At 43.6% G+C, this 72,089-nt stretch overlaps 2 protein-coding genes across 2 annotated transcripts; both read left to right on the plus strand.

The window, feature by feature from the left end:
• The first annotated feature begins 40,248 nt into the window (after window positions 1-40,248).
• On the plus strand, window positions 40,249-52,335 carry LOC118560300 (neoverrucotoxin subunit beta-like). Its single transcript, XM_036131211.1, is given in 4 exon segments — window positions 40,249-40,318; window positions 50,865-51,013; window positions 51,016-51,141; window positions 51,143-52,335. Coding segments are annotated over 4 exon segments (1,320 nt in total). The 3' UTR covers window positions 52,118-52,335.
• On the plus strand, window positions 52,242-54,169 carry LOC118560301. Its single transcript, XM_036131212.1, has 2 exons — window positions 52,242-52,286; window positions 52,778-54,169. Exons 1-2 carry the CDS (start codon window positions 52,242-52,244, stop codon window positions 54,146-54,148), a joined length of 1,416 nt encoding a protein of 471 aa, XP_035987105.1. The 3' UTR covers window positions 54,149-54,169.
• The last annotated feature ends 17,920 nt before the right edge of the window (window positions 54,170-72,089 follow it).

Here is a 72,089-nt window from a genome sequence, read left to right on the forward strand (position 1 = left end):
ACTCTTCAAAGTCCTCCTTTTATAAATGTGTCAATTTAATAGAAGAAAAAAACCCTGCCACTACAAGTCTAAGCCAGACTGGAATCAGCTGTGGTTGGCCCAATTTACCCAACATAAATCAGCTGTGTGTCAATTATTTAAATGTTTGTTTATTATAAGCCAAGATACATTGTTTTCGAACTGATATCATTGCAGAAACAGAGGTTTTTATACTGTGTCTAAGATTTTTAATATTGTTTTTGGTATTGTGGGATGGTTTGTGTTAACATTTGTAAATACTACAAAAACAATCCATAATTTTGTTGGGAGGTAGCTTGTATGTTAAGAAAATGTAAGCATTGTAAAAATGTGTTCATTGACTGCATATTGTGTGAAAACGACATGAAATGTGTGAATGGTATGGCCACGAAAGACTGATGCTGTGCTAACTAAGTTTAGACTTTTGAAAATGTGACAACTGATTGGAAAAACAGTTGTTAGTGACTGAAAAAAAAACTGTATTTGATCAGCTCCTTTGCTCCGGTTTGAGCGCCACCACGCATTCTTACTCCTCCCCCTCCCTCTACCTTGCCCCACTCCCCTCCCTTGTCCTGGTACTCGTCTTCCTCGCCCTCGTGCAGGCATTTCTTTCTTTCTTTCTTTCTTTCTTTCTTTCTTTCTTTCTTTCTTTCTTTCTTTCTCACTGTTAGGATATCAATGAGGTCAAGTTGAACGAGCTGTTTATCCCAGAACTGCATGGCACACTTAGATAGCACTGACCATAAAGATTGGCACATATCTATCAGATACCACCCCGGAGGTGACACAGTTTATCTGCTGTTTTTGGTGATGCAGAGGGGCCTCCGCCAGAAGCCCAGATGTGTAGTCACTATTTACAAATGTTAAAAAATAGACTAGCCCAAGCACAAGTAAAAGTGGCTGGTGCTGGCAAGTTTGCTCGGGAAAAGTGCCAAAAAGAGGAAATCAAAATAGCAGGCTTGATAAAACTAACCAAGCTTTATTTCAGCATATGCTTCTCAGGTCTCGACAAACAACAACAAGAGAATGAAAGTCTGCAGGGGGTAAGTGAATCATCTTTTTTCAAACAACAAGGTAAGTACACAACTCCTCCAGTTATTCCGGACATGTCTGCTTCTGGTGCAGCCGCTGTTATGCAAAACAATCTGTGTGGTTATACTAGAGAACTGTTATCCAAGGCCAGGAGTGTGGTGACTTCATCAGACCCTTCGGTGGAGGTGCCTGGTATGGAGTTATGTGGGGGACAGATAAGCTGTGACGTAAGACCAATACATGGAAAAAGTAGGTTAGATGAACACAAACGAGACCAGCTACGGTATGCGATAGAACAAGTGGTAAGACACGCTCTTAAAACTGCAGAATCAGATGATACAGATGTTATGAAAACCAATGACGCGCGCGAATACAGGGTGGAAAAGGGCTCCAGATATAATCTGCATTCTAACAAAACTGATCTTTCTTTACCTGCAACAAAACAAAGTGTGCAACTGCCATTGTTTCAGACTCACAGTGCTACAGGACAGGTACATGCAGTGGCTTACAACCCTCTATCAGGTGCTGACGGTGTTCAGCTGAGGAACATGCTCCCTCATCCAAAAGAAGGGGCTGGAACTGATGAACTAGGAGCAGCTGCTCCTTTGGCCCCGGTGGCACGGCAACTTTGGAGCACACTTAGGACGTTTTATCCGGTAAGTACGAATTCTGGCCTTTTAAATGACACTACACGTTGTGCAGGGGAGACGGCTTCAGCATATGTGGACGGAATGTTGAAAGTATGGGAAGACCAGACGGGCTCTTGCCTGTTATCAGGCACGCTGCAGGAACTCTTTAAATAGGCAATGTTAAAGGGTCAAACCGAGGATGTTAAGGAGGACATGGACAGAATGGTTGCGAGTTATGATATGCCTTTAGATCAATGGATGGCTGCTTTGGTACATAAGCTGGATAGGGGTGAAAAGAATATGAAACAGATTAGCAGTGATTCACAGAAGTTAGAACAACAACTCTTAGCTGAACAGCTAAAAAAGCTGAGAGACAAACAAAGTAAAAGGAGGAAGAAGAAGAATGTTGCAAGAGCTCAGATGGTTACTGCCCCGACACCTGTGTTTGGTTCAGACCACGTTGTGGGGCCCGTCCCTCCAGATGTCCCATTTCAGATATATCAGAGACCTCTACTGGTCAAATGCCCAGTAGAGATACACCGCGGTACAGAAATCATATCAAGGGACCAACCAAAGCTTACGATGTGCCCTTGTGCTGGACGTGTGGTTGGCCAGGGTATTTTGAAAGATGCTGCCATAACCGTCGTTAGGATCTGACCAGCCCTCCCTCCCTGTCAGAAGTAAAGGCCTGCGTCTGTTTGTTTGTCTGAATGTCGTTGTTTCTATGTAACTGTATGTATGTATGTAACTAAACGTTCGTCTGTGTGAATTAATTCAGTTCAAATTATAAATATCATTGTTACGTCCACCAGGCTCGTTTGGTAAGGCAACATTAAGGGAGACCACACAATGATTTTCTGGTAACAATTAAAATTGAAATGATTAAATTATACTAAAGAAATAAAAGCCCAAAGAGAGAATACCTGAAATAAGAAACCATAACTAACCAGAAATAAGCAAATGCAAAACAAACCTAACAAAACCCAACCATAAGACAAGCTACAAACCAAACCAAACCAAACCAAACCGGGATCTGAGGAGGGAGAGCAGAAAGAGAGCCTCTCCTCTGCTGCAAGCATAGCAGCTTTAAAGCAGCAGCGCACTAATCAGGGAAATGCATCCCACCTGCAGAAGGCCTGTTTCTCTAACCCGACAAGGAAAATATGGCCAGGACTGACTGCAGCCGTAACACCTCCCCCCTTAAAACAGAGGATCCTACCTAGGACCTCTGTAACCATTTTCCTTGTTATGTTTGGTCCATCACTATCTGAAATCAAAGGAGCAGAAGGAGTCACCAGAAAGAGCTAAACAATTGAAACAAAACTCAATCCAAGTTGTTGAAAAACCAATTAACCTGATGTAAAAACAACAAAAACAAATACCCATTAAGACAAAACACAAATGACTTAGATGGTGGCAACATGTGACCCAAAAAGGGAGCACAACAGTCAAATGGATTATTACACAAACAGAGTTTAGCCAACTATTAACCGAGAGGTCTTTTTAGACCAGGATAATCTAACGATTGTCCTCTTGCGTACATACAGACAAGAAATGAGGTCAATTAGATTAGTTGGACGTTTGGAATCTGGTCAGGACAGCAGAAGCGACTCCTGGACACAAGATGATGATAGGAGGATAACAGCTTGAACATGATATCAATGCATGAAGGTTGGCTCAGAGGAACATCAGAGCTGCAATGGCACCCGACAGTGAAACTCCTGCTGTGCTAAAAACATCTTGAACAGGACTATGCATGACTGCTTTGCTTCACAGGTGATTGAATTCAACTACAAGGTTTCACGAACATGACATGGAGAGGTTGGCGTTCAGGAAACGCACCTAGAACACACTCTTGGACTCTTAACGACAGAACATTTGAAAATGGGGATTCAACAGTATGCAACTTGGGGTAAATGGGCTCTAAAGGGGGACACTAAAGAGGAGATAAACTGAAAGCCTGGGCTTACGACAAGAGACATTTCACAGACAGGGGGTGTGGGACACCCAGGAATAGCTGCTGTGGTTTAAAAAAGTCAGAGATTTGTCACAGGTAGTGGAGTGTTTCGATGACCCAGGCGCTTGGAACCAGGTTGGACCAAGGAGACGACGTTGTGTTTCCACAGGGATTACCTGTAACCTAACACTGACTGTGAACATTTTTTGCTTTTGGGTTTGCTGGGGTTGCCAAGAGGAGCATCGGAGATGACTTTCTCGATCCTGACCAGGTTCACGCTTAAAACACAAAGAACAAAATTATAGAGGCCTAAACAAATACGGTCACAGAGACGTGTTCAAACAAAGAATTCCACTATTCCTCAATTAAGGTGCAGATAATAAGGCTAAACAAAGAATTAGAAGAAGGGCAAATCTTATTACTGATCATTTACCAATGGGCGGTCAATACTTTAGAGGGTGTGAAGGAACTACACAATTTCTTAATAATCACAACAGACAGTGGTTGATGAAACAAAAAGGCAAATTCTAGAATGAGATTTTTAATCTGCTGGGACAAGACAAGGTGCAAACATAAAATAAGGATTTATAGATCACTGGGTGATATACGTTGACATAAATGTAACATAACACAGATGCTGAATTTGAAAAAACTGTAGAAAATGCAACAATAATAGTAATGGATAAATGGAAATATAAGAAAATCACTGAGTAATGTCTGCTTAAAGTTTTTCAAGGGTAGACTAAACACATGAGAACCGAGAACAAGATACCTATTAAAGGGGTTGAATTACATGGGGTTAAAAATGAGCTTGGGTGTATTATCTAACTTATGTTAGATGACTGAAACAGGTTTAAAGTCTCATAAAAAATATCTATCTAGAGCAGTGTGGAGCAGTTAAATGATCAGGGGGAGATGTTTTTAAAGAGAAACAATGAGTTACTGCGCACAGCATACTACAGTTTAAAGGTTTGTTTCAAACAAGATCCAAACAGGGGGACATAAATTACAACCAGGGTTGCTTACAAAAGCTATCTGTTAAAACAAGCAGAAATGATTAAAAAAATAAGAAAATAATGGGGTTAGAATTGCTCTTCCGCTTTGGGCGAAAGGGGACTCGACTAGAAGTCCTTTGGTTTGATGCATGTCAAGCTGAAACTTATTCACAGAACTACTTCCTGACTCCACCCTGGGCTACACCCACTTCCTGAATGGCAGCCAATTATGACTTTGTGTGCGCTAGGGGCATGCACACACTTCCTTTTTCTCAGCTGAGCTTTTCAAAATAAGACAATAGATACATAGGGCTGCTTCTGAGTACCATCACAACAACATTCTGGGAATATATATATAGTAGAGCTTCCTTTTACAAACTTAAGGGTTTTTCTGTTGAGTTTTTAGAAAAATGTGAAGTATTTTTAAAGCTGGTTCAGCAAGAAGTTTCTGAAAGGTTTAATACAATTCCTTGTTGAGACTTAGTGTGCTAAATAAGGTGAGATGAACCTTAACACAGTAGCCATGAAATATATGATCGACAAACTTCTGTTGCAGAGACTTTTCAACTGTTGGACATTGTAAGGTGAGACACACATGGGGACATTTTGTTAAAGAATTATAAAGAAATGCTGCTGGAGATAAAGTTGAACTTTCAGATTTCTCCTTTAATAATGCAAGATCCAATGATTACAGTAAAGGAGGTCTCTTTGGGTGGAGGTAGAGTAGACGAATTTGGCCTTGATTAATGAACAGTCTTATCTTACCTAGTCTAAAGTAAACTTAAAATAATGTGCACATAGGAACCTAAAACAGGCCTATCTCAATTAGTGGAATCCTAAATTGAAGATAACATGCTTGGACTGTGGTCTTGAGTGATAAATGCTGAATTATGAAGTATTCATGCTAATTGATGCTAAGATGTTTCCTTTGAGGTTTGTCCGGCCCATTTCTTGGAACTGTTTTCTTTGTGATGTGCCTTTGGGGCACACCAACAGGGGGGGCTAATGGACAACTGGACTGTTTTTTATGATGTGCTTTTCGGGCACACCAGCAGAGATTGTGTGACCCCAGAGACTGAATCGCACTATGGACTGCCATTGAGATCACGGATGGATGGACTCTGGAAGCCGGAAGCTTGGATTGGTTGGACTGGACGGAATGACCGACTGTTCTGGGAGAGGGACAGCCTGAGAGCTGTCGTTCCACTGGTTGATCATCTTTGGTGATGTGCCATTTAGGCACATCATCAGGGGGTCTGTTAGGATATCAACGAGGTCAAGTGGAACGAGCTGTTTATCCCAGAACTGCATGGCACACTTAGATAGCACTGACCCAAAAGATTGGCACATATCTATCAGATACCACCCCGAAGGTGACACAGTTTCTCTACTGATGTCACAGTTTGGATGTGTACAGCCCTCGCATGGGTGTGTACCTAGATCCCTATATAATGTATGTGTGATGAGCAATCGGGGCTTCTTGCCGATCAAGAGCCCATCAGCGCTGGTGTGACTGTAACTGTTTCTCTGTCTTTACGTAGATAAAATATAACTAAAAGTATACTTGTCTGTTTTATGCATCCTACATTCAAGGTAATACAGTTTTTTTTCAATCGCTAAGAAGCACTTACCCATACTTCAGATACTTTTTCTAAACTCTTAACACAGACTCACACCTACAAAACACAATTGGCCAAATGGATAATTTTCTTCTCAAAAACACATTTTGTTAAATATATACTAACTCTTCATTTCAAAATAGAAAACATTTTTGTCTGCACACACACACACACACACACTATCTTTACCAAAACACTGGAAATCTGACTCAAAATGAAATTATTCTGTCAAAGAATGACACTTGTTTTCACTTCACAAAATACATGCAGTCAATCAAAATACACCAGGTTTCAAAATACTGGCTATTGTTGACTTTACAAAAACTACATAGACTTTTATGTTTCAGTTTTACAGGTATATGCATGGAAAACATGCGTTCCACCGTTTTTACACTAAATTTCTTGGTTGGTAACTGTATGTCCACATATACAGTAATGGTCACATTCAAAAGCATTCCAGTAAAAAGCAAATCCATTTGTGACAAGACGAGGTTGAGATTTTAATATTTGGCCCCTCGAAACCGGAAATATCAATAACGCCACCTTGGGAATTGCCCCCAAGGAAATAGATCGCCAATAAGGCACTACAAGTTCGTTACCCAAAGAGAACAAGACGATTCCACAACAAGATGTATTTTATTATTCCACGCTAAAACACAATTAGGATACAAGGGACAACACGGGGAAGGAAAGGGGACAGTACTGAGGCTAACCAGCAGGGGGTGGGCAGTCCAATTATAGTGAGCTGGATCTTAAAGAAAAAGAAAATGAATCAATCCAAACGAATCACCCCACTCACTTGTGAACAGACATGCATACGTGGAAAAAAAAAACAAATTATCCCAACACACAGCTCCAGTCCTCAGAAAGGGCTTTCCCCCACCCCACCGCCTTCAGCTCTCAGCCTGGAAATGAGAGGGTAGGACTAATAAAGCAAAAAAAACAAAAATAAAAGGCAATAGTAACAGTTTAAACATACACCAAGGCTAAAATGAGGTTGTTCTTAACCTCAAACATAATTAAAAATAATTCAAGCTTTAATTGGATAACCTAAACAAAGAAACCCAAGGCCAGATGCACACAGAAAACAGGATGGTTAGAATAAACAAATATTAACCCAAAATACAGAACTAAGAAACCCAAATTGAGAATTTAGCAGAAACAAATCCCAAAATAACCAAAAACAACAAAAATAAAGCAAGACAGTAACAATAAAACAAAGCAGCAGAGTCTCCAGCAGGCTGCAGCAGCTTTATCTCTGCAATCAAAGTACAGGTTACGAAGTGATTTCAGAAACTGCAGAAAGTAAAGGGGAGTCAGGCCACCTACCCGAGCTGGATTATTCTGCCACAACCAAGGAGCCCCTTCTGGACCCGCAGCATGAGGATCAGCATGCAAATACCTTCTATATATATATATATATACACACACATTTATATCAATAATTATCAATTGTGGTGCTATGAGGATGCGTAAGTGTGATAGAGTACCTACCAGTTTGGTGTCATTACACTGCACTGGGAGGGGGGGGGGGTCGTTTCATCCACACCCCAGTCCCAAACAAGAGATTTCAGGCACTTTCTAAGGTCAAACAATCTGAGTCAGCCACTAAAATTATAAAGCTAACGCAGCAGGAGAAAACATTACTTACTAGTAGAATTCTTTTCCCTTGAGTGAGCCAAACAATGTCCTCACTACAACATGACCAAGTGTAGGCATAAAGCACCCAGGTGAGGGAGACTCCCTTTATGCTCTCCACCCATAAGCTAATTGAACACCAGGTGTCCTCAATCTCAGGAGAGGCTTCATCCTGCTACATTCCACCCCCCCAATAAAAATCGGCGTCCCGACGACTAATTTGAAATCCAGCTAACACCATGGTCTAAAAACAGCAGTTACAGCATTCACCACTGTATCAGATGGATTCCCAACCTGCGGTTCAGGGCCCGCTACTGGTCTAGGGAGGTGATGCACATTTGAGTGTTGACCTGCAGTTGACCTCTGGGTTCGCCGCACCTTTCCCTTGCCGGTATCCAGTTGGGGGTGTTGCGGCACGTCTAGCTCCAACGGGCTCTGCATCCTAGAGGGACCAGGCAGCTCTTGATCTTGTAAAACTGTAGCCAGTGGGCGATGAGCTTGTTGAACCACCACAGCATCCTGCACCAGGGGAGAAGATACAGACCCCGTACGCACGACCAAGAAGTCATCTTCCACTGAAAGATCTTCCTCGGATGGCAACTGATCTGGTAAGGGCGAGCTAAGGACAGACCCAACTGGAGACCCCGTCCAAACCACTGGCTTCAACATGGTACGGTGAACATTTTTAACCTTTAACTCATCATCCACTGGTGCAATAGTATACACAGAGCCTCTTTCCTTAGGTGCTCTGAGTACCTTATGCACTACAGAACTCCATACATCATGGATCTTGTGGCACCCCCTTACCCCAAGCTGTCGCAGCAACACAAATTGCCCTTCTTTCAAAGGAACATCTTTCACACAGTCGTCATTCTTCTTCTTCCTACGCTCAGCAGCCTCCTTCAAACGTTCTCTAGCACCCTCAAAAGCAACCCGCAACCGGCTCTGGTGTTCTTGGATCCATTCATGGACACTGCCACCCACAGGATCCTGAACCCTTCCTAACAAGAAGTCAACTGGTAATCTCGGCTCCTGGCCAAACATCAGAAAGAATGGGGACTCTCCTGTGGCTTGATGAGGTGTGGTATTATAAGAATATAAAAGTTGTGGCAAACAGGAACACCAGTCCCGTTTACGGGACACTGGCAGAGTGCGCAACAAATTGTGTAATGTTCGGTTAAATCTTTCGCACTGCCCATTACCAGCTGGATGGTATGGTGTGGTACGGGACTTCTCAATACCATAGAGACTACACAGCTGTTGGATCAAAGTGCTCTCAAAGTTTCGTCCCTGATCTGAATGAATACGGGCTGGGACGCCAAACTTTGAGAACCACTCCGTTACCAAAACCCGTGCCACCGTGGATGCATGTTGGTCACGTGTGGGGACTGCTAATGTATACTTACTGAAAACATCTGTCAAAACAAGAACATTCTCCAAACCAGTGCGAGAAGGCTCCAACACTGTATAGTCCATGGCAAGGATCTCATTTGGCCGTGAGGCCAACAAGTGCCCCATGAAACTATATACAGCTGGCTGAGTGTCCTTAGCCACTTGACATCGCTCACAGTTACGGCACCACCGTGCCACCTTACCAGACATACCTGGCCAGTAACAACGGAGCCGGAGCAACTCTAACGTCCTCTCAACACCTTGATGTCCATTTCTCTGATGGACCTCTGTTAAGACCTCCTCCTGTAAAGCAACTGGCAACAATACCTGCAGGGTTACTTCTGTGGTTCTTGGGAGGGAAACCTGGCGATACAGGACTCCATCCCGTTCCACCAGCCGATCCCATTGCCTCAGTAGAACTAACGCAGGTTGAGATAAATTCTTACGCTCCTGATGTGTTGGACGCCTTTTCTGCCTCCAGAAGATCAAGATTTCTTGTAAAACCGAATCATTCTGTTGGAGAGCACGCAGATCAGAAAGGGTATACTGAGGAAAGGCTGTAATAGCAGCCTGAATTACTTCAGATCTTTTTTCCCCCAAGGCTTGCTGCAAAGGCTCAGGAAGCGAAGTACCTGGAAGCATAGCTTCTAGCTCCTGTACCCCAGGAGAATGCAGGCGAGACAATACATCTGCGTTCTTATTACTTTTACCTGAACGGTACTTTATATCAAAGTCAAAAGATGCTAGCTGCGCTGCCCAGCGCTGCTCTGTAGCACCCAGCTTAGCAGAGGACAGGTGGCTTAGTGGGTTATTGTCAGTGTAGACAATACACTTATGACCTAACAAATACTCACGAAACTTTTCTGTCATGGCCCACTTAAGTGCCAAAAATTCTAGTTTCATAGAGCTATAATTGGCCATATTTCTCTCAGGGGGTCTCAATCCTCTGCTAGCATAGGCTATTGGCCTCACTTTGCCTCCTTGCTCCTGTGAAAGCACAGCCCCAAGCCCACCATGGCTTGCATCAACTTCCAGTATAAATGGAAGAGAGAAGTCCGCATAAGCTAGGACAGGTGTAGTGGTTAATTTTTTTTTCAGGGCCTCAAAACTGTTTTGACAAACCTCAGTCCAATGATCCAGCATCCCTTGGTCCCGTTTCTTCTTGAGCTTGTTTCCTCCACTTTCAGCCACCAGTTTATGCAGTGGTGCAGCCAACTTGGCAAACCCTTCCACAAACCGCCGGTAGTAACTGGCAAAGCCCAGGAATGCCCGCAGCTCTGAGATGGTACTTGGAGGTTGCCAATTGGCCACCACTTCTACCTTACTTGGATCGGTAGAGACACCCTTGTCAGAAATGACATGACCCAGGTAACGGACCTCCTGTTGGAAAAAGGCACACTTTGACAACTTTACCTTGAGGTTCTCTTTCTGCAACCTCTCCAGCACCACCTTCAGCCTATCTAGGTGTTCCTCTATGGTAGAAGAGAACACCACGATGTCATCCAGGTAAAGCAGCAGAGACTGGCACTGCTGCTCACCAAAGATTCTTTGCATCAGTCGCTGAAAGGTGCTAGGGGCATTACACAGGCCAAATGGCATGCGGTTCCACTCAAACAACCCGAAAGGGGTGCAAAAAGCTGTTTTTGCCCGATCTGCTTCAGCCACCGGGACCTGATTATAGCCACTGGCCAAATCCAGGGTGGAAAACCAACATGCACCTGTCAGTGCATCTAACGATTCCTCAATGCGAGGAAGAGGGAAGGCATCCTTCCTAGTTTTACTATTAAGTTGCCTATAGTCGACACACATTCTGAGACTACCATCCTTTTTTCTTACCAATACTATAGGGGATGCATATGGGCTGCAACTTTCTCTGATTACCTGCGTGTCCAGGAGTTGGTTAATATGTTCCTTCACCACATCATAATCAGATGGAGGGATCCGCCTGAAACGCTGGCGAACCGGAACATCATCCATGAGAGGGATCTCATGGGCAATCAGGTTAGTGCAGCCTAAATCCCCATCATGGGCTGAGAAAACAGATGTATACTGTTTAAGGAAAGACCTCACCTTCGTCTGATTGTCTGCTGATAAACTGGACAAGTTCACATCCTTCAGCTGATGCAGTGCCACCCCATGAATAGACTGGGAGGCCACCGTTGCAGCACAGGGTGATACCTCAGTAACACCAGCTGGCAAACTGGCCAAAGTGACTTCAACCAGGGTACCAACCCTGGTTCGGGGGTAAAGAAGCACATCTGTACAACCCACATTGATAACCAGAATATCAGCCATTCCATTCTCCACCCTAACCAAAGCAGAAGAGGCAAGCAATCCGGCTGGTAAGCCAGACTCCAAGGGCTCAAACAAAGCACTTGTGCCTGCATACTTTTTGGAACAGGTGGCTGCAACCAATTTCATCATGCCACCAGGGATACGACAAGCCTTTTTACCACCCACTCTGACAGCTCCAGGGGCTCTATCTAAAGCCATAACATTAGTCTGGTGACACTGATGCAAAGCCTGCCGAACAGGCTCAGGAGCCTGAGATAATGCCGGCAGGTTAAATAAAGCCGAACCGTGTTGGCCAAACAGTTCTCTGTAGCATTTGCTAATAACATTCATCCCCAGGACACCAGGGAGGGGAGGCAAACCACCCCCCAGGGTGTCCTTAACCACCAACACTCCACACTGCATAATTTTATCAAAGAGCTCAACATCAAGTTCTAGATAGCCAATATACGGTATAGCCAATCCATTAGCAGCCCGGAGCTGGAGCCAATTACATGTTTGAAGCTTATCTACACCCCATGGTTCAAAATGCTGATGAAAGAAGCCTTCAGTGATCGTAGAAACCATGGACCCGGTATCCAACAAACAGGGGACCAATACTCCTCCCATTTTCACTTCCACCTGAGGGCAGGATGACATGAGCCTGGAAACCTCTGAGCCAGAAGCAGCACCGCCAGAACTGTGGCTCGGCAGTTCGGCGGGCATTAGTTTTCCGACTGTGGACCACGATGGGATGGCCTGGCTGACTGTTGGGTCTGAGCAGTAGATTGGGGAGGGGCAACACGAATCCCATCACATTCTCTAGCAAAATGACGGGGCTGCTGGCAACGTCTGCAAATAGCGGAGCTCCGGTTAAAAGTAGAACGACCCTGCTGTTGACCTTGCAGTAACGAGAGACTTTGAGTAAGTTTGTTTAACTGCTCTTGCTGCATCTTCAATAGCTCTCTCATTTCAGTCAACTCTGACGTTAAATGCTGGGGGCACTGCACACCATATTGCAACCCGAGAACTGATGGAACAGAATAACTTCGACCCCTAGCACCTCCAGGAGTCCCCTCACGCTCCCACCTGAGTGCTTCAGCCCGAACATCTAGCAGTGTAGCCGTCGGTTTCCCACGCACAAACTGCTTTAACTCACGGCGCAGTGAACCATCAATAACATGCTCAACAAATTGGTCACGCAACAACACCTCAGCATTAGGGACATCACTTGGCGCCTGCTGTCTGACGGCTGCCATTAAACTCATTAATGCAAGGGAAAACTCTTGTAATGTTTCTCCTTCCTGCTGCCGACGAGAAAAGAAAGCCTCCTGCAAGGCAACATACGAGTCTGAACACCCATACAACTCCTGAAGCACCGCAATTATTTTGGCTGGATCCTCCCTTTCTGCTCTGGGACGAAACTTAATTTCCTCACGGGGCTCCCCTTCTAGATGATCAAATAAGAAAAAGGCCTGATCCAGCTCTGACAGGTGACGAGCCCTCATACAAGCCTGCACTTCCTCCAACCATTCCACCAAACCCAGCCCCTTCCTTCCTCTGAAAAAAGGACATTTTCTGTCTCGGGGAACAAGCACCAGCCTCTCAAGCTGTTGGGCACCAGCATTAGCAAAAGATGTAGATGGAACGGGGAGCTCAGCACTTTGACCAAGTGTGGCAGCAGCTTGTCCCTGTTTCAATCTCTCATTTTCAGCCTTCAACTGTGAGATTACCTCCCTTAATTCCTGCAACTCTCCTTCCATAACTACAATATAAATTAAACTGAACACACCAAGGGAACAGGACTTCTAGGCCCACTTATGGGAAACACTGCTGCTTTGTTTTAAACGACACAAGTCACCAAAAAAAAATAAAACAAAAAAAAAAAAAATATAAAAGTGGAATGTCTGTTCTCAAGGGATCCTGTCAACAACGCCAGAATGTGACAAGACGAGGTTGAGATTTTAATATTTGGCCCCTCGAAACCGGAAATATCAATAACGCCACCTTGGGAATTGCCCCCAAGGAAATAGATCGCCAATAAGGCACTACAAGTTCGTTACCCAAAGAGAACAAGACGATTCCACAACAAGATGTATTTTATTATTCCACGCTAAAACACAATTAGGATACAAGGGACAACACGGGGAAGGAAAGGGGACAGTACTGAAGCTAACCAGCAGGGGGTGGGCAGTCCAATTATAGTGAGCTGGATCTTAAAGAAAAAGAAAATGAATCAATCCAAACGAATCACCCCACTCACTTGTGAACAGACATGCATACGTGGAAAAAAAAACAAATTATCCCAACACACAGCTCCAGTCCTCAGAAAGGGCTTTCCCCCACCCCACCGCCTTCAGCTCTCAGCCTGGAAATGAGAGGGTAGGACTAATAAAGCAAAAAAAACAAAAATAAAAGGCAATAGTAACAGTTTAAACATACACCAAGGCTAAAATGAGGTTGTTCTTAACCTCAAACATAATTAAAAATAATTCAAGCTTTAATTGGATAACCTAAACAAAGAAACCCAAGGCCAGATGCACACAGAAAACAGGATGGTTAGAATAAACAAATATTAACCCAAAATACAGAACTAAGAAACCCAAATTGAGAATTTAGCAGAAACAAATCCCAAAATAACCAAAAACAACAAAAATAAAGCAAGACAGTAACAATAAAACAAAGCAGCAGAGTCTCCAGCAGGCTGCAGCAGCTTTATCTCTACAATCAAAGTACAGGTTACGAAGTGATTTCAGAAACTGCAGAAAGTAAAGGGGAGTCAGGCCACCTACCCGAGCTGGATTATTCTGCCACAACCAAGGAGCCCCTTCTGGACCCGCAGCAGGAGGATCAGCATGCAAATACCTTCTATATATATATACACACATTTATATCAATAATTATCAATTGTGGTGCTATGAGGATGCGTAAGTGTGATAGAGTACCTACCAGTTTGGTGTCATTACACTGCACTGGGAGGGGGGGGGGTCGTTTCATCCACACCCCAGTCCCAAACAAGAGATTTCAGGCACTTTCTAAGGTCAAACAATCTGAGTCAGCCACTAAAATTATAAAGCTAACGCAGCAGGAGAAAACATTACTTACTAGTAGAATTCTTTTCCCTTGAGTGAGCCAAACAATGTCCTCACTACAACATGACCAAGTGTAGGCATAAAGCACCCAGGTGAGGGAGACTCCCTTTATGCTCTCCACCCATAAGCTAATTGAACACCAGGTGTCCTCAATCTCAGGAGAGGCTTCATCCTGCTACACATTGTTTGCAAGAGGTACAGTAGAAACACGGTTTGATAGAACAGAAAAAGTTTTACAGTATTTCTCACAGTGAACAAAATATCCGTGAAACATACAAGATGATTTTTAACAAAAAACAACAACAAGTCCAGATAAATATTGGGGGAGCTAAAAAAAAAATAAAAAGCACAACATTGCTGTATCTAATTTCTGCGATCTTCAGGGTTAGGCCACATGTTTTCGTCAACATCACATCTGATATTATCCAAGGCGATGCACCTGGGATAAAACCGCTTGATATGTCGGATCCACCCTTGACAATCCTGAACTGTGATGTCCCTGCAGCCAGCATCCATGGCTTCAAGGAGGAACATCTGGTCATGTGGCTGATGGTCATAAACCTTCCACCTCCATGCTGAAAAGAACTCCTCTATGGGATTGAGAAAGGTGAATATGGTGGAAGGAAGAGACTTACCAGTCTTGGGTAAACTTCAAACCATGTTGTTATTGCTTGTGAATGATGGAAAGTGTCAAGTTTTGTAGACTGAACCCGAACACAACCACAGCAGAGTATAGTTTAACAGTTTATTGAAGTTTGTTAGTGATGTTACATGATGTGCCGAGGCTTCGAGGCGTGTGTCGAGTAATGGAGGGGGCGTTTCCGTGAAGCGCGTATCGAGGCTTGCTTCATTTAGGGGAGGAGCCGAAAACGATGACGTCCGAAGCCTCGCTGGCCGGCTGTACCACGTGACTGCTTCGGGAAGTGGTTCAGATGTTGGCGCGGCTTCGACAGCTTTTAGAAACCCCACAGGCTCCATTCAAAATGTGGGTTGTTGTAGGCGAGTTGCGGTCAGTTGAGAGAGTGGATAGAGTTTTGATAGTTTGGATAGCAGAGTTTGGATAGTGGTTATTTAGTTTGAGACAGTTAGTTTGGTGTTTGGAGAGTTTAGGAGAGAGATAGATAGATAGGAGATCAGTGCTCTCAACTATCACGCATTGACCGTCACTGACTTCACACGGTCACACGCAAACATGGCATTTTTCACGCATAAAAATCCCAACGCCCATCTGGGCAGCGGACGATAAAAACTCCGCCTTCTGCTGAGATGTTTCAGCTTCTTTCACAGCTTGTGGCCATCAGTAATTCCTGCTGCAGTTCATGTTAACAGAGCAGCAGGAAGAGCGATCAGAGTTATGAATAATTTTAGTCTTAACCAGCGGTTGAAAGTGTGCCGGTAAGGTCCTGTACTATGTATGCAGGAGGGGAGGGGGGCGGGGGAAGAGAGCTGCTGCCAGATATTGCCTTTATTCAGAACCAGTGATGGCTGCACTCTGGATCATAAAACAGTTCTGCTCACCAGATGCAGTTTAAAACGCTACGTCTGGTTATAAGTTGTTTTTATTAATTCTGCATTTTTTAACTACATGCACCGTATTTCTGTGCCTCAGCGCTTCGATGCGCTTCTGCCGTGCGCTTTTTTCAGGTGCGCAAAATTACGTTACTTGTAATTTGGGTGCGCGCTTTCATTTTAAAGAACTTGTAACATCAGGAGGCTGATCTCAGACCGGTCAGCTCCTATGATCACTGAATAGGAGCCCTTTACAGTTTTTATTTATGCATTTCCCCCGTTTATCCCTCGCACGCAGTGCACCATCGGGTAAAATCCTCCCACCTCACCGCCCAGAGCGCACTGAGGAGAGCAATAGAGATTTGTCTGGTCGACTGAGATGAGAAACCTGTTGCTGTGAAAGGTGATATAGGTTATAAACTGTTACTGTCTAGAATTGCATTGAGCTGAAAAGAGAGGAGACATCAGCAGCTGGATCGTGCGTAAAGACGCAGCGGGAACCTCTGTGTGCTTCAGTGTTGCTGCTGAGGGGAAACTGTGGGACCGTATAGTACTGGGCTAATCATTGGTCACAGTACCCCAATCTGTACATACTTGCACTTATTTATGCACCCCGGCATCATCTGTGCCATGTGAGCGTGTCTTTTCAAAGGTTGGAGAAGTAGTATCAAAAAAGAGAAATCATTTGAAACCAAAAACTGTGGAGAAATTGTTGTTTCTTAATAAAAATGCATGAAATCATCCAAGTTACACAAGCATTAGCCTATTCACTACCCCCTTCCTAGTTCCACAAGCACTTTCATTGTCCTCTGCCTGATTAAGCCCATGCCATTTTTCTAGAGTCACAGAAAAACATTATTACACAACATGCCATATCATGTCACTACTATTTTGGGAATAATTACACACAGAGAATACATTCAAACAATATTTTATTGTACACATGTGTTTACAAAATTTATGTAGACAAATGATTTCGTCCTACACCTTCTGTGAAGTCATTTCCAAGAGCCATAATAGACAAAAATGATATGCATCACACGTGTTAAGATACAGCTGGCTGTGATTATACAACTTGCCAGTAGGTGGTGCTGTGTGCACATGAACCGTCAAGAAATGAACCTTTTCTCGAACCAGTTGGCTGAGTGGTTCAATGCCTCATGAGGCTTCATCTCGCCATCACTAAAGTTTGTGGATAATGGAGGAAGGAACCAAGAGTCTGTGCTGAGCTGAAGCAGGAGGATGGTGAAGGCAGGAACTGGCAAGCGGGACGGAGCCAGGGCACGGAGGCAGCAGAACCAGAAGCACAGCAGAATGGAGACTTGGAACCAGGTTTGACCAGCAGCTGTAATGATTGGAGGAGGAGATGAACCCGATATTCAGCCAAACACTTGAAGTGATGCTCAACAGGATTTATTGAATTGAAGAGCAGGGTGAATCAGGCCAGTAGGCAAAAATAATCCAAGCAGGGTACAAAGCAGACATCTGAGCAAAAAACTGACAGGGACTGGGCAGACTCAAAAACAGGCAAACAGGTCAGATAATGTAAACAAGCAGACAGATAGAAACACCAAAATGCTGGGGAGCTCTTACCGGATGAGTAAGGAGGACTAGGACATGAAACATGGGGACAAGAGATGTGACGTTCTGGCAGGGAAGCAACAAAAGAGACGGACTTAAAAAGGCAGGAGAACAAAGGAGAGAGGGAGAGCCAATTAAAGAGACCAGGTGGAAGTAATCAGAAGGAGAAGGAGTGGCTGAAAGACTGACAGGAATAGTGGCAGGGAACAGGACAGAACTAAACTGAAAGCTTGCAGAACCCTGACAGAATAATATAAAACAAAGACCAAAATCAAACCCAAACTATTCCATAATCCAAAAGAATTAACCTAAAATCATGACAGCAGCACGACAGAATGGAGACTTGGAACCAGGTTGGACTCACAGCACGACAGAATGGAGACTTGGAACCACGAGACTGGATGAGGTGAGCAGCAGAAACAAAGGTAAACAGGAAAACAGAACGAACCGACAAGGAATGACAGAATGCAGTGAGCTTAAATAGTGAGGCTGACAGGTGTGCTGAATACTGGCTAATTAGTAGCTGACAGGTGTGGAGGATTACTGAACCGGAGACTGGAGCTGTATGGAAGGTGGAAAGTGTCTGAGTCTGTGCATGGTGCAGCAGACAGGCTGAATCATGACATAAAGCCACATTGTCCCAGATAATTACAAAGGTCCTCATGTTTTTACCCTCCCGATTCTGCTCTGGAAACAGACGCTGGTGGAGATCGTTGAGAAAGGCAAGGATGCGCTCAGTATTATAGGGTCCAACCTGACATCTGTGAAGGAGTAATCCTGCATTTGCAATTGCTGCACATATGATAATGTTTGCCCCTCTCTGTCCTGGCACATCAACTGTGGCCCTTTTTCCAATTACATTTCGTCCACGTCGACACCTTTTGGCCAGATTGAATCCTGCCTCATCTATGTATATGAATTCATGAGGGTCCTGGTTGGCCTCCAATTCCAAAACTCTCTGAAACAAAGTTTATGTAAATCATGTCATTACTACAATCCATACTGTACTGTAACCTATTACTGTGTAGGCTAACTACTTGTAAAGTGCAAAGCTTATAGAACTGGACATTGAATTGAATATACACTATACCTGGACATATTGTCGTCATAGCTCCTTGACTCTCTCACTGTTCCTCTCAAAGGGAACAGTGTAGAGCTGCTTCATCCACACTCTGTGTTTGGACAATGTCCACGTAATTGTTGAGAGGCTGATGCTGTTGATGTTATCAAATATCCCATGGTCCTCCACAATCCTAGATTGAATTTCTCGCAGTTTTATTGCATTGTTTGCAACAACTATTTCTACAATGGCCAGCTCTTGATCATTATTGAGGAGCTTTTCTCTTCCCCCAGAGGGTGGAAGAAGTGGCATCCTTTAGAGGGACAAAAAGATTTAACATATGCATTACTGTATGACCTTATTGACACATCAAGTGAGAATAGAAACAATCCATGTAAAATGCAATACGTACCTGTTGGTTTGTTGAAAGATGCGTATAATGGAGGCAACCGTTGACCGCCTCAAATTGGGCTGCACGCTTTCACCAGCCTCTCTTAGTGAAAGACCATGGTTGATTACATGGTCAATGATAGTGGCACGAATTTCATCACTTACTACTGTTCTTGGAGCCCTTGGAATGCCACAACCACACAGTCCTACACCTCTACCTTGCCCTTTCCTTGGGCCTGCTATTCTCCCTGGGCCCCTTGCTCTTACTCTTCCTCGTCCAGACATTACAGTGTTTGTCTTTTTATGTTTCTTTTTCCAAAAACATCTCTCCTCAAAGTCCTCCTTTTATATATAGGTGTCAATGTAATGGAAGAAAAAAAACCCTGCCACTACAAGTCTAAACCAGACTGGAATCAGATGTGGTTGGCCCAATGTACCTAACATAAATCAGCTGTGTAACTCCCTCCAAGTCGAATAATGGACACAAGGCGTTCTTTGCGTTTACTGGCATTTAATCAGACACAGCTGTCATCAATTATGCCGTGAGAACTGTACAAAAACATAGAATAATCAACATACAATAAGGCATTCTCATGGAGAATAAACAGAGTAATTGTAACAATATAAACTTTTCTGAATCAGTAGGTTGACACCCTTGTGTAACATTTAGAGACATGTGACTAATTAACTTAACAGATATCACAAACAAACATATTCCTTTATAGAAACACAAAATAAACTTTGTTTACCTCATTGGCCGCATTAAGTTGAAGGGGTTCATAAAAATGCATCTTACAGCACCATCTTCTTCAGGAATGTGCTAACCAAAAATCTTCCTCGCAAATGTCATGGACAGGGAAAAATCCAGCGTGCTGCCCTCTACCGAATCTAGCGTGTATTTAAACCATTGATCCGACCAGAAACAACACACTGAACATTGGTTCCACCCTGGAAAGTTAACAGATATTCCAAATGTGCATTTTTACCCTCAATTGTTGATTTTATTAAATCAACATTGTTTTTTAACATATTTATTGCAAATTAAAACTATGAAATTAACTTAAACAACATAACTGCTCTTGATGGCAGTTACAAGCTGTGTGTAAATTATTTAAATTTTTGTTTATTATCAGCCGAGATATATTGTTTTCCAACTGATGCCATTGCAGAAACAGAGGTTTTTATACTGTATCTAAGGTTTGAAATATTGTTTTTCCTATTGTGGGATGGTGTGTGTTAACATTTGTAAATACTACAAAAACAATCCATAATTTTGTTGGGAGGTATAGCTTGTCCGTTAAGAAAATTCAAGCATTGTGGAAATGTGTTCACTGACTGAATATTGTGTGAAAACGACATGAAATGTATGAATAGTATGGCCACGAAAGACCGATGCTGTGCTAGCTGTGTTTAGAGTTTTGAAAATGTGACAACTGATTGGACAAACGCTTGTTAGTGACTGAAAAAAACTGTAAGTAAGTGGGGGTCGCCTGAAGGGTAAAAAGAGCTGGGTCCACCAAGGTTGTTTCACCGCAGACAGGGAGGCGGTGAAGTCAGTAACATCACGTTGTGTTGCTCCAAATTGTTCCTTCTCCAGCCAAGACCAGCCCAAAGAGTCCTCTTTTGTAGTATATGTGATTGAAAGAACCTCAACACTTGAGTGTGCTTCCTAGATGGGAATCAGCTGTGATATCAACAATTGCATAACTTCAAACAGATGTTTCTTATTAGCAATGGAATAAAATACAGGGAATATATTTGTCTTTCTATTCAATATGAAGAGTTGTTCACCTTGACTTTAGCCTGTAAGGTTAGGTTTTGAACGTGGTGTTATCTGTTTTGACATACAGTGTTAAAGCATTGGTAAATTTTGCTGTAAAATTCTATTGTTTTGGTCTTGTTTGAGCCGGTGTGTAAACGGAGTTTAAGCATTTTTAATTTGCGTTAATTGTATGCATTATGTGTTAAAGTTGGAAGAAATGTATTAATAGTATAGCTTACTGTTATGCCAGAAGCTGTTTGAATATGATTATTATTATTAAATATAACTTGGTGTTATAATTTTAATAATAGGTTATTTAAACTCAAATAGTAGCTATAACAAAATATGACTCAAATGGTAATGATTATAGGGCTCTAAACTTGTCATGACTAAATACCACTAATGCATTTATTAATGAGCAGTTATGAACTCATTTATGCCGGAACAGGATTATCCGATCAGCTTCTGACCGATGAGATTTATCCAGCAAGCTATAAGAACCCCAATATAACTGCAATTAGAGTTTAAACCCTTACTTCTTTATCACCAATCCAATGATTGTGTCTCTGTTTTAATGTCAGATGTTAACACGAAAAGTGGTAACTCTATTTTCTGAAAGACCATGCAACTGTGAATTGAAATGAACACAAACAATTACTATTCCACAAGTTATTGCTTTTATTGAACCAAAGGCAATTCCCTGTTACAGTAATTCTCTGATTCAACAACCGTGGGAACCCTACTGACTACTAAACTAAACATGCAAAATATATGTGAAAATAAAGGTTAAAAATGGATTAAACTAAGAAGTAGCAAATCTTAGTTCACTCAGTTGTTTAAACTTCACATTCAAGACATCGTCATTTAACGTAGCAGCATTGACAGACAAAACAGCTTTGAGAATCCCACTGGACGCTTTAATGTTTTCCAACAAGCTAGTTTAGCTTAGCTAGCTACAGTTTAGCTATGCTACACCCTTCCAAGATGGCGACTATGACGACAAGTGACCCTTATGCATCACCTTGCGTGATGCGAAAGGGGAGGTCTTAATGACGTAACCAACGCTTACGCTGATGTGGGGTGGTACCTCGATCAGTGAGGGAGTGGCTTGGCTGAGGAGTTTAAAGAAAGACTGCGAACTGAGGTTTACAATGGCGGATACAGGCAGGGGCGCGGGGGCGCGCGCACTCCCTTTTGGAGACCAAAATTATTTTTTTAGAGCGGGCGGGCATTGGGCGGAAGCTGTACTTTTTTTTTTTTTTTTACCTGGGAGTGGCCATCGCTCTGTTAGTACTATCTTTGATGTGTCAATCAAACAATTCAACCAATCAAATCAACGACTGAAGACAACATGCTAGCCAATTACAGCTGGAGAGGGTGGGGTCGCTTGGTCATACAAATAGCTTCAGAAAGAAGCCGGCGGGGTGGCTGTGGTCACCGTCGGTGTTGGTAGAGCGGGATGGATATTCAGTTTGATTACCAAACAATTACAAGAAGAAACAAAGAAGCAAGCGAAAGCGAGCTGGAAGCAGCGCTATTAATTTCTGTTTGAAACGTCAGCATTGAAATCAACACTGGAGTAAACATTAACGCTAGGAGGGTTAGCTAGACAGCTAGCAGCACAAGGAGCTAAACTAAGCAGTAAAACTGCCAAACTGAAGAAACTTGGGTTACTTCAGGTAGAAGGGAACTCTGCTTTGTTCTGATCCTTGTGCTCCTAGCTGCTTTAGTTACAGAACCTCTTCTAGTATGAATTTTTATTTCAGTCAGTGTTTAGCCTGACACCATTGCTCATGTTTATGTATGCTAATGCTTGACTTTTTAGTCAAGACACAGCTCTACAGGTTGATGTATCTCACTGTTAGTTTCCATCCCAAACCAGCATAAAACCTGCCCAACTAAAAAGAAAAAAACAATCCCAAATCTCAAGCTGTCTTATGTTAAAAGCGCAGAAGTATGAAACACATGAGAACATGCCACAATGTACACAAAATGTACAATCAGTCAACCAAATAACACACAAGATCACTTTAACAATCATGATATATCAACTGAAAAAAAACATTTATCAATAGCTTCCCAACATGAGTAATAAATCTACCTTAATATAAACTTAATTTCTCTTACAGAATATAGCTCAATCAAACATTTCTCTTTCACAACCATGAAATATTTTTTTAAGTTGATCAGTAGAACTTAACCCCTCTTGGGGCGTTTACATTGACCAATGCAATTTCATAGTGACACTTGATTAACCATTATTCTTTTTTGTTTTATTATAACAATCAATATTATTCATTATAACTATTATTCATTGATGATGTCAGCTTCAACTCATTTAAAAAATAAATTGACCAGTAAAATGAGTTCAATGAGATGGCATTTTATTAAAAGGGTTTTATTTTTTTTCCAGACATAGACAACTCTTTTGATATGTATTTTGTTAGTAATTATTTCTAAAAGCCCAACAAATGTGAAAAGCTTCCCACATTTTTACAACCTGCCCATAAGCTATTTAGTTCCAGCTCATTGTGTTCAAAAGAAGCCTAATTGGGTGGAAACCCGCCTAATTTGGTAACACTGAATACACTATTTCTTTTTGTTAGATTTTTTTTAGATTTTGGGATTTTATTGAGAGTTTGTTTCTTAACACTGTAGGAGATGTCACAGAGCCACTGGTCAGCCTGAAGCATGTAAAATGCTTTTTATTTTATTTTTAAAGTGTGCCCCCCTGAAAAATTTATTGCCCCCCTGTAATTTGTTTCTGCAGACGGGTCTGTCCGAGCATGAATTTGAATTGCTCACTGCTCAGATCTTGCGTTATTACAACGCGATTAAAACTACTTACAAGCAACTTGCATATGATGAACGATGAGAGTGAGAAAGAGATCTTTACATTATATAAAGATGATCTACCATCAGGATCAACATTCAATTCAATTCAATTCAATTTTATTTATATAGCGCCAAATCATGAAACATGTCATCTCAAGGCACTTTACAAAGTCAAGTTCAATCATATTATACAGATTGGGTCAGATTATACAGATTGGTCAAAAATGTCCTATATAAGGAAACCAGTTGATTGCATCAAAGTCCCGACAAGCAGCATTCACTCCTGGGGAACCGTAGAGCCACAGGAAGAGTCATCTGCATTGTACATGGCTTTGCTGCAATCCCTCATACTGAGCAAGCATGAAGCGACAGTGGGAAGAAAAACCACCCATTAACGGGGAAAAAAACCTCCGGCAGAACCGGGCTCAGTATGAACAGTCATCTGCCTCGACCGACTGGGGTTACAGAAGACAGAACAGAGACACAACAAGAGAAACAAAAAAGCACAGAAGCACACATTGATCTAGTAATCTGTTCTACATTAGATGGTAGTAGCGGGTGAGCCGTCTTCTCTGGATGATGTCACAGTTAACAGAACGCCAGACCAGGTGTACCTACTATGAAGAGAAAAGAGAGAGAACAGAAAGTTAAAGCAGAAATGACAACACATAATGCATAATTGAAGAACAGTAGAACTCAATATAGTGAGAAAATTAGATCCTGATGTCCTCCAGTAACCTAAGCCTATAGCAGTAAAACTATAAAGGTAGCTGAGAGTAACATGAGTCACTAGTTATAATTTTTGTCAAAAAGAAAAGTTTTAAGCCTAGTCTTAAAAGTAGACAGGGTGTCTGCCTCACGGACCAAAACTGGGAGTTGGTTCCACAGGAGAGGAGCCTGATTGCTAAAGGATCTGCCTCCCATTCTACTTTTAGAGACTCTAGGAACCACCAGCAGACCTGCGGTCTGAGAGCGAAGTGCTCTGTTAGGAACATACGGGGTAATCAGAGCTCTGATATATGATGGAGTTTGATTATTAAGGGCTTTATACGTTAGAAGAAGAATTTTAAATTATATTCTTGATTTAACAGGAAGCCAATGAAGGGAAGCTAAAATTGGATAAATATGATCCCTCTTGTTGATTTTCATCAGAACTCTTGCTGCAGCATTTTGGATCAGCTGAAGGCTTTGAACTGCATTTTGTGGACTTCCTGATAGTAAAGAATTACAATAGTCCAGCCTTGAAGTAACAAATGCATGGACCAGTTTTTCAGCATCGCTTCTGGACAGAATGTTTCTAATTTTGGCGATATTCCGGAGGTGAAAAAAGGAAACTCTGGAAACCTGTTTAATATGGGATTTAAATGACATGTCTTGGTCAAAAATAACACCAAGATTTTTTACTTTATTACCAGAGGCCAGGTTAATGCCACCCAGATTAAGTGATTGGTTAAGAAGTTTATTTTTTGAGGACTCTGGCCCAAAGATTACAACTTCTGTCTTGTCAGAATTGGTCCAAGGACTGAACCCTGTGGTACTCCACAGGTGACCCTAGAGTTTGAAGAAGATTTATTATTAACATGAACAAATAAAAATAATGTTATCCATACTCATCTGAAGTGTGTATTGTTTTTTGTATTCCAGAAGTAACAAGTAAATGATAATGCTGCACTATAACCAGGACAGTGACAGTTGTGTCTTGAAAACACAGAGTTTCTTGATGGACTATGAACACTTTGCCACCAGCTTAGGACATGGATGCATGTGACACAGTCCACTTTCACTGAGGCAAAACCAGACACTCTTCTTGTTTTTCATGATTCTTCTGGTTGTTCTTGCAACAGCAATCCACAGCTATGTTATGAAGATGGACAATATTCTGCCGGGTCTTTACCTCTGTTTTGTGCCACTGGTAATTGTGAGCACAAGCTGTACTGATCTGACACTGATCTGAGGAGCCTACCTGTGCAATTGGCCTGCCTCAAATAGCAAGAGCCTTTGTTAAATATATTTTGTCATACTCATTTGAGGGGCTTGCTGTTGTAATTCTGTTGTGTACACCAGGATTTCTTTGTATTTTGGCATTTTACACGAAAAATGTTCAGAATATATGTGTAAACGAAGTTGCACAAATAAATGTTTAACTGCTGTTGTTCTAAATATGGTAATTTGTTAACTGCCCTTCTGTAAATTCTTGCAAAAAGAACGCATTATATTGAGTAGATTCTACATAAAAAAATATGGCAAAAAAGTGACTATCAATACCATTAAATAGATTTTAAGTCATGTGGTACCAATTATAAGTTCATTTAAAATTAATAATTAAATTAATTTATGTAAAGATAAATAACAATTTCAGTTTAAATGAATTGAATTAAGTAACATTGTTCCAAGTTGATGTAGCTTATTTTATTTATTGAATCTAAATCTTTCGTATACAGATATTTAGACAGATAGCATCATTTTCACCCATAAAATTAGTAAATATAAATCAATATTATCCAGATATTTAGTAAATACAAATTAATTCCACATGATTAATTAGTAAATCTAAATCACTTTTTTCACAAATATTTGGTATATCTAAATTACTTTCTTTCAGAAAGGAAAGTCATAGTAAATATTAATCAGTTTTCCCTGTATAACTGATTTGGATTTACTCAACATTTGCCATATTATAAGTAAATTCAAAGTATTTCAACCAGTGATTTCATTATTTTGTATTTAATAATTTTGTTTAAATTTGCTTAATTAAATCAATAGTTTTTAATCAAAGTTGAAGTAATTAAAATGTATTTAATTATATTAAGTGTCACTTTGTTGCCTTAATTTTTTTTAGGTAGATAATGGTCAAACTTTTCTGAGTGTAGTTAGACGCCGACGGAATGATAACAATAAAGAAAAACAGGAAAACAATAAGTAAGAATGCTGTATAAGCATTCTCACTGATTAAACTGCTGTAAAATGTACAGGTCACTGAAATATACATTTGCTGATAACTTGCATCACTTCCACAAAAACACCCCTTTCATATCCTGCCAGGCAGCTGATGGCACGCTCTGGTACTGCCTGGCGTCCTTCCACCAGGTTCCTTGTTGTTTATTAATTGAAATTTAAATGCCTGTTTCATGCTCTATGTAGAATTTCCCCTTGTCTTTCTTTCAGCACGTTATACATAAACACAAATAGTTTCCATCTTAAATAGAGTCTCTTATTGTTTTTTGAAATATATATATATATATATATATATATAGTTAAGTAATTCATTATGTCAATTTAGCACATCATTAATTGAAAGTAAATATAGAACAGGCATTAAATAATCCTAATGACAAAGTTTGCTCCAAAAACAGCAATAGAAGTGCGGCAGCGGCAGGTGGCCTGACGGATTAGTGACACCTTGTGGCAGCAGTATGTCACTGCAGCTGCCAGAGGACCTGCCATTAGTTGCAGCAGCAGGGCTGCCGGCGTTGTGACAGCTTGTAGCAGGCGGCTGGTCTAAGCGTCTGTTGGAAATATTATTGTAACCTCTGTTGAGGGCTCCCCGAAATCACCACACACAGAGTCGGGTAGTCAGAACATTCACGTTTTAATGGCGGAACACACAGGTCTTTTCATTCGAACACATAGCCTTTTCGCTCACGGTTCGCTCCCTCTTCTCTGCCGCTAAGCCTGATGGGAAAACACATAACAACCTAACATCACCCTCTAATCGCTACATTGCCCCCCCCTCAGACGGTTAGCTGTCCCCAGCAACCAGGAATGCCTAAGTGAAATGAACCACAACATTGTACAACAACAGAACTCTTAACCCATTACGAATTAACTACAAAGTCTCTGAACCGTTGTGAAAAAGGCTGCCTTACGTTTACTGTGTAGAGCCCTTTAAGGGGCGGGGCTTAGGTACCGGAGGGTAGCATGCAGACCGAAAAGGAGAGAGAGAAAAGGGGAGCTGTAGAGTTTACCGTTTGTGGGTTTCGTCAAGCTGTTGCAGTTTGTTGCCGCCTTCTTTCAATGTGTGTGCGTGAAATGCAAGTAAGTAATGTTGGGAGTCGGTGACATTGTTTGTTTAACAGAGTATTTCAGTTTGCCTTTAGTTTAAGACATGTTTTGTACACGTGCGCATTTAAGAGCTAATTAATGCTGTTTGCTTCCTCCTGCCGTGTATTTATTTAGGAAAGATGTTTGTAACTATTAATATTGCAGTTTTCGTGTGAGATATTAGTTCAGTTATTTGTGGAGGATTATTCAGACACTGATATTGTATTATTGTTGTCTTTCTAGAAAAACCATATGCACTGTCACGGCAATTAGTAAATAAACTGCAAGGACAAATTAGACCAGTTGGAGTACGACTCTGCTTTCTTCGGAGTTCTAACCGGACTCACCGCAGCGATCTGAACGTTCCTACTAGCAAATAGAAAACCTACTTTTCAATGGTCCTTCGAGCCGGATAGCAGATTGCTGTTTAAAGATGCAGAACCCAGAGTCAAAGGCATTGGACACTCGACCCAAACGAAGAACGTCAGTTCCTTCATACCTGTCAGATTATGACCTAAGTGGAGCTGGAGCACAGAGTAGATTCCGGACAGCAAATGCAGGGGAATTATCAGTGGAGGAAAGGGCACTAGAATGTCCAATTAACAGATCCCCATCACCACCAATTAGTCAGAGCTCCAACATGATGAACATGGAGGATGACGAGGAGCAAGAACGAGAGCTTTGTCAATCTATGGAACAAGTCACCGGGGAGCAGCAGACCAGCCAAGGTTCTGAGTTTAGTGCTGCTCTCAAAGAGATGCGCCAAGAAAACGCTGAGCTTCGTAAACAGTTTCAGAGCTTGATGGTTGCTTTACAGTCCCAGTCAGCACCCCATCAGCCTCTATTCCCTCCTCCTCCACCTCAAAGTGTTTATAGTGGTGGTTATGGACCTTACCAACCCCATACCAATTCTCCAGCATACCAACAGCAGCAATATCCAACATACAGCTCCCAAGGAAATCTGGGATTAGATTTCACTAAACCTAGAGTTCCTCAGACATCAGGTGGTTTACCTCATGGTCTGTATTATGCAGACACACCACAACAGAGCACATTTTCCTATTCACATAGAGATCCTACATTTTTCCAAGTTCCCAGCTGTATTGAGCCACAGAGAGAGACCACATACAGAGGACCGAAGCCCACTATCCCCAGATTCACATCACCAGATCCCAGAGAGTTTGCACGCATGAAGATTGCCTTAGAGAATTTATTACCAGTCGATGCCACTGAAAGATATAAGTACCAGATCCTCACTGATCACCTTCAGTGCGAAGAAGCTTCACTTGTAGCAGACTCATACTGCAATTCAATGCACCCTTATACCGATACAATGTCGGCTCTCACAAAGATGTATGGACAGCCTCACAAGCTTGCAGTGCAACGGATTGCAGAATTAATGGATGGTCCAAATATACGCAGTGGTGATGTTAAGAGCTTTCGTCTGTTTGCCCTCAACGTGCGGTCACTGGTCGGCATGTTAGAACAACTAGGGCAAAGAGGTCAGATTGAGTTAGTGTGCGGCTCTCATGTTTCAAGGCTCTTAAGTAAACTTCCCTATGAGCTTAATGCCAGCTTTAAGAGATTTATCCACCCCCTGAGAGTAACCATCCCTACCCTTATTGACTTCGCTGATTGGCTGGAATACGAGCTAGAAATTCAGGAAGACAGCATGAAGCCCACCAGGAGAGAGGAGTCGTTTAACAAGAAGCCTGATACCAAACGCACTCCCAAGCCCTCAAGTAAGGCTGCTACTATCTTCCTGAGCACTGAGAAGGTCTCTGGGACCAATAGAGTAGCATCACCACCTGCACCTGGACATGCTGTCAACAAGTCAAAGGAAAAGGAGAAGGTTACGGCCTACTGTCCCTATTGCGACAACGAAAAGCACTTCCTGAACAACTGTTCTAACTTTAAGACTTTGAGCAAAGAACAGAAGGTAACATGGATTAAAACGAATAACAAGTGTTGGCGTTGTGGACGTAATCACCAAGCGGCAAAATGTACACTTAGAGCTCCCTGCAAAACCTGCGGTAGGAGACATCTGCTAGTGCTGCATGAGGTGAATGAGAGAGCGGAGGAGGAACAAGCATCAGTTCCACCTTCAGCAGAAAGCTGCCTTGTGAACACTGCCAACAAAGTTGTGTGCGTCGACCGGCCAGTCTACAACTGCAAGGTACTACTGAAGATCAGTAAGGTACTCCTGAGAAATGGTGACAAGTCCCTTGAGACGTATGCTGTCTTAGATGATGGATCTGAGCGGACAATCCTGCTTCAGTCTGCTGCCAAACAGTTGGGCCTTACAGGAAGTAAAGAGGTGTTGGCTCTTCGTACAGTCAGACAGGAAGTGGAGAAGCTCCACGGGGCGGCTGTGTCTTTCACAATTTCTCCAGTAGCCAACCCAGACCAAGTGTACAGCATCCAGAATGCATTTACAGCCGAGCAACTGAGTTTAGCAGAACATTCCCACCCAGTTGTCTCACTCCAGCAGAAGTATAAACATCTGTCAGGTTTGCCTCTGCCTCCTCTAAACAGAGTTCGTCCCATGCTGCTGATTGGCGCTGATTACACACACCTCATTACACCTGTGGAGCCAGTCAGACTAGGACCACCTGGTGGACCGGCAGCTGTGAAAACTCTCCTTGGATGGACGCTACAGGGACCAGCGCAAGCCATTGAATCCATCACAAGGGTGAGTCACTGCCTCTTCACATCTATATCATCACCCCCAGAGCTGTTCTCCTGTGTAGAGAAGCTATGGCAGATGGATGTGCTCCCTTATCGCAGTGAGAAGTTAGCAGTTAGGTCACGACAAGATCAAGAGGCAGTTAAGCTCCTGCAAGAACAGACAGTGAGAGTTAATGCCAGCGGTGTTGAGCGTTATGCTACACCCCTCCTTCGCATCAAGAACATGCCTCTTCTGAAAGCCACACCAGATGCAGTGTTGCCCCTCCTGAGAGGTATAGAGAAGCGTCTAGCTAAGTCGCCAGAACAAGCTGCCGCTTATCAGATGGAGATAGAGAAGCTTGTAACATCTGGCTATGTAGTGAAGTTGATGGATCATCAATCTGAGACCAGTGATGAAGCTTGGTACATACCCCATCACATGGTTCAACATAATGGGAAGAACCGGGTGGTCTACAACTGTTCATTCCAACACCAAGGCTACAACTTAAATCAACTCCTCTTACCAGGTCCCACTCTCGGTCCACCCTTGCTAGCTGTGCTCCTACGTTTCAGAGAACATACTGTGGCTTTCAGCAGTGATATTCGTGGCATGTTCCACCAAGTGAGGCTCCTACCTGCAGATCGACCCCTGCTTCGGTTTCTGTGGCGGGACATGAACCGAGACAGGCCCCCTGACGTCTATGAGTGGCAGGTACTTCCATTCGGAACTACTTGTAGCCCTTGTTGCGCAACGTTCGCGTTACAGAAACACGTCATGGACCATAGTCAACCAGAAGAAGATGTTCATGTTGCCATTAACAAGTCCTTTTATGTAGACAACTGTTTACAGAGTCTTGCATGTCCAGTAGCTGCCAAGACATTGGTTGACAAACTGCGCCACCTCCTGGCTGATGGGGGTTTTGAGTTGAGGCAGTGGGCCAGTAACGATCCAGATGTCATCCAACACTTGCCTCCAGACCTCAGGTCATCCAGCTGTGAGCTGTGGCTCAGTCAAGGTCAGTCCGACATCCAAGAGCCAGCCCTGGGCCTACACTGGAACTGTAAGTCTGACACCCTCACTTACAAACACAGACACATCGATTGCTCAGTGGCAACTATGAGGAACATCTATAGAGTTTTAGCCAGCCAGTATGATCCTCTTGGTTACATAGTGCCTTATACCACCCGAGCCAAAGTTATTGTACGCCACCTGTGGGAGAAACAAAGAGGTTGGGATGACCCACAGCTCCCTGAGGTCCCCCTGCAGAAGTGGTATGCATGGGAAGCAGAGCTGGAACAGCTGCACAAGATCACTCTGCCTAGGTGCTACACCAGTCACAGATTAGACCAGCCCAACTGTATGAGAGATATCCATGTATTCTGTGATGCCTCCGAACAGGCATATGGATCAGTGGCTTATCTCAGGACAGAGAGTCCTGATGGAGAAGTTGAGGTTGCCTTCCTTGCCCCTCGGTCTCGTGTTGCTCCAAAGAAACAACAATCTATTCCTCGGTTAGAGTTGTGTGCTGCTCTAACAGGTGCTCAGCTCTACAAGGTTATCAGCTCTGAGTTAACTCTTCCCATACGCAGCTGCATCTTGTGGTCTGACTCAGCCACAGTCCTAACCTGGTTGGGTTCAGACTCCTGCAGATACAAGGTTTTCGTGGGTACTCGAGTGGCGGAAATACAAGAGATGACGGGAACCTCCACATGGAGATTTGTGCCCTCGAAAGACAACCCAGCAGATGACATCACTCGGGGCCTCACCATCCAAGACATCAGCAAAGGCAGCAGATGGACAAATGGACCTGAATTCCTGAAACTAGCTCCAGATTGCTGGCCTCATCTGCCAACCCCACCCCAGAGTGATCCGGAAGGTGAGCTGAAACGACAAGCTGTTTGTCTGACTACGTCCAGCTCTAGTGTTCCAGATCCATGCCAGCACCAAACTTGGAACAGCTACTTAGAGGCCATCGCTCATCAGCTTTACGGGGCGGCTGACCCCAACTCTCCTCTCACTGCTGAGTCCTATGCTGCTGCTGAGATAGAAGCTCTACAACGAGCCCAAAGTGAATCATTCTTGGAGGAGATCACCCAGTTAAAGGCTGGGAAACCTATCGCCAAATCCAGTCGTCTTCTTTTACTGGCACCTGAGTATGATGAGAAAACAGGGCTCATCAGAGTAGGAGGCCGTTTACGCTGGAATCCTGATCTGGCTGTTGATGAAGTTCACCCCATTGTTTTGGATCCCAGACACGCTCTGACCAGACTCATCATACAAGATTATGATAGTAAGCTCCAACATCCCGGGCCAGAAAGAGTGTTTGCTGAGATCAGAAGGAGATACTGGGTGCTACGTGGACGTGAAGCAGTACGTCGTTATCAGCGATCCTGTGTTGAGTGCAAGAGGTGGAAAGGTCACCCTAACACACCCCGGATGGCGGATCTCCCTCCAGCCAGACTGCGCCTGCTCAAGCCGGCATTCTATTCCACAGGTGTAGATTGTTTTGGGCCATACAGCATCAAGATCAGACGCAGTAATGAGAAAAGGTGGGGAATACTGTTTAAATGTCTAACTACAAGAGCAGTACATCTTGACTTGATTCCCAGTATGGACACCGATGCATTCTTAATGGCTCTGAGACGTTTCATAGCCAGGCGTGGGAAACCTAAAGAGATCCTGTGTGATCAGGGGACAAACTTCCGGGGAGGAGAACGTGAGCTGCAGGTAGCATTCCAAGCTCTTCATCCCAACATCAGAGAGCAGTTAGCTCGTCAGCAGATCAAGTTCATTTTCAATCCTCCTGGTTCCCCACACTTTGGAGGCTGCTGGGAGCGTGAAATTCGTTCTCTGAAGACTGCTCTTCAAGTCGTCATCGGAGCCCAGATCGTCTCTGAAGAGGTGCTGCACACTGTTCTGATTGAAATTGAGGGGATGCTCAATTCAAAACCCCTAGGTTATACCTCATCTGAGGTAGCGGATCCTGACCCGGTGACCCCCAACTATCTCCTCATGGGCCGGCGGGATGCTTCGCTGCCCCAAGTAATCTATGACAGCCCAGAAATTCTTGGACGGAGGAGATGGAGGCATAGCCAGATTTTAGCCGACCATTTCTGGCAGAACTTTTTGAAGTACTACCTGCCAGGGCTCCAAGCTCGACAGAAGTGGCAGACTGAGTCGGCCAATCTACAAGTAGGAGATGTGGTCATGATTGTGGACAACCAGCTTCCGCGAGCCCTCTGGCCCGTGGGTAAAGTTTCTCAAGTTTTCCCTGGACCAGACACTCGGATCAGATCAGCTGAAGTGACTGTGAAAGGACGATCTTATGTTCGACCCGTGGCCAGGCTTGTTAGCCTACCTGCCCTGCCTAAGGACGATTAATTTTTCTTATACAGCCTTTTTTTGTTATTCGTATTCACAGGTGAATACGGGGGCGGCTGTGAAAAAGGCTGCCTTACGTTTACTGTGTAGAGCCCTTTAAGGGGCGGGGCTTAGGTACCGGAGGGTAGCATGCAGACCGAAAAGGAGAGAGAGAAAAGGGGAGCTGTAGAGTTTACCGTTTGTGGGTTTCGTCAAGCTGTTGCAGTTTGTTGCCGCCTTCTTTCAATGTGTGTGCGTGAAATGCAAGTAAGTAATGTTGGGAGTCGGTGACATTGTTTGTTTAACAGAGTATTTCAGTTTGCCTTTAGTTTAAGACATGTTTTGTACACGTGCGCATTTAAGAGCTAATTAATGCTGTTTGCTTCCTCCTGCCGTGTATTTATTTAGGAAAGATGTTTGTAACTATTAATATTGCAGTTTTCGTGTGAGATATTAGTTCAGTTATTTGTGGAGGATTATTCAGACACTGATATTGTATTATTGTTGTCTTTCTAGAAAAACCATATGCACTGTCACGGCAATTAGTAAATAAACTGCAAGGACAAATTAGACCAGTTGGAGTACGACTCTGCTTTCTTCGGAGTTCTAACCGGACTCACCGCAGCGATCTGAACGTTCCTACTAGCAAATAGAAAACCTACTTTTCAACCGTGCAGGAAGGCGCCGTTGTCTGGGGTTAGCGCGCCGGGACTCACCCATGACAACTTGAGGCGTAGGAGAAACCACTGGCAGAGGGTCCGTCTCCAGCTCGCTCACCGCAGGCTTGCCTGGCTGATATGGGGCCAAACGGTCCCGGTGAAGAACCACCAGCCGGCCCCTCTTGCGCAGCCGCACCCGGTACACCACATCAGAAAGTCTGTGAATCACCACAGATGGCCCAGCCCACTGACTGGTGAGCTTTGGGGACAGTCCTTTCTTCCGTTCAGGGCAAAACACCCAAACCTTGTCCCCAGGCTCGAAGTTCCTCCCCCGACAGTGCGAATCATAGGCCCGCTTCTGCTTGAGTCCGGCTGCAGTTAGGCACTCCTGAGCCAGTTCATGAGCAACCCGCAGACGCTGCTTTAAATCACAGATGTAGCGCAGCCCTGGCCCAACAGGTTGCTCCGTTTCGGGGGGTGGTCCAAACACCAAGTCCACTGGGGTGCGTAGTTCATGGCCAAACATCAGCAAAGCAGGGGTGCAGTGAGTAGACTCCTGGACCGCTGTCCGATAAGCCCACAAGATGACAGGCAGGTGTAGATCCCAGTCATGTTGCCGTTTATCCACCAGAATAGCCAACTGGGTGGACAAGGTCCGGTTGAACCGCTCAACCAGCCCATCGCTTTGAGGGTGAAGTGGCGTGGTTCGTGTCTTCTTGATGCCAAGCCTCCGGCAGACCTCGCCAAACACCTCCGCCTCAAAGTTCCGGCCCTGATCACTGTGCAGCTCCTCGGGGGCACCGAACCGACAGAACATCTCGCTCACCAGTCTTTCAGCCGTGGTGGCAGCACTCTGGTCGGGGATGGCATATGCTTCCGGCCACTTAGTGAAATAGTCCATGGCAACTAGGATGTAGCGGTTCCCTCTTTCCGTCACAGGAAATGGGCCTAGTACATCCACACCCACTCGTTCCATTGGAGCACCCACCTGGTACTGCTGCAAGGGGGCATGTGAGCGCTGGGTTGGCCCTTTCTTTGCTGTGCAAGCATCACAACAATGGACATGGAGCTCCACATCTTGGCGGCAGCCGGGCCAATGGAATCTCGACCGGAGGCGTTGCAGTGTCTTGGCGACTCCAAAGTGACCTGCCCCCACAGAGCCATGGACCATCTGGAGCACCTTGGCCCGCAATTGTTTGGGCACCAGCAACTGGAGAACGTCACGCTGTGCTGCTGGAGCTTGCCACTGTCGATAAAGGAGCCCACCGTGGCAACAAATGGTGGACCACTGGGAGTACAGTGCCTTAGTCTCTGGATCTAGAGCTGCTATCGCCTCCCAGGTGGGCCGCTGGCCAGCCTCCACCCACTGTTTGATCCGAGCGAGAACAGGATCCCGATCTTGTTCCTCCTGCAGTTGTTCGGCCTCCATAACTTCCACACCATCCACAGACTCTTCGGTCACCCTGAGACACCTAGGATGTTGTGGGTTTTTGCTGGTGACTTGTAGAGCCACGGTCTGGGGGCCCATTGACTCACGTCCTTCCACCCGTTGACACTGCTTACAGCCAATTCCTGTTGCACACGGCCGGCGGAACAGGGCATCAGCATTGCCATGAAGCCGACCAGCCCGGTGAACGATTTGGAAGTTGTAATCCTGCAGTGCCTCCAACCACCGTGCTAGTTGCCCCTCTGGCTCTTTGAAATTCAGCAACCAGGTCAGGGATGCATGGTCAGTGCGAAGAAGAAACTTCCTCCCATAGAGGTAGTGGCGGAAGTGTCGAACCCCCTGGACAACAGCCAGCAACTCCCGCCGGGTGACACAATAGTTCCTTTCTGCCCGGCTGAGGGTGCGGCTGTAATAAGCAACAACCCGTTCTCCTGTCTCTCCCCCTTGCGAGAGCACCGCCCCAATGCCTCCATCACTGGCATCAGTATCCAGAATGAAGGGTTGGTTTGGGTCAGGATATTGCAGTACTGGGGCCCCCACCAGTGCCATCCTGAGGGCAGAGAAGGCAGCTGCACAGTCTTCATCCCAGTGGAAAGTTTGTCCCTTTTGGGTCAGCCGATGCAGGGGGCTGGCGAGAGTGGCAAAGTCCTTTACAAATCTCCGGTAATAGGAGGCTAGCCCCAAGAAGCTACGCAGCTCCTTAGTGTTCCGAGGCTCTGGCCAATTTCTCACTGCACTGACCTTGTCTGGGTCTGTAGATACTCCGGCTGCACTGATGATGTGGCCCAGGAAAGTGGTCTCTCTCCGGAGCAGGTGGCACTTCCGTGGGTGAAGTCGCAGGTTAGCCTGGCGAATGGCATCAAACACTTCCTGAAGGTTGGCCAGGGCAGCCTCAAAACTGTCTGCGTGCACCAGAAGATCATCCAGGTAGACCGCGCAGCGGCTTCGTGGAATATGGGCCAACACCCTTTCCATGAGGCGTTCAAAGGTAGCTGGGGCGTTGCAGAGACCAAAAGGCATCACCTTAAATTGCCACAGTCCCTGACCAATGGTGAATGCTGTATTTGGGCGAGCTTCTGGAGACAGTTCCACTTGCCAATAACCGCTGCGGGGGTCAAGGGAACTAAACCAACTGGACCCAGCAATGTAGTCCAGCGTATCGTCAATGCGTGGGAGGGGGTAGGAGTCTTTGCGGGTGTTTTCATTCAGTCGTCGGTAGTCAACACAGAACCACCAGTCTTTGTCTTTCTTTCCCACCAGCACTACCGGTGCGGCCCAGGGACTGTTGGAGGGCTCTATGACATCGGCCTTTAGCATCTCTTCGATCTTCTTCTCTGCCACAGCCCGCCTTGAAAAGGGCAGACGGTGGGGTCGTAGACGGATAGGTCTCGTTTCTCCAGTGTCGATGTCGTGCTGTACCAGATTAGTGCGAGTACACTCCTCATCCTTAGCAGCAAAAATGTCAATGTAGGCCTCCAGCAGGTCCTGTAACCGCTCTCTCTGCTCCTGGTCCAGTCCTCCACAGCTTCGCAGGCACAGCTCCCGTACAGCCTGCCTTGTCTCCTCTGATGGCAGTTCTGCATGTGCCTCCTCCGTCTCCACCAAGTCATCCAGTGGCCTTTGAGGAGCCCCGTTGCGGTCTTCTGCTAGTGTTGGTGCATTAACCTGTTGCACCTTCTCTTGACGTTGGGAGTGAAGTTGAACGGCTTTGTGGCCCATTCGGAGCGTGGCTGAAGTAACATCTATGATGCCCCCCCCACGCCGCCAGCAAGTCCAATCCAATAATACAGGGGTCCTGGATTTTCGCTAGCCAAAACATGTGTTGACTTTTCTGACCCTCCACCTCCACATCAAGGACCCGCCAGCCTTTCATCCTTGAGCGTTCCCCAGTGGCCGTGGTGATGCATTTCTTAGGGACCATCCTCTAGGACTTGGTGCCTCTGTTCCAGGCAGTATGCCCGGTCGAACCAAGGAGGCCGTGGAGCCAGTGTCTATCAGAGCACAGAGGGCAACACCATTTAGCATAATGTTCACATATAGTCCATGTGGGCTGCCCAGTCGTCCCAACCGCATTGCATTTTCAGTTGTAGGGGTGTATTCTGGTGGTGGCAGGCCCCCTCCAGTACCACCCCCAATCAGTTTAAAGGAGGCTGTAAGTCTCCTTTACGTGGAGCTGGTGCGGGACAGTCACGAGCCAGATGCCCCAGCTCTCCACAACGGTAGCACTCTGGTCTTCTTCGTCGCCGGCCCCCGGATGGTGCTCGCGGTTGGACAGCTGTTGCTTGTCTCAGGTTATCCTCATTATCGCTCTCAGTACACGCTTGGTTTGCATACAGCCTCACCCCTGGAGCAGTATTCTTGACGCTTAGAATAGGCTCTACCCTCTCTGCCTCCTCCAGCACCGCTGCCCAGCTGTTATGGGGGTGGACACTGATATGTTCACGAAGTCTGGCTGGCCGAAGTCCCCTAATGAAGGCTTGGAGGGCAAGTTTCTCCTGTATTGCTTTCTCCAGATCAGGGTAACCTTGTCGCGTTTGTAGCAGAATGTCAGCTGCATAAGAGCCTAGGGACTCACCTTCCAGGCGCCGGCGATTAATCAGCTGTTCCCTTGCATGCTCGGCATAAATCCTTCTGCCAAAACGCCTCCGGAGAGCTTCCTGGATCAACGGCCAACTGTGGCGTTCTTCTTGGCGTAGGTCAGACAGTACTTGTAGGGCACCTCCCTCTAAGCTCAAGGCGACTTGGAGCGCTGTCTCCTCTGGGGACCAGCCACCCAGTTCGGCAGCCATCTCCACCTGGACAAGGTAACCATCCAGTGCCGTCTCCCCATTATAACGCGGAAGCTTGGGTAGAGTTGGAAGGTGACGCCGTCGGGGAACCTCCTCCCTAGCGATCCTCTCCTCCGACTCTTGCCTTCCGATGGTAGGCGGGGAAGCAGGGACGGGGGCACCCGTCAGCCTCGACAAAGGCCGCCCTCGGACAGCGCTTGCTCCATCCGGTCGGCTGCTGCTGTCTCGAGTGTCCCTCGCGCTTTGCTCCGCCGTCTGCCTTAACAAAGGCAATTTGCTTCTTCTTCTCCGTCTTTCCGAGCCAGGCTGCTCCTCCGTGAAAGCGAGTTCTTCTTCCAGTTCGGCTAGCAGCCGTTCAATGTTCTGTAATGATGTCATTTTTAGCATCCCACTTCTGACACCAATGTAACCTCTGTTGAGGGCTCCCCGAAATCACCACACACAGAGTCGGGTAGTCAGAACATTCACGTTTTAATGGCGGAACACACAGGTCTTTTCATTCGAACACATAGCCTTTTCGCTCACGGTTCGCTCCCTCTTCTCTGCCGCTAAGCCTGATGGGAAAACACATAACAACCTAACATCACCCTCTAATCGCTACATTATCAATAAAACAAAAACTGTTGCCCAAAAACAGCAACAGGAGTGCGGCCGATGCGCCTTCGTGGCGCCGTATGCCAGTGAAGGTGGCAGCGGAGGTATCACTGCTAGATGCCGCAAACTGAGTCTGCTATCTCTCTGTTTGTCATATTCTCTAACAATGATGAATTAGATTAACAAACGGCCCATGATAAGTCGCTGTGTTGTAGTTCTTCCACTGTTGGTAACACCGTTTCTGGGAAATGGGTCATTTCTGCTTCAGCTCTGCCTCCTAGCACTGAATAAACATGAGGAGGAGGTTCTCCTTCACCGAGAATAAAAGTAGGAAAATGAAACTCCAGGTCAGGGCTCAGACACACTTCAGCTGTAAGTATCCTCCTTTCTTCTCGTGCTTTACTGCTCTTAAAAACAACAAGGCTGAAGGGGTTTTGGATTGTTTTTTTAAAACGGAAGAAGAATTGTTGTTTTTATAATATGTTTAAATCTGAAATAAATAGAACATAATGTGGATATACTGTTAATTAGACACTCAGCTAATTAATGTTTGATTCACTCAAGTTAACTCCAGTTTTGAAGGTTTTTTTTCCTCATTAAACTTTTTTTCCAGGATTTCATAACTACTTTAAATTTAAATATTACTCTTAATCGGAACTTCTCCTTTTTTGGGTAATGTGAAATTCCTCAGCTTGACTATAAAAATATTTTAGATGTTTTATAAATAATTGAATATAATTTTATTGAAGTGTGTCTGCCCACCATCCTCATCTCTCTATTATTGTAATTATTACAATAGATTTTAGATAACAGTTTGATCAGATTATTATCAAAGTTCGCAAACAGTCTTCATACATTCTGCCTCTTTTCTGATCCAGGAAAAAAGATGGAATCTGGAAAAGTGATAGAGATGGCCGCTCTGGCCAGATCATTCAGCCTTGGGATGCTGTACGACTGCCGCCAGGACACAGTCATTCCTGGTAGGTGTTCATAATTTATTTAACATTATGGTTTACAAAGGAACACAGTTATTTACTTTTTTATTTATTTTTTTATTCCATTAATTATGTTCAAACTGTCATGGTTTTAAGGTGTTTGGCCCACATACCGACACAGACGGAACACAGAAACAGTTTCTAAAATGTTTTTTTGAAGCTCAACAAGGACATGCACACTATATGTGCAACAGGCGAGGTCGGAACGTCAGAGCGGGGGTTACTGTTAGGCCGGTAGCTGTAATCTGTAGGGTTGCTCTAAGTTGAGTTTCGTTCCTCTGACTCTGGAACTAAACAATTTGTGCACTTTTTCAATCATTACTAGGGACTAAACTCATAATTAAAAGTTCTCCATGTGAAACCTGCACATTCATAAGTTACAAGGTGTTGAAAGAGCCAACTTTTAGAAAAACGTGACAAATCGGGGTTTTCCCTTCATTTTAAGTGCTTCCCATTTTTTTCAGAAGAGAAGAATGAAAACCAAGTTTCTTTTATCTGGTGTATCTAAGTGCTTTCTGCAAATATTACAGGCTTTGAATAGCTCACTCAAATGACTTATGAGTTAAAGTGATATGAAAACTGCATGTTTTCAATAAATTAAGGCCTTAGGCTGAGCTGCACCCATGGCTTTTCATTTCACATTTAAAAGTAGGCCTATTGACATTTTACATTGAATCCAGTATTAAAATTGTTTATAAGGCACTTCTTTACCATTCCAGCAATTATTCACTAAAATAGGAAGTTAAATATCAGCCCCAACAACAACGACAGACACTTAGATGTACATATTTATCATTAGATTTTAATCACATTTTTAATTTCAGAGCTTATTTAGTGCAGAGAGGAATGTTCTGATCTTTATATTGGAGAAACCAAACAACCTCTCCACAGACGCATGGCTCAACACAGGAGAGCTACCTCCTCAGGACAAGACTCTGCTGTCCACCTACACCTTAAGGACAAAGGACACTCTTTTGAGGACCAAAATGTTCACATTTTGGACAAAGAAGACAGATGGTTTGAAAGGGGTGTGAAGGAAGCCATCTACGTTAAGAGAGAAAAGCCAACCTTGAATAGAGGAGGAGGCCTTAGGTTCCAACTCTCAAAAACTTACAACAAAGCTATAGGATTAATTCCGGCCAGTCATCACCTTAACTCTCACCCTCATTCGGGTGATCAAAACATTGTCCCTTTAAACCAGGCCAATAACAACCCTAACAACTCCTCGTTACAGAGGAGTGGACCAGTTTCGGTCCAATCTGCTGGCTTAATGGCTTTAACGACCGTCCATTACTAAGGGGTGGACCTGTTTCTGTTGAATTTGCATGTTATCTAAGCCATTACAAGGCCTTTGTTTGGCAATGGTATAAAGCTTGTTACTCCACATTACTCCAGACTTTTTGAATTGAGAAAGCTTCCGGGAGAGGAAGCGAAACGTCTTCAACTACGGAAAACAAGTCCAGTTGCTTTGTTTTTTACTTTTTTTTGGAATGACCATGACATGGATGACTGAGAATCTTCGCCAGCATAATATACCTTTCTGATTTAGATCTTGTCAAGAATTTGGTGTATGATCCATAGCAGGTTCTGTGATAGGAGACCTCAAGAACTACACAGTCCTTATCTCTTATGTGTACAAGCACACTCTCATCCTTCTTTGCTTCTGCTGCTTTTCACAACAATCCTAGAAATATAAAAGATTTATTATACGACATGTCGATATAAACCGCATCATGGTACATATTTACAAAAAAATTTATACCGTGGGGTATCATTCCAAGAAAATTGCATTTATCAACATAGCAGAGCCAAACAAACAAACATCATTATGACATTATTAAACCTTTTATATTATTTAAGCCTAAATATGTTTCTATCCGCATGGCCAAAGATATAGACAAGGCATACATCCACTTAACTTAAGGAAAAATGTAACAATAGATTACAGAGAAAGTATTAACTTACCACCATCAACAATCTCTGCCTTGACAAGTTTCACCCTCTGGCGAGAATTCCTGACAGTCTGAAACTTCTCTCTTTTTTTACATATAATGCAGACAGCTGGCAGCACATGTTTTCTTGGCTGGCTATGACCAGCTTTTGGATTATCTTGTTGAGGAGGGGCAAATCAGATGGCGATGTCTTCTATTGATCTCAGTCGTTTTGGTGATTGGATATAGGGCAACTTGTTAATGTCCTGTTCATCAGATACGGGCTCGTGCTTTTGTTTCTTGGCAGCATTTATTCGCTTCTTGTCGGTAAATCAGCGATAACAGGTCGGGTGGTAGCCAATGTGGCTTGGTATATCATCAAATTGGAAGGAGAGGAGGGAAAGCAAGTTGTCGGCAATCGTCCGTTCTTTGCCGGCTAAATCAGCCCAAACACGGCAAAATCTACGAAAAGTTTCCCACCTTGTTCGAGTAAATGGTTCTGTGTGTTCTGGGTGTGATTTGCTGGGGGGGATGGGGGGGGGGGATTTACCCCCCCCCTCTGTTTGTGATGTCCCCCCCTCTGGTCATTCATATTTTATCCCTGGAGGGGAAACATTCCTCCCCCCTCTGATCTGAATAAGTATTACAGATTTTTCAAAATTTATATTAATATATGTCTTGTGTCCTTCACATTTGTAAGTTACATTTTTTGTTTGTTTTTAAAGAGTATTATTACGTTTTCTGCTCAGCGGTTAAAGTAAACTAATACCCTTTCCCAAGTCCCGACAGTAGATAACGCAAGTTTAAAAACAATAGTCTAACCTACTGGATCTAGCTAGCTACCTGAAAGAGCACCTGCTAGCTAACCATTATTAATAAAACCTTTATTCATTAATAAAATGTTTGAAATGATCCCCCCCTCTGTTTTTTTTTGCAAATCGCACACTGTGTGTGTTAACCTTCATTCCCGGCAACATGCATAAGGCATGCACATTCCATAATTACAATGTTTCTGCCGGATTTTCTTTCTATCCCAAATAAACTTATATGTTTACTACGGGTGCCACCATGTTGTTTGCTGACGTCACAATCTACTTAACTGCCACCTGATTGGCTGAGCAGCGGCCGGTCGCGACCTAAATATTGCGCAATTTTCTCGTCTTAAACTGGCTGTAACTTGCCTTGTGCGCGGTTTTGTGTGGAGAACTTTTTATTCTAGGCATTTGAATTTTTTCGATCTATCATTTAAGACAATAATAGAGTAGTTCCACGGATACAGGAACGAAAGTGAACGCTACAGATTACAGCTACCGGCCTATGTGGGAAGAAAGAGGATTAAATTAACACAAGTTAAACCAGGGGAAATTCTCCAGATGCTGCTCAGCTTACCGCTTGGTTGGGAGGACCTATCCGGGGAGGATGAGTGGAAAAGGAGTTCTTTGACCGTAAACTCTCTGCTGAAAGGAGATGGCTGAGTGACAGGAGGGCTGGCAGATGTTACACAGGCGGGGAGCCCGAGCAACACCACTGCGGCAGCAGGCAGGAGGAGCAGCTGAAAGAACCAGGGTGAGTCCAGAGGAACCAGGGTGAATCCAGAAAGGGGGGTCTTGCCGGGCTTGGTAACACCAAGGGAGTTAGAGGGGAAACGCAAGAGCAAATTCTGAGCAGGCAGGGATTCGGAAACAGGTTTTCAGCGCACTGAGCCAACACAGGTGAGTAAATCTAAAAACACGACGACCTGGAGAAGACAGGAGACAAAGTTAGATCCAAAACAGGGATTTCAAAAACAGGTGACAGGTCTATGGCCTAGGTATACCACAACGGGGTAACACTCGGGCGTCTTCCAGCTGTCTGAGCGCTCCTTTTAAGCCAGGGAAAGCAGTCCCAATGAGCCGCAGGTGTGGGCCACGCCCACCCGTCAACTTCGGCCACCTTTGGAGCAGAGTTGGAGAGCACCGAGCACAGAACCATGACACCCCCCCCTCAACGGTCGCCTCCTGACACAAACAAAACAATGAAACATTAAAGGAGAAGTCTGATTAAAATCAGAATTCAAACTGCTGAAAGTACTTTAAATATAAAATTATTACATACTGTTAAAAAATGATAAGCTTTTTTAATTAAAGGTATACTATGCAACCGGGGTTGATTTTCCAGCGAGGCTCCCCCCAGAGGGCGAAAGTAAAAGTGCACTGTCATAAAGATGCTCAGCTGTTCTGGTTTCTCCGTCAAGCCAGGCGCGGTTGTTTTGAGCTTAGCAGACAGGCGAACGCAACTAAAAGTAAAAAAAACGGCAGTACAAACATCAGGCTTCCCGCAGTGCTATCTAATCTTGGCGAGGCGGCCGCCGTGGTAGCGTCTTGCCAACATAAAAAAAAAAAGAAAAGAAACTCGATATGCTTGCATGTTTATTTGACGTTAACACGCGGTTCTTTGTTGTTGCTTTCGCGCGTGCATATAGTAAATGGCAGGGAAAAAACACATGGAGTTCTCGCCGTAAAGCAAGACCGACTCTTGCGGTCTTGCACGAGACTTCTGAGCCTGTGGGTGCGGGCCGAGGGCTCCTGCAATAGTGTACCGCGCACGTGACGTCACCGTCTCAAGAGCAACGCGCCTTTTGCCGCTTAGGTAGGGCATACAGGTAGAGAACGCCCGTAGCAACCAGCTATTAGACGCACAACAGAACCAGCGATATGACCGACTTTACAGCCGTTAAACATTCCCAAGACGATGTTCCAGGCGCACGGATTACTGGTCGCACTGTCGAAGAACACACCAACCTTCAGCTCAAACGATGGCTTGAGTGTCGAGGGCTTAAAAAGACTGGAAAACGGGCCGAGTTGATCGATCGGTAGGCTTTGTTTTTTTTTTCCTGCGCGGCGGTCATGGTGTCGTCGGCCATTTTTTTGTTTGTAATCACCGTCCAGGGATCGGTATATGTTTAATGTTTAAGCTATCCTGGTAGCAGGGTATCATGCTTCATTATTAACATGTCGGCCACCAAAATACTCTTACCTGTTCACTACTTGATGTCGCTGGAATTGGGTCAGGATGTTCTTCGGTTGGGCCCTTTCCTCCAACAAAATGCTTGCTACATATGTACGTGAATTTGGTAACTTTTTCCGCGTTGAACTGTTGTGTAGGCCAACCGCACCGGAGTACCCAGCGCACACATTTCTCCTTGGCAGTCTTGAAGAAAACATCCTTCATACGCGGCCGATTAGCGTACCTCGAGTCGCTGTTGCACGTTCCATAGCAACAATGTTTAAAAACCATGGTCTTAGATTTGGAAAAAGCAGTCGTTTACCGAGTAAAACCCAGGGTAACGCACGTCTCTTTTACAGCAAAACGGCGGCGGACTATGCAAGCTTGCCCTACTGCATACCACATGATGTGACGTCATCGTGACGTTACGTTTCTAAAAATAGCTTGCTCGCGGTACGCTATTGCAAGTGCGGTATTTCCCCCACAGACCACCAGGGCGGCCAAGAAAACCTTTGTTCGACCTGAAATGATTCATTTAATCATCCAAAACGGTATGGAACACAGTAATTAACTGAAAAATGTTGCATAGTGTGCCTTTAAGATTCATTTTCATTTGAAGATCCTTTTACGGGGGCAGCCATCTTGGAAATGAACAGTATTGCCACCTGCCAGTTTGTGACGTCACTGTGCGGTATCGGCTGTCAAGCAAGTCCCAATGCCCTATCTGTCCCCTTGTAAATAAATATCCGTTTTCATGCCAAAATATTTTTTTAACCTCTTAAACAAAGATAGACATGTTGTTAAGCCATGTGGGCAACTGTGTCTTGATGGGTTAAGTAGTTGTCTGGCAATCAGAAGGTTGTGGGATTGATTCCAGCTTCTCCTTGCCACATGTCGATGTGCACCTGGGCAAGGCAGTTAACCCCAAGATACCTACCGGGCTGCGTCTCAGTGTATGAACGTGTCTGTGTTAGTGAGAGCGACTGGGTGAATGTGGCTATAGTGTACAGCGCTTTGGGTGGTCAGCATGACTGGAAAAGCGCAATATAAGTTCAGTCCATTTAGCATTTAAAGTAATACTAATTTTTGAGAGACATGAAAGAGAGACATGAAAGACAACAAATAAGCATTAAAGTACGGTTTATGGGTTGGGTTCTGCAATGTTGTAAGATAAGTATAAAACTCCTCTTTAGAATCAATCTGTGCTCAAAATGGTGATCTGCACTGCTTAATCTACCTTCAGCAGTTATCATCAGTTATTGCAACCATAAATTGCAGAAAATACGGGAAAATACTCTCTGCTCCTGTCAGGATGACCTGCAGAGCATTATGAGGCGGAGAAATATTTCAATGTCACTTAGTTTAGAGCCCAAGCAAGTGACTACACTTTCAGAAACAAGCCTAAAAACTGCAACTGCAACTCATGAAATTTACAAACAACTTTAGAAAAAAATAAGACCAAAGTTGCATAAAATAAGTGGGCTTCACAACAGTGAGCATTCTTTCTAAATGTGTCATATCACTCTGCCGCTCTGATCGGGTAAACAAATGTCCTGGCAAATTCTACATTAAAAAAAGGAAAACCTACTGAAAAGTCTCGCTCTCATGTCATCTTGAAGACATTCTTCTTTGAAATGTTGGCTACAGACGACGTGTTTTCTGGCCAGAAAGTTAGATGGCAAATCCTCCCTCTTCAACTAGGCAATCCAACAAAAGAGCCCGTGTTTAAATTTCAACATAAGCAAGATGCATCATGAGAAACCACAAGAAGGTAAGTTAGTAAAGGCATTTCTTGCTGTTCTTCTTTCAAAGGTTCATGGATTCTGAAAAAACAGATGTGATAGCAGCAGCTACACATGTGTCCTTCTGCACTGCAATGTTTGTTTTGGTTCACCTGTGGGCTCAACCTCTTTTGGTTTTATCACAGCTAGTATATCCCGCCTTAAACCACAATACTGCAACGTAGTGATGGGTCGATGAGGCGTCATGAAACGTTTCGACACATTGCCAAACTGTATTGATACTGCGCTGATACTGTGTCACTGAATACTGACACCTGCTGGACCTTAAAAATCCCTACAGGCAACCTGGTTGACAGAGTTAACTGACACTGATTTGATGACCAAGTATACACAATACAATTTAAATCATTGTATATTGCATTGTAGTATTTTATATTTTCATTTGAATTAAACATATATTTGATTTTTTTTTTAGATACAGTCAATAAATAATGTGAAGGAGGATGCTTGTGGACTGGCTTTTTTATTTTTTACAAATGGTTGATCGGGCGCTGTGTTTAGTTACCTGACTGATATAATCTGTTCTGAAATCGGACATGCTGAGTATGACACAGTGAGGTAGAACTACTCAGAGTAGCAGCTTTCTACTAAGGGTAGATCAGCCGTTTTTTCTGAAACGACGCTCAGAACAAAGACGCACAACACAACCCGCCCAACCATAAAGACGTCTGCCCAACCCATCCATCAGTGGTGAGCTCCGATCAGCACCTGGCGCTCACAGAGCGAGACTGTGGTCCACCATCACACCAGAGTAGCAAAATGGTTAAAAATTAATCATTATTAACCGTTATTTTGTTTACAGTTCAGCTTGGATTTTCTTTACTGCGCAGAATAGCTTTGCTGTGCGCACTGCTGTGCCCGAATGCACACGCGTGCAGCTTAGAGGGAACAGAAACAGTTTGGCACGTCAGTCAGTTCGAAACGGTTGCTGTATTGGTCACCTGACCGAAACAGTTCCTGTATCGGTCACGTGACTTTTCCGTAGCAATACACACATCGACACGGGTTTCGCTCTATGAGACCGACACATGCGCCGACGCATCGGTGTTGCCGGACCCATCACTACTGCAACGTGTTTGGCCTAAACCAGTTTTGTGATGGTCACAAACGTTTAAAGCCTGAGCGACAAAATATGGACTTTTGTGTGTTTGTAAACACACAAATACCACAGGAATTCTTGCAGCCAGACGTCCCTCTCCCCAGCCACTTGGGCCAGCTCCTCCGGGGGAATCCCAAGGCGTTCCCTTCCCCAAGACAACAAAAGGGAAATTCTGGTACTGGGTGTAACACAAAACAATCAACACATTGCACCTGTGGCAGCCAGGTAGAACTGAAACACAAAGAGAGCTCTCTCATGAAGAGAGCCCCTAGAGGTCAGTGACCGTAACACCCTCCCCCATAAAATCCTTCATAACATAAGGACATTTCTTCACCATTTAGAGAGGTAAGAGCACTATATCTGGGAAAGTACATCAGCTATCACGTTTTCAGTGCCTTTCTTATGCCTGATGTCCAGATTATATTATTGGGTCAGCAAGGCCCACCGCATTAACCGCTGGTTGTGGTTATACATTTGGTTCAGGAAGACTAACGGGTTATGATCTGTATAGACAATAACGGGACTTGTTGAACTCACATAAACTTTAAAATGCTGTAAAGCAAGTAGCATGGCTAATGTTTCCTTCTCAATTGTAGAATAGTTCAGTTGATGATGTTTGAATTTAGCAGAGTAGTAGGAAACTGGGTGACTGATGTCACCTGGTCCATCCTGGAGCAACACTGCTCCAGCTCCAGTGGCGCTTGCATCTACCTCCAGCTTGAAGATTTTGTTGAAATCTGGAGCCGCCAATACAGGAGCACGCATAAAATAGACTTTGCACAATTAAATGCATATAGACATTCAGTCGTCCACATGAATGGTTCCTTCGGACTAGACAGGTTTGTCAGAGGAGCCACCACCATAGAGAAGTTTCTGCAAAAACATCTATAATATCCAACCAAACCCAAAAATCGCCACAGCTCACATCTTGTGGTGGGGACCGGATAGCTTAGGATAGCTTACAACTTAGCATTCACCGGACGTACCTGGCCATGGCCGACTTCCTTTCCCAGGTAGGTCACCACCGCTTTGGCAAACTCACATTTTGCCAGATTCAAGGTGAGGGAGGCCTAAGCTAGACGCACAAACACAGTTTCCAGAGTGTTAAAATGATCAGTCCAGGATGATGAATAGATTATGATGTCATTCAAGTAGACGTTACCGTTCTTAAAGTCTCCTAATACGGTATTCATCAGTCGCTGGAAGGTAGCTGGTGCATTTCACATTCTAAATGCCATCACTGGATATTGTAGGAAGTGGTCTGGAGTGACAAAAGCTGAAATATCAGAAGCTCTTGCAGTTAGGGGAACTTGCCAGTACTCCTTCAGCAGATCCAATTTGGTTATATAGATGGCTGAACAAATGCTGTCTATGCAGTCTTCCATACGAGGCAATAGATGTGAATCAGGAACTTTAATTGCATTTACTCTACGGAAGTCCGTACAAAAACGTTGTGAGCCATCTGACTTTGATGTCAGAAGACAGGGAGAGCTCCAGGAGCTATGACTCTGTATAACCAGACCATTTTTCAGTAGACATTGAACCTCTTTTTTCATCATTTCCCTCTTGACTGGCGGACAGCGGTACAGATGCTGTTTAATAGGGAACGCATCACCTACGTCAATATCATGTACTAGTACCGAGGTCCTAGAGGGCACATCTCCAAAAAGCGCAGGGTTCAGCTGGATTAGTCTTTTTACATCCTCTTTCTCACCCCTGGGAAGATAGGACAGATATGTATCCAAGGAACTGAGAAAGTCAGAGTTTGGAAACCTACCACAGTGGTCATCACACTTTTTTAAACCATCATGAGGGGTATTTCCAGACACGAGAGAGATGGATGCAGGTTTTGGAGAGTCCTCACCACATGTGTCCTTACGGTCATTTTCTCTGGAATGAAACAGTTTGGACATGTTGATGTGACATAGGCGTGTTTGACGCCTCCTATCAGGAGTATGAATAACGTAGTCTGTGTCATTAACTTTGCTCTTTACCACATATGGGCCTGCAAATAGGGCCGAAAGAGATGGGCCGGGGGTAGGCACCAGCATGAGCACTTTATCACCTGGTTCGAATGATCGCTGTACAGTTTTCTTGTCATACAGGTGTTTCATTTTCCTTTGGGCAGCCGACAAGGACTGTCTTGCTATCGAACAAGCATGGTATAGACGTTCCCGACATTGTGTGACAAACTCAAGACATTAAAATGTGGTTGGGTGTCAGCTGACAGAAGTTTTTCCTTCAGAACCTTCAGCGGTCCTCTTACACTATACCCAAAAACTAGTTCAGCAGGGCTAAAACCGTAAGACTCCTGTTTAGCTTCTTGAAGCACTGGGGTAAACAGGAGTTCAAAGAGCGAGGCAGAGTACTGGACTGGACAGGCGTGGTGTGAGTAGAGACTGCAGACGACCCGGCGACCAGGAACAAACTGCAGTGAGTATTTAAAGCAGAGCAGGTGGAGCCAGTCACAGGTGATTGCAGTCTGATAGGTGATCCTAATCAGGCTGCGCTGGGAAGGAGGACGCAGGAACTGGTAAAAATGCAGCCACCAGGCTGCATCATGACACTACAAAGTTGCCCATAATAGAATGCAAATTTTGGAATCTCTGACAATGAAATACTATGACTTTCAGTAAGGGCAATTGCCAGTATTCTGACTCCCTAAATCTCTTCTGAAATTCCCAAAATATAAAATCTTTTCTCTTTTCTTACAGGATTAACACTGTGGGACCCCCAAGACTTAGAAAAAGACAAAAGAGAAAACCCAAAACCAAACAGTGACTTCGAGATAGTTGCTTCTGAATCAATTGATGACAAATCTTCAGCCCTGGATGTTGAAGCATCTTTAAAAGCAAGTTTCTTAGACTTGTTAAAGTTAACGGACTGGTTAAAGTTGAAGGATCGGCCAAATACCTCAATGATCAGATGACATCCAAAAATCAAGCCAGGGTCACACTGAAATACAAAACCACCACAAAGTTCCAAGAGCTGTCGATGTATCAATCTAGGAAGAGGAAACGTGAAGCATCCATATGTTTTTGAGAATAAAATAGCAACACATGTGGTGACCGGCATTCTTTATGGAGCTCAAGCATTTTTTGTCTTTGAGCAAGAAAAATCTGAGAAAAAAAGTCATCAAGACATTCAGGGCAATTTGAAAATGTTGATTGAGAAGATTCCATGCCTATCCATTGACGGTGCAGGTTCCTTAAAACTGGAAGATCAGGACACTGAAAAAATAAATAAATTCTCTTGCAAATTCCACGGAGACTTCCTGCTTGAGAAGACTCCAACAACCTTTCAGGATGCAGTAGAAGTCTACCAAAGCCTGCCCAAGCTGCTGGGAACCAAAGGAGAGAAGGCTGTTCCAATCAAGGTCTGGTTGCTGCCTCTGACATTCCTAGATTCAGCTGCAGCTAAACTTGTTCGTGAAATAAGCATAGGATTAGTTCAAGAAGTGCAAAGTGTCCTGGAGGAGCTAAGTGAGCTGGATATGAGGTGCAATGATGCAATGAGAAACATCACAACGCAGCAGTTTCCACAGATTGGTAAAAAACTTCAAAGTTTTAAAAACATGTGCTCTGAGTTCAGGCTTGGATTTCAACAAACATTAGCAAAGAAACTTCCATCAATCCGAGGAGGTGGAGAAGAAGAGTCTGAGCTTGCAGATATCTTGAAGAAGAGGCATTCCTCACCTTTCAACAATAAAAACCTAAACGAGTGGATGGACTGCAAAGAGAGGGAAATACATGTCCTGAAATCTTTCACCAGGATGATGAAAAACACCAAAATCGTCTCGTCTCAAAACAGCCTTCACGAGGATATTCTCAATGCAGAACATGCCTTGTGTTTTGTCTTCATCTCACTGGAACGTGATGAGCCATTCCTCTCTGCTTTGTCCAACTTCCTCAAAGGAAGAACCAAGGCAGATGATTCACACATTTATGATGTTGAGAAGGAACAGTGATACCTGTCAAACACCCTGGTAGATGAGATGAGAACAAAGGTGAAACTCTTCAGTGATTTTGCAGAGGCCAACAATGACAACAAGAACACAACATTCCTGACAGTGGGTTTAACGGATGACAAACATGAAGGTTCAACCATCTACCTCTATAAAGACGGACATCCTGTCAGTAAGAACTTTGAGCCTCCATCTAAGCCTGAAAGTGTGACAGCAGCAGACATAAACCACACCAGTGTGATCCTAAACATTTGCCCTCCGTCATTTGGAGCAGAGAACGTCACTTCCTACTCTGTTGAGTACTGTGTCTGTGGAGAAGATGAGTGGAAGCAAACGATAGAACCAAAGTCTGCTGAAATCACGGTGATCCACCTGAAGGCAAACACTGAGTATCTGTTCAGGTGCAGAGCAGTGGCCTCAGCAGGCATTGGACCAGCCAATGAAATCAATGATCCCATTAAAACGTTACCCTGCAGTCCTCCTGGAGAGTGTCAAGTTGAACCAAACACATCTGAGATTTCCCTTAGAAGTTTTCAACCATTGCCAAAGATTTATAAAAAATCTACTGAACCACTGCATCCGGGAATTTTTTATTTTTTTTCCCAAAAGTCAGAGAGGCTTTCTAAAGCTGTAAAATCTAACAGCACACTGGTGAAACCACAGACTGGAACACTGAATCTCTACACAATTCCTTTAAAAGAGGAGAAAATAGAAATAGATGGCTGCAAGTTCTACAGTTATGGGAAAGCTGGTCCCAAACAACAAAGTCGTACCATCATGGTTCTCGGAGCCACTGGTGCAGGGAAGTCAACTCTGATCAATGGGATGATAAATTACATTCTAGGTGTTAAATGGGAAGACTCTTATCGGTTCAAGTTAGTGGATGAAAATCTAATGAAATCTCAAGCTCACAGTCAAACCTCAGAGGTAACTGTGTACAAACTCAATCGCAGGGAGGGATTTCAGGTCCCCTTCTCTCTGACCATTATCGGCACTCCAGGCTTTGGAGACACCAGAGGCATAGACAGAGACAGGGAGATCACACAGCAGCTCCAAAACCTCTTCAATAGCAAGGACGGGGTCAGTGAAATAGATGCTGTGTGTTTTGTAGCTCAGGCTGCTTTAGCCCGTCTCACACCATCACAGAAATATGTCTTTGACTCCATTCTATCCATCTTTGGTAAAGATGTAGCAGAGAACATCAGGATCCTGGTGACGTTTGCAGATGGTCAGAAGCCACCGGTTCTGGCAGGGATCATAGAGTCAGGCGTTCCTTGTCCTAAAGATGCAAAAGGTCTGCCAGTTCACTTCACATTTAACAACTCAGCTCTGTTTGCGGACAACCTGAGCGGGGACGATGATGAAGAAAACTTTGATAAGATGTTTTGGAAGATGGGAACAAAAAGCATGAAAAGGTTTTTTGCTGCTCTGAATCAAATCGAAACCAAAAGCTTGGTTCTCACCAAGGAGGTCCTAAGAGAAAGAAAACAGCTGGAGCTTTCAGTTGAGAATTTGAAGATTCAGGTTAGACTTGGTTTAGCCAAACTGGAGGAGATCAGGGAGACGAGAGTAAAACTTAAGGAGCATGAAGCAGAGATCAGTAGAAATGAGAACTTTGAGTTTGAGGTCCGCGTTCAAAAGCCTAATCTGTACGGATGGATATCTGAGAGACAAACAGTGAAAGAGCTGAAAGAAAACTATGAAAAAGCCACAGGGGAGAAGATGACTGTTGAGGGACTGATGAGGAAACTAAAGGGTGAATACGATGTCCTGGAGAATGAGGTGAACAAGTTAATGGAGGAGTCGGCCAAGTGTCTGAACAGACTGAAGGAGATAGCGCTGAAGACAAATCCTCTCTCCACTCCAGATTGCATTGAGATGCTGATTGAAGGAGAGAAACAGGAGGCCAAACCGGGCTGGAAACAACGGGTCGAGTCACTGATGAAAATGAAACAAAAAGCAGAGTACATGGCTAAAGTGGAGAAAGGAGAAAAACCTCTAATCCGTGAATCATCAATTGATTTTACGCCTTAAATCAGGAGGTCCTCACAAGGTTGTTTAAATTTTGATGCTGAAATTATATTAACACTCTGTTGATTTGCATAATTACTTTGGTAAGAAAAGAGAATATATATATATATATATATTCCACCTGTCCCAGTAAAACCTGTCTTTTTCTCAGTGTTTTAAAACCACCCATTGAACAGATCCACATTAATGATACAAAGGTCTGTTTCAACAAGTTAACACTCTCCTTAAGACTTTGTTCAAAATGTGTGTGGCTGAATACTGTTTTGCTTTTTGCCTTATAGTTTTGATTAGTTAATTAAAGTTCACAAATTAGGAGATCAAAGTCTGTTTTTATTTCCATTGGCATTAATAATACATATTGTTTTTAGTTCTGTTTTTGTGTTATTTGTGTCTTGGTGTGATCCATTTCTCCACCGTACAGCAGTTTGGTTGAGAAAATACTTTCCTTAAACGGGCGTCATAAATAAAACAGGCTTGAATTTCCTTTATTTAAAAACAAAACACAAGACGCCATCTTTAATGGGTTTTATTTTTAATCCCAGATGTCAGGATCAGCTCAGGTTGTGTGTTTTGTGTCTAGTGAAGCAGACAGACAACCTAAACATCACAAACATGTGAACACAGCTTTACATCAGAGTATTTACAGTCCAACAACGTACAGGTTGGGTCCACAGAGGCGTTCAGGAGCGACCTGTGAGGAAACCTGACCCAGACATCAGAGCAACCCGGCTGGATCAGCAGGATCCTCTTCCTCCGCTGCTCTTCATCCTCAACAGAAGGAAATATGACAACAACGAGGACAAAGCTTTGTTTTCTAGAAGCGGCCATCTTTACTGTGAAACCAGGGGAAGGCTTCAGAACATGGCTGCTCTGTGTCTTTAAACCATTCCCTGATAAAGACCACAAATGTAACAGGAGTCTGTGAATTTTGTGTTTGACAAGAAAACGGCGGTTCTGTCTGGTTTTCAGAGTTCTGTCAGAACTGAGATCTCAGAGCAGCTGGTGGTGAGAAAAGCTCATTTCTGGGTCAATTCTGGGCATTTTACAGCTTTTACAACATAATTCCTTCACCCATCTTTCCCAGAGGGATCAGAGACAACATTTGTCTGTTTAATCAGCAAAAGTACAGAAAACAACCAATAATCAAACATAAAACTCAGTGGTTGGCTTGTTGGGGAAACTTGCCTATAACAGGATCCAGACTCTGATCTCGTCTTTTCTTGTCATTTTTTCTCATCTCAAATTAACTGCAGCAGAATAGACCTGGATTTAAACTTTTACCACTAATTGACAAAGCAGGACTCAGAGCTGAAGGTTTAAACCTGACTCAGCATCTTTCCTTCAGAATAAAACCAGCTGCACAAACATCTGCATCACACTGAGCTTGTTGACTCTTATTGTGGAGGAAACGTTGGTAACGAGGCTTTAACTCAGGAAACGTCCTCACATCAACTGCAGACCTCTAAGACAGAATTAACCAATAAAACAAGCTTTAATAGCAGCTTTAAACGCTCTTTCTCAGAGGAATCATGTTAAATCTAAAGCTTCATGTTCTGGATGAAGCTGCTGCTGCCTGAGGAAAAACCCAGATGTTGATGGTGCGGCTTGGTTCTGTTTAATTCTCCTCAGGTGTCAGATTCTCATTATTACCTGAGAAACCCAGCAGCTGCAGACGGACATAAGGAATTAGTTTTTAAATCGGTTTTACTTTAGTTCTGGTCAGATTGTTGAGCAATAAACACTCCAAAAAGGGAACTTAAAGTAAGTAAAATCTTCTTCAAATTAGTGTATTTGTCCTTGATTTGAGTGGCTAAATAAGAGTATTTGCCAATGGAATGAGTCTTTTTACCTCTAAAATAACATTTTTAGCTATCCTCCACTAGAAATAAGATGGATTAATATTTATTATTTTAAGTGCAAAAATTTTATTCCATTGGCAAATAGTCCTATTTAGCTGCTCAAATCAAGGAAAAATTCACAAATTTCAAGAAGGTTTTACTTACTTTTAGTTCCCTTTTTGCAGCGAAGGTCCAATATAAACAAAAACTTCTCTCCAGAACCCTCTGGGGGAAAATAAACACTTATTTTTACAGAACATGGAACTGAAATCTTAAAACATGAAAACAGGTTGACATGAACTCTGCCAGTCCAGAACCTTTTCTCCTAAATCCTGACCCGACTCGTTACAGTCCACCTTCATCCGCAGCTTTTAGACAGAAAACAAGGTTTTGTAACACTGATCCGCTTTAACTGAACTAAACTTAAAAAAATAAAGATATATATAAAAAACTAAAGTAACTAACTCAAAAGATGAAGAGAACATTTAAAGTAACAGATTCTCATCAAAAGATGAGCCGGTAGAACCTCCCTGGCTTCGGTGCTGAGGTCTGATCTCCACCTGCAGGAAGGAACGGCACCAGAAGTCCAAGACGAGTCCAAACGTTCCTCTCCTCCTCTTCCTCACCTGAACTCGTCTGCAGAGGAAGGTCTGAAGTGAACCCAGAAGCTCCAGCAGCAGCAGAGACGTCTGCAGCGTCCTTCAGGGCTCGCTCTGCTTTCTACCTAAACCATGAGACAACTAAACTAAAACAGGACGACTGAACGGCAGACGGAGGCGGCAGAAGGAACGGGACCGCGGCCGCCGCCATTATCCCACGTTCAGCTGGATTTTATGCTCGAACAGAGCGATGAGCAGCATGATGCAGAAGCCCAGCAGGATGCCGGCGTTCTGCAGCAGGAAGAAGCCGCAGTGGCTGAAGCCGTGGTCCCCGGCGTCGTTGTGCAGCATCTCTGGTACCTGAGGCAGAGAAACACGCAGCGGCTCACAAACCAGACAGGATTCACTCAGTCCAGAGGAAATAACAGGTTAGGAACTCATGGTCAGAGTTAGGTGGAGATAAAAGGCCTTCAGAGGACCAGGAGGTCCTTCAGAGGACCAGAAGATCCTTCAGAGGACCAGAAGATCCTTCAGAGGACCAGAAGAATCCTTCAGAGGACCAGAAGATCCTTCAGAGGACCAGAAGGTCCTTCAGGCTGGAGCTGCAGGCCTGTAGACTTTTTTCTGCTTTAACCAAAAGCAACAGAAATGTCCTGTAGATAAAGATGTTTGATAACCAGGACTGTCATGTTTTGAACGTGTGACTCTGAATGAGCACAAGAACTGAAGCCAGTGGTAAAATGAAAAAAGATTTTATTGAAAGAAAGAGTGGAGTCTGACAAGACAATAGTCCGGGTTGTCGGTGCGAGTTCTGTTCCCTTCTCGGTGTTGGTAGTTGGAGGGTGGACAGGCAGGCGAGCACAGGTAGGAGGGCTAACAGGGTTATCCGTGGCTCTTCTTCGATATGAGGTTTCCAAGAGTTTCTCCTGGCACGAGTCCGAGGCTTGGTTACCAGATGTTTTACTGGTGGGTACAAGGTTCTAGGAGGAACAAAAACAGGAACACGATTAGTCTCAGGTAACACTAGGAGTAAGGTCTGTACCACACAGAAGCGTAAACGAACTGACACCCTCCTCCTGGTTCCAGCTCATTAAGAAGAGTGGTAATCAGCTCTAATAAGATGCACCTGCCCGTCCAACCCTGCATAGTAGGGAGAGAAGGAAAACCAGACCGGCACCTAGACCACAGAGGAAGGCACCCACCCCCCAGCTGTCCGGCAGACGAGGCTTCAAAGTCACTAATAAGTGTAGGATCCAAAATAAAGGAACGAGGAACCCAAGAGAGTTCCTCGGGACCATACCCCTCCCAGTTCACCAGATACTGGTAACCGCGACCCCGACGTCTTGAATCCAGGATTCTGCTGACAGGAAAGGCTGGATGGCCGAATTATGATTCGACGAAGGAAGACCAGTGACAAAATCCATGGCAATATGGGACTAGGGACGGCTTGGGCTAGGCAGGGGCTGGAGAAGGCCTACGGGGGGTCTGCAAGAGCTCTTGTTTTTGACGCATGTAGAGCATGCAGAAACAAATTCTGTTACATCTCTGTTAAGAGATGGCCACCAAAAATATCGCCTGATAAGAGCGATCGTACGGCTAGAACCAGGCTGACCCGAGAATTTGGATTTTCCCCTTCCTGGGCCCTGCCTTATCTACTGCTCGAGGTCCCAGGTGATGGAACCCACAACACATGACTCCGGAACAATGGACTCGGGCTCTTCTATTTCATCAGTGGGGATGAATAGTCTGGACAGAGCATCAGGTTTGGTGTTTTTTGAACCAGGGCGGTAGGTGATAGTGAAGTTCAACCTAGAGAAAAACAGGGATCAACGGCTCTGGCGAGAGTTCAATCGTCTGGCTGATTGGATGTAGGCAAGGTTCTTGTGGTCAGTCCATATGATGATGGGGAGCTCAGTACCCTCCAGCCAGTGGCGGCACTCTTCCAGAGCTAATTTAATAGCTAGAAGTTCTCTGTCCCCCACATCATAATTCCTCTCAGCAGCGGAGAAGCGTCGGGAGAAAAAGGCGTTCGGGTGGAGCTTTCCATCTGAGGAGGCCATCTGGGAAAGGACTGCTCCGACTCAAGAGTCGGAGGCGTCAACCTCCAAGGTAAACTGAGCAGTGGGATCTGGGTAGGTCAGAATAAGACTGAGAGAACCTCTCCTTAAGGATCCGAAAGGTTTGGTCAGCTTCTGTGGTCCACTGGAACGTCCTCTTGATGGAGGTAAAGGCGGTGAGGCGATCACGCTATAGTTTTAATAAAAACATGATAGAAATTGGTGAACCCCAGGAAGCACTCAAGTTTTCTTCGGTTCTCCGGAGTGGGCCAGTTGACAACTGCCTCGACCTTGCTTGGATCCGTCTTCACCCGTCCACCCTCGAAGATGAATCCAAGAAAACTGATAGTCCTTGTGGAATTCGCACTTTTCACCCTTAACAAAGAGCCGGTTCTCAAGGAGGCGCTGAAGAATCTGGTGAACGTGCTGTTGATGTTGTCTGGGATTGTGGGAAAAAATCAGTATGTCATCCAGGTAAACAAAAACAAACTGGTTGATGAAGCTAAAACTACCGGAGAGTGTCTTGTGGGAAAAATAAAAAAAGAAATGGACTCATGATGATTACCCTAAGTGATTAACTGAAAAGGAAGTGTCTGTTGGGTTATGGCAGCTAAAGGACTGCCATCTAAAGCTGTGACAGAGACCGGGGTGGGTAAATCGCGAACCGTAATCTGAAGGCGCTTGACCAGAACAGGATCAATAAGATTCTGTTCGGAACCAGAGTCAATAAGAACAGAAACGGAGTGCTGGGCATTTTGCTGGCAAATTACAGGCTGTAATAAGAATCTAGAACCGGGGCTTTCTGAACATGCGTAACTTGCCACATAGAGTAACTTTATGTAGTGGTCCTCCAGAAGCACCCGAGCAGCCGGGTAACCAGGCCGGCTGGAAGACGGTTCGTAGGAATCATAGCTCTAGATTTCAGTCCCCAGGTCACCACCAACCCGTCTGCGTTTCTAACAAGTTTTCCCCACTCAGCAACACACCCGCTGAGAAGCCGACCCTGATTATTGGGAGCTCTATAGTCAGAAACGTGGCACTAGAAACACCAGGGACCATAGTTAAATGGCTGCCAGGGGCCAGAATGGGCGACATAGAATCTTACCTGAAACTGCTGGCTAAGGATAAGTGTGAATACAGTAAGATTGTTATTCACGCTGGCGGTAATGACACCCGGTCACGCCGATCGGAGGTCACTAAAGTTGGTGTTGCTTCGGTGTGTAAGTTTGCTAAAACAATGTCGGATTTTTTCTGGTCCCCTTCCTGATCTGACCAGTGATAACATGTTTAGCCGCATGTCATCATTCAACCGCTGGTTGTCTAGGTGGTGTCCTGAAAACGACGTGGGCTACATTGATAACTGGAGAACTTTCTGGGGAAAACCTGGTCTGATCCGGAGAGATGGCATTCATCCCACTTTGGATGGTGCAGCTCTTCTTTCTAGGAATCTGGGCGGATTTATTAGTTCTCATAAATGCTGACAACCCAGGGTCCAGACCAGGAAGCAGAGCCGTAGTTTAACACACCTCTCTGCAGCTTCTGTACTGTTCCCCACCCATTATCCTATTGAGACGGTGTCTTTCCCACGGCCAAAACTTAACAGATCAAAAACTGATCTAAAAGGAACAAATCATAAAAATCTAATAAAAATCAATACGGCTAACCTTGAGTCAAAAAATAAAACAAATAAATGTGGTCTATTAAATAAAAGGTCTCTCCCTCCAAAGACTTTGTTAGTTAAATAATTGATTTCTGATAAAGAGATTGATTTATTTTGTCTCACAGAAACCTGGCTACAAGAGGACTACGTTAGTATAAATGAGTCAACTCCCTCCAATTATTCAAATTTCCACATTCCCAGATCTGTGGGAAGAGGAGGAGGAGTGGCAACCATCTTTCAGTCTGATTTATTAATTAGTCCCAGGGCCAATTAATAACTACAGTTCTTTTGAACATTTAACCCTCAGTTTCCCTCATCCAAATTGCAAAGCAATAAAACCTCTTCTGTTTGTTGTTTTGTATCGTCCACCGGGCCCTCACACTCAGTTTTTGGATGAGTTGTCAGATTTCTTATCTGATTTGGTGTTAAATACTGATAAGGTTATTATAGTGGGTGATTTTAACATCCATGTTGATACTGAATGTGATAACCTTAGTGTAGCCTTTAAAACTATCCTAGCTTGAATTGGTTTTGCTCAAAATGTGCATAAACCGACGCACTCTTGGCTCCATACTTTAGACCTTGTCCTGAAATATGGCATCGATTGTGAAGAATTAACAGTATTTCCTCACAATCCTGTCCAATTTGATCATTTTTAATAACATTTGAGTTTAATCTAATTGAGTTTTTCACCCCAAAAGAGGGTTCCATTATAGTAGATATTTATCGGACAATGCTGCATCAAACTTTAAAGAGTCTGTCCCCCTCTTAATATCTTCAGTATTGCAGAAATACCCTGTAGATGGCAGCAATGCTGTTTCTTCCCATTCACAAATAGACACCGTTGTTAACGGTGTGACTTTGTCATTGCGTTCTGCATTAGACAATGTAGCTACCTTGAAAAAGAAGGTGATTATTCACAGGAATCTGGCTCCTTGGTTTAATTCAGAGCTGCGTTCCTTGAAGCACAATGTTAGGAAAATGGAGAGAAAATGGCGCTCTACACACCAAGAGGAATCCTATCTAATCTGGAGGGACAGTCTATTGTTGTGTAACAAGACCCTTCACAGAGTTAGAGCAGCATATTTTTCATCATTAATTGAGGAGAACAAAAATAATCCTGGTTTTCTCTTCAGTACAGTTGCCAAACTTACACAGAGTCATAGCTCTGTTGATCCATCCATTCCCGTAGCACTTAGCAGTAATGATTTTATGGGATTCTTCATAAATAAAATAGATTCCATTAAAATTAAAATAATTGCCATCCTCCCAAACATGATTACCTCGTCCTCAGTAAGTGAGGCAGCATTGGAGGAATCTTTACAACCTGCGCAGTGTCAGAACTGTTTTGAAGCAGTAGAGGTTTCTGAGCAATCTAAAATTTTAGCTTCGTCTAAACCTTCTACCTGTATGTTAGACCCAATCCCAACCAAGTTGTTTAAGGAGGTATTCCCTTTGATCAGTGGGCCAATTTAAGACATGATTAATTTATCCTTAGTAAATGGATATGTACCACAGGCTTTTAAAGTAGCTGTTATTAAACCTTTACTTATGAAACCATCTCTTGATCAAGATGAGTTAGTAAATTACAGACCTATATCTAATCTTCTTTTCTTATCTAAAATTCTTGAGAAAGTAGTTGCTAATCAACTATGTAAACATTTACAAAGTAATGACCTACCTAAGGAGTTTCAGTCAGGCTTCAGAGCTCATCATAGCACCTCAAACAGCTCTGGTGAAGGTCACTAACGATAGTCTCATGGCCTCAGATAATGGATTTGTGTCTATACTTGTCCTGTTAGATCTCAGTGCTGCATTTGATACAGTTGATCACAATATTCTCCTACAAAGACTTGAGCATACTGTAGAGATTAAGGGGAAAGCATTAGGCTGGTTTAAATCTTATCGGTTGGACAGATTCCAGTTTGTTCATGTTAATAATAAATCTTCTTCAAACACTAGGGTCACCTGTGGAGTACCACAGGGTTCAGTCCTTGGACCAATTCTCCTTACTATATATATGCTTCCGATCGGCAAAATTATCAGACAGCATGAGGTTAATTTCCACTGTTATGCTGATGATACTCAGCAAGAGTACTGATGAAAGTCAACAAGCGGGATCATATTTCCCCAATTTTAGCTTCCCTTCATTGGCTTCCTGTTAAATCAAGAATAGAATTTCAAATTCTTCTTCTAACGTATAAAGCCCTTAATAATCAAGCTCAATCATATATCAGAGCTCTGATTACCCCGTATGTTCCTAACAGGGCACTTCACTCTCAGACTCCAGGTCTGCTGGTGGTTCCTAGAGTTTCTAAAAGTAGAATGGGAGGCAGATCCTTTAGCTATCAGGCTCCTCTCCTGTGGAACCAACTCCCAATTTTGGTCCGTGAGGCAGACACCCCGTCTACTTTTAAGACTAATCTTAAAACTTTCCTTTCTGACAAAGCTTATAGTTAGAGTGGCTCATGTTACCCTGAGCTACCTCTATAGTTATGCTGCTATAGGCTTAGGCTACTGGAGGACATCAGGGCCTATTTCTCACTCTATTGAGTTCTACTGTTCTCCAGTTTTGCATTGCTTGTCGTCATTTCAGCTTTTAACTTTTTGTTCTCTCTCTCTTTTCCTTGTCGTGCTGCAGCTTTGCTTGCAGCACCATGGACATTTTAGTGCACTTTTCACCCTCCATACATCCCAGTCTCCTGTCCACCGCAGTAATCATCTACACCTGTCAGCCACTAATCAAGCCAGAACTCATCACACCTGTCATCCTCCCTATTTAAGCTCCCTGCATTCAGTCCTTCCTCGTCGGTTTGTTCTGCTAATTCCTGTTTACTTCTGCTAAACTTCTGTTACTGCTGCTTACCTCATCCAGTTCTCGTCCAGCCCGAAGTCCCTTCATCTCCGCCTGCCTGCTGTGGTTCTGTTCTCACTCCGGTCCTGCAAGTATTCACCTGGTCGTGCTGCTTAATGATGCTGTTCAAATTCTGGTTCCAAGTCTCCATTCTGCTGTGCTGCTGGTCCTGCTTCCTCCGTGCTCTGGTTCCGTCCAGCTTGCCAGTTCCTGCCATCAACATCCCCTGGTTCCAGTCCTGTTCAGTCTCTCTGGTCTCCTGCTTCCACTAAACATTATCTTCATAACCTCACAAAACTGAGTTCTGTGTGCGTGGCTGTGTTCGGGTTCATCGCAAAAACATGACATTCCTGTTTATAGTAGGTACACCTGATCCGAGGTTCTGTTAACTGTGACATCATCCAGGGAAGACAGATCACCCGCTATTACCATCTAATGTAGAACAGATTACTGGATCAATGTGAGCTTCTGTGCTTTTTTTGTCTCTCTTGTTGTGTCTCTGCTCTGTCTTCTCTAACCCCCAGTCAGTCGAGGCAGATGACCGTTCATATTGAGCCCGGTTCTGGTGGAGGTTTTTCCTTGCCGTTGTTGTGCAATTATACACTGTTTAAAGTTATTTAATGTTTATTAAATAACCCTCTGTCTGTTAAGTATTGTCTGGTGATAATCAGCCCTTAAGCTGATATCAAGACAATGGTTGAAAGGGATGATTTCAAGCACTAGCGATCTTTTAACAGCAAAACCTGCACACGCTGATAGAGTTAAGTTTAATAACTCTTTTATTCTGGAAAGAAAGCCAACACAAACAAGTTTTTTAGACTCTTCTCAAAGAGACAGAGGGCAGAAGAGCCAGAAACGTGAGGCCGTTTTCATCACAGTCTCGGCTCTATCTGCGCTGGTTACCTCTGTCCATTTGCCTTTATTATCAGACATCAAAGAAGTGGCAGGCGGAGTTAGGGGTTCACAACATGGGGGTAAAAGATAAGGGGGAGTTTTACAACATAGGGTAGGTACACAAAGAGGTATAAGATTAACATATATAGCAAGAGACTCTTTGTCTAGGAGAACCATCTGTTTCTCCTGTGTGAAGTTAAAACAGTAGAACAGTCCTTAATAAAAAGATAAAAAGAAAATGATTACATTCACATTTCTTCTAACACACACATAGAATAAAGAAGTGACAGCTTCTTTTCAAGTTCAAGAATTTAATAACATAAATAAAATGAACATCCAGAGAACATCACTATGTTATGCTGTTTACCTGAATTAACACATTATTTCGATTAACAAATCCTCTCTACTAGGCTAGTGAAACTTAACTAAACTACTAAGCAAAATTAAGATAAAAAGAAGCTAAGCTAAGGAACTATTTACATGCAAAAACAAACAAAAGACAAACAAGAGTGGTTGATCATGATCAGATTAATTCAGTGAATCCTTGTTCACTGAAGGTCTGATTAAAAAAACATGCAATGGAGTTAGGAAAAACATTTGTCATGTATTTCAACCCATTCACAATACAAAGTTAAACAAAACATTATTTGTTGAAATAATATTCTGAGGACCGGTTTGTCCTGCAAAATCATTTAATTCAGAGTCGCTTGCCTTTGTTTATGCGATTCTACCTCCGGACGCCAGGGGTTGCTTTAGCAACTCGGTGGCTAAGAGGTTACAACATAAAGTTACCAAAATTGCCTTGAAAACCGGCAACAATATACCATATTGATGCGGGAATAAGGCTCATAACACCATCGGAGGATGGCGGAGCAGAACAGTTACGCTTTATGCTTTAAAACGTACTCCTTTTGAAATGTCCGAAACCGGATGTTAGCAAGGCTAATAGCAGTTTGGCTAGCGCAAGCTACTGGTTAGCCCTTTTGTTCGAAACACCATGGTTTACAAACATTTCCCAATAAAACTTTTAACTTCACCCTCAGCTCGCTACCCAAACTGTTGATGCCTCATGTGTGAGTTTTGTCCACTTTGGCTGTTTCAGGAAGAAGCGTTTGAAGTAGGGAAGTCGTTGGTTTGCCTCTTGGCCGGCTAGCGTTAGCCTCGCAGCAGCATGTGGGCTAACCACAGCGTGGGGAGGGAATGGAGGCCTGGTCTGAGCACGTTCTCTGAACTGGCTGCAGTCCAATTTAAGCACATTTCTCCTGGTGAGCATTCAACATGGGCTCTGCTGCTGGCTTTCAGCGGAATCTGGGGTTCTCTTCCCTGTGTGCTGAGGAGAGATGCAACAAACTGTTTTTGGAATGCAGGATCCTTCTTCCTGCATCTGATTAGGAGGTTAAGATAGCAAACTTAATCTGATCTGCCCGGACATGTTCTCCGGGCGACGAGAGGCCTCTCCAGATGCTGGATGTGCGTCGGTCAGGCCCGTGCAGGGCCCATGGTCCGAAGCAGCTCTTTCCTGGTCTGAGCAGGAGGTGATCTGTGAAGAGCTGAAGAGAAGAGAGCTGAAGAAGGGAGAGTCTGTGTCTGTGCTGTGACTTTTATCTGTAAGGAGGGGTCACAGCTGACCTCCTGCTGAGAGAGGCCCTGAGGAGAGGAAGAGAGGCTGTCCTTCCGGCCATGTCTGCAGCAGGACAGAGTTCATGTTACCTTCCCCATATCACAGTTCAGAATTCAATCCGAGATCAATTATTTATCATGGAGTTATTGCATAACACGGTTATTGGGCAGTTTTTCTTTCTATTGTCGCTCCATGCTTGCTCAATATGAGGGATTGCTGCAAAGCCATGGATAACGGAGCTGACTCTCCCTGTAGCTCTACGCTTCTTCAGGAGTGAACGCTGCCTGTCAAGACTTGATGCAATAAACTGGGTTCCCTTAGATAGGACATTTTCTTTTGACCAATCTGTATAATCTGTTAGAATTTGACTTTGTAAAGTGTTACGGACTGGTTTCTGGACCCAGATTCAAGCCACACAGGTCAGTGATGTTTAAAAAATTTATTGCAAAGCAGGAAGTAGTCACGGTTTCTCTCTACGCCAAGGTTCTCGTCTGGTCTGACGAACTCCTGAAGTCGGGGTAGCTGATCCAGGAACGACTACTGGGGAGCAGGAGAGCTGGGCGGGAGCCGAAGTCCGCTTGCTTGTGAGGCGGCGGGGTTCGTAAGGGGCTTTTCAGAGACAATTGTCCAGTGACGGTCCAGGGTCCGAGATCGGGAAGGCAGAAATCCAGAAAGGGTTCCGACAGGGAAATCCAGAGGCTTTATCCAGGTCCGGTCCGAGTTCAGTAGCTAATGGTCAGCAGGGTAAAGGCAAGCTCAGTAATCACAGACGAGCGGGGTTCAGGCAACAGGCAGGCAGTCCAGGGTGAGCGGGCTGAAAAATCCAGAGATTAATCAGGAATTCCGGCTGTCAGACAAAAACAGACCAAGGGACAGGCAGGTTCGAAAACAGAGGGTTGGCATGGGTCGGATCGAATAAACAGGTAGTCAGAACAGAACGCTGGAAGGCTCGCACGGAATAGCTTGAGACAATCTAGCACTGGCAGCTAGTCTGTGCGGGGTATATATGGAGAAGAGAGCAGGTGAATCCAGTGATGACTAATTGCAGAGAGGGAGGGGTAGAGCAAGTGTGTAGAAACGAGGATCAGGACAGCGCCAGTGCAGAGATTGTCACAGTAAAGTGCCTTGAGATGACATGTTTCATGAATTGGTGCTATAAAAATAAAATTGAATTGAATTAAATTCAAATGAAAAGGAGAGACAGGTTAGTGGACATGAACAACTCAATAAGTTTGAATGTGCACAACAAAAAAACACTAACCTTGTCAATGACCAGTAGATAGTACTAGTCCTTACAAGATGATCCAGGGACTCAACAGAGATGATCTGAATCAGTGAACGACTGATTCACTTAGTGTTGTTACGCTGGGGGACACAGGCAGTTGGGGAAATCCAATGTCCAGGCTAGGTTTTTCATGATTTGGGTTTTTGTTTATTTTCCTTTAGAATTATTTGGACTTTTCTCTTTTAGCCTGTCACCTCTAAGCAACCATTATCCAATCAGCTCATTCTGCCTCCGGCCCTGTTCTAGATCATCTTCACCTGTTTCCAGTAATTACAGTCAACTCTGCTCACCTGCTTACATATACTTTCTTCTGCCAACACATCCCTGCAGGAACATCACGTCACTTCTCATGACGGATCGCCCCGTTAGATGTTCCCTGCTCTACCAGATCCCGTGTTCAGCCAGCAGGACTCTCCAGCTAAGTTGTCTGTGTCTGCGTGTTGCAGCCCTGCCTGTTTCTCAGTGAGTTCCAGCCGTTTGCTCCGCCGGCTTTGGTAATTTTCTGTCCTACAGCGCCTGTTCAGGTCCCCTGCTCAGTCCTGCCTGCCTGCTTGCTCATTCAGCCAAGACTCATCTGCCAAGTCTGTCTGGTCCTATTTATCTGCCTCGCCTGCTACCACTCATCTTCACGATAAACCTTTTTAACGTTCAGGACAACCCCAAACAATTATACAATCTTGGGTTGTCAGAGCAGACCCCTGGTTGTTTCTTTGTCCTGTGGCATCCTCACCTCACATTTTGCATCTTCCTGGACCAGCCCACAGGTAAGGCCACCAGTGACATCACAGTAAATGCTGCAACCTTGTTTAATGCATTGCTCAACTCTAATAAGATGTCAGCACCAGCACCACTTTTTTTCAGTGGAAAGACTCAACAATAGCAGGAAAATGGGTGTGGGCAATGGCATGGGCTCAGAGCTACGTTGGTGGAAAAGACGAATGCTTTTACTTCAGATGTGCTGTTCAGAACTGAATAAAATGTAGAAGTGTTTCTGTTGCAAAGAAAAAATGCAGAAGTATTTAGGACTAATTTTTAAGAGGGATCAAAGCAAGTTTGTAGTTTTCTAGATTATATTAAAATCTGAAATTGTGAATAGGATAAAGTGTACAAGTACCTACGAAACATGCAACTAATTCATGGTTGGTTTACTCAACTCCAGTTTTAAATATATTTTAAATGTATAGTCTGTATTCAGTCCTCAATTCTGAGTGTTTGTCAATATTATCGCCACATTTACAGCAAAAGGTTATGCATAAATATCATAAATGCCAGTAAGTGTTTTGGATATTGAGGAGTTTGTAACCCTTTCAATGAAAACACTTTCTGTCCAATAGGTTATATTAAACCATAGCCTTTCTGTTTTGAACACTTTTTGCTCACCCCCATATTATTTTCTCTTCATTCAAGTCTCTTTCAGAGAAAAGGAGGAGGAGTTGTGTAATTATTCACAGTTGTTCCTGCTTTCATAGATAGACTTGTTGAGACACAATTACTTGTCAGCTCATCTCTGACATCTTTGAAACAATGGTATGTGGCTCAGCGACTTTATCAGGAAGAACATATTTTTACTAACAGTGGGGAAAATCCTCAGCAATCTTCTGCTTCTGGCAAGGATTTTATTTCTAACTTCCTCAAAGTGATTAAACTTTTTGATGAAAGCAAACACACATTTTTAATGTAAAATAATAAAAACTGTACAACCTGCCACGTTTGTATTCCTTAGACAACAAAAATAAACATAATAACAGAGTCAATAACTGAATCATTTGATTGTAATAAATACTAAAATGAAACAGGTGTGTGACACAAGGGCCCCCAGTTTCACCCCCTGTGGCCAAATTAGTACATGGAGTAGGTGGAGAGCAGAGCACTTAGTGCTGATAAGTGAACAACAACATCTCACAGATTTAGATACAAGGATGACATAAAATCCAAACCAAAGAAGTTGACTACATCTACTCAGTTTCTTTTTAAACAGGTAAAAAAGCTGGTTGCCTCTGATTTCAGCCTGTTTGCTGTTGCCATGACCTGGATAACTGAGAAGTTGCATGGGCAAGATAAAATGTGTTGGACCATTTAGCACAGAATACTTCACTAAAATGTTAGCCAAATGAGAGTTTTAAAACCATTCTAACCTTTGTCTTAGTTTTGTGTCGGATTTTATTTTCTTATCAAAAGCTAAAGCCAGGCTATGGCTGGTTGTAATGTTTTTGTAGCCCTGCTCCAACTTATAGGGCCCTTTGCTTCATGGATTTTTCATAGGAGCCATCAGCCAGTTTGCCAGTGGACATTGGGATGTTCAAGGCAGTCATTTACATTGTGTGCTTCTCATCTTATGATATTACTGCATCGTTTTTCTGGTATATACTCATCGAAGAGTGATCTCACCTCCTGAGGTGCAAATCACGCCATAAACTTCAATTGTCAATGTCAATGTCAAATTTATTTATATAGCACTTTAAAACAGGAACTGCACCAAAGTGCTGTACAAGAGTGACAACAACAGAAATGAATAAAACAAAGTATCAAACACTACTTTAATTAAATGCTAAAGAATAAAAATAAGTTTTAAGAAGCAATTTAAAATGATCCAGGCTGTGGGCAGATCTAATTTGGAAAGGTAGATTGTTCCATAGAGAAGGAGCAACAGCAGAAAAAGCCCGATCTCCTTTCCTCTTAAGTCTGGTCCGAGGAACTGTTAGTAAAAGCTGATTATTAGAACGTAGGGTTCTGGACACGGGCTGAAATTTTAAAAGTTCCAGAAGATAAGGGGGAGCTAATCCATTTAAAGCTTTATAAGTTAATAAGAGCATCTTAAAATCTATTCGATTAAAAAACAGGCAGCCAATGTAAAGAGGCCAGTATGGGCCTTATATGGTCACGCTTCCTGGTTCCTGTAAGAAGTCGAGCCGCTGCGTTCTGGATCATTTGAAGTCTCTGCATCTGTGATTTATCCAGGCCTCTATATAGTGAATTACAATAGTCCAAACGAGATGTGATGAAGGCACGGATAAGTCCTTCAAAGTCTTTTAAACAAAAATAAGATTTAACTTTAGCTAAAATACGCAGGTGATAAAAACTTGATCTGACGACAGAGCTAATTTGTTTATCTAGCTTTAAACAACTATCAAAAGTAAAACCAAGATTCCTAGCAGAGGTCTGACAAAACCGAGCTAAAGAACCAACAATCAGATCTGGATCTGTTGTGTGAAGACTCTGACCAAATAGTATAACTTGCGTTTTACTTTGATTGAGGTGAAGAAAGTTTTGTTCCATCCAAGATTTGACTTCTGTTAAACAATTGTTCAATAGTTGAAGAGATTCACTTTTGCCATTTTGTAGTTTGAGGGGCATATAAATTTGGACATCATCTGCAAAGCAATGAAATGAAACGTTAAACCTATGGAAAATCTGACCAAGAGGTAATAGATACAAAATAAACAAAATGGGACCTAAAATTGAGCCTTGGGGGACACCGTACTTTAAAGGTTTAACCCCAGAACAACATTGGTCTAAATGAACTGAGAAAGTTCTGTTTTCTAAATAAGACTTAAACCATTCAAGTACCGGGCCTCTCAGACCAACACAATATTTTAATCTATGTAAGAGAATCTGATGGTCTACAGCACAGGTGTCAAACTCAAGGCCCGCGGGCCGAATCCGGCCCATCAAGGTAAATTATCCGGCCCTCAAGAGGGCATATATAGAGGCATATATCATTTTAAAGTCTATAAAGTGGCTAAAACTGTGCCTCCTGTAAGTGTAACTCACCCCAATATCAACTTTTTTTTAATATAAACTGTATAAACTGGGCCTAAGGTTGCTACTTTTATGTTACTGTGCATTTTTATACTTCTATGTGAACTGGAATGAAATTATGCAATGAAAAGTATCGTCTATACACGTGCAACCGGCCCTTTTAATGACTTCATGACGCCAAAGTGGCCCTATATAGAAATGAGTTTGACACCCCCGGTCTACAGTGTCAAATGCTGCGCTCAGATCTAAAAGTAATAAAACTGCGACATTGCCTGAATCAACTGTTAAAAGAAGATCATTATACACTCGAAGCAGAGCTGTTTCAGTGCTATGAGCAGCTTTAAACCCAGACTGAAATGTCTCAGTTATATTATTGTCTTTTAAAAACATTTCAAGCTGAATAAAAACTAATTTTTCAAGGACCTTAGATAAAAAAGGGAGTTTTGAAATGGGCCTAAAATTTGCTAGTACACTTGAGTCTAGATTGGGTTTTTTAAGATGGGGTTTAACGACAGCATGTTTAAGTCTTGATGGGACACAAACCTGACTGCAATGAGGCATTTATCACCATTAAGATATATAGGCCAGAAGTAAGAAAAATGTCTGAATTATGGTCCAAAAAATTGGACCATAATTCAGCTGCCCACATTATAACAAGAACTCACTTTATCCACCAAATTTCTCCTTGTCTTCCAACAGCTCCCCTGCATTCATTACAAAATTCTCCAAACAACCCCCCCCCCCGCCCTTATCTCTAAGACATCCTGCATATTCCCACCCCCTCCCGTGCTCTCAGATCCTCATTTGCTTTGACACAAACTCCCTTTAAACTCACTTCTCCATTTCAAATCACAACTCAATACTCATTTGTTTAAGATTGCTTATTTCCCTATTTCCCTGTCCCAGCCTTTGTGTCTTTTAAAATGGTTTGTATTTCGTGTTTTGTTATTGACGTGATTTTATCAATTTTTTTGTATGGTGACCTTGAGTGTCCAAAAAGGCACCTTTCAAATAAAATGAATTATTGTATTATTATTATTATAAGTATTATCATTTTATTATTGTTAAATGAGTGAGAGACGCTTCTACCAACATTCTGCCCAATCCTTCTGAGTAGATCTGGCTTGTCATGTTGCTGCTGCTGTGTGGCAGTGATCAAGACAAATCACGTACGACCTGATATGGAAGGTCTGTAAGAATATGGCTGCTTGAAATGTAACCTAACTAGTGTCTTGATATAAGCTGCATAAGCTTACTTCAAGACACTGTATGTTCTCTACAAATTCAATAATGTATATCGATGCGTAAGCCGCATCGATATACATTATTGAATTTGTAGAGAACATACAAATGAACGCTCACATGTGGGTTTTAATA

Source organism: Fundulus heteroclitus, unplaced genomic scaffold (genome assembly GCF_011125445.2).
Source record: "Fundulus heteroclitus isolate FHET01 unplaced genomic scaffold, MU-UCD_Fhet_4.1 scaffold_42, whole genome shotgun sequence".
NCBI classification, from domain to species: domain Eukaryota; kingdom Metazoa; phylum Chordata; class Actinopteri; order Cyprinodontiformes; family Fundulidae; genus Fundulus; species Fundulus heteroclitus.

What these genes read in the sequence shown, in the direction of transcription:
- LOC118560301 (XM_036131212.1), top strand. Translation starts at nt 52,242, where the DNA reads ATGAAGGTTCAACCATCTACCTCTATAAAGACGGACATCCTGTCA. An exon ending in TAAAGACGGACATCCTGTCA is followed by an intron (nt 52,287 to 52,777) that starts GTAAGAACTTTG and finishes GTGAAACCACAG; the next exon opens with ACTGGAACACTGAATCTCTA.